Raw genomic sequence first — 72,089 nt, forward strand, 5'->3', positions numbered from 1 at the left:
ACCCCTGAAAAAAAAGTTTCCGATGTTTCATAAACTTGTCATTTCTGGAGGCGATTTGCATTCAGGATTTCATCTAAAAACGGGTCCATACAATTGCCGAAGTGCGTAAAATTTGAACGTCGATTGTGAAATCATGTTTTTTGTTCACGGTTATGACTTAACACCTGCATGGTGACAATCTTAAACAACAGTCTTATAGACAAGTCATGCCTGTGCAGGCCACGCACATGCTCATTATGAAATAAAAAAACCACTAGGCCTGAGCAGAACGCACAGCACAGTCACAGCGAAAGATGAAATGACCGCCCTTCAGAGCCTTTTCTAAACACCCTTTGGGTAACTGCTACAAACCCACTTTCTCCACAAAACGCCCTCCGTTAAACTTCTATATAAATTCTTCTTCGTATATCATTACACATTTGTTAAACAAGGTGCATCACAAATTATTTTGTTCATTTATTTATTGAACTAAAGAAATGAAGTGTAGAGACATAACATCCTTTATACGTACCTTCAGTGCGTTCAGAAGATCCTGGTACTTATTATTGTACGCTAAAAACTAAAATTGTGCACGCTGGTGTGCTATTTGCTTAGCTTTCTACCATGGTCTCCGCTGCAGCGGAAATCATTGCTAAACACGCCGTCTAATGGTAGCCGGGTCCCCGTGGCGCTTTCCATATATTTGCTGGGAAGTGTGACAATACGTACGGGTGGAGAGGTACACGTGGGCACGCAATTTCAGAAGCCATGGCATCTGTATTGTTGGTAATTGCAGTAATAAATGGTGCCAACAGCTTTTGTTTTCGTGAATGCCAGTCTGTGCACATCTGCTTCACATTCACGCGCCTACAGTCATTGGAAAGAAACCACCCCAATTCGGAACACTTTCCACTATTCACGGTTTTTCTTAGGTGTGTTAAATGGCTTTTATTGTGAAAACGTTTGGCCCTTTGCTCTACAGACTACGAATACATAAAACATTTCACACCAATAAGCTCCCGCCAAGCACAACGGTCTCACTCAGTGCCGAATGTATGCAAGACGTTGAATTTGTGGTGGTATACGCATTTACAAAACCAGATCCTGGAGCTAATCTTCGTCATCGGCGTCCGCGCACAAGTCTCGGCTGTGTGCAGGAACTACTACTCCACAGACATCCACAAATTGGTCGATGCAGTCTTGCGGTATGTTGTTCTTCACTCTTGCTCGTGTCCACAGGGTGCACTCTGGAACAAACAGTCAAGCGAAAATTCCATATATCCACTAGCTAAGATCTCATAAATTATATTATACAGGTGTTTGGTTGAAGCTGTACCTGCACACCTCGATGATTAAAGCTGCCTCAATGAGCCATATTCAGATATGCCGAGCTGATGAGTAGTTTGCTGGACCGTAAAGGGTTTCCTTTTCTGTCCTGGAGACCTTTTGCGCTGTTTTGCCAACAATATGCTCAACCAACTAGCCCATAAGTTCCCTCATCAGTAACTCTCAGAGCTCAGCAATACTTCATTAAAACGTTCATGCTTTTTGAGGAACGTAGGTTGCGTAGACACCACTGAATGCGGCCACAAGCTGCCAGAGTACTGGTCAAAAATACTAAAAATAATGCCACGCGCTGAAGTGGTTTTCTAAATCACCACCCTTTGTTATTGCTGGGCTTGTACCTTCCAGTGCGTTCCGCACGAAAGAACAAGAAAAACAAGAACGCTGAGTTTTTTACGAGTTTATGTAATTCTATTTACACCATATATGTTCTAAACCTTTTTGGGGTCAGATATTTCTCAAGTAATACTTTCTTACAGCGTGAGCGTTACGGTATTACCAGAAAAGGAATTGCAGAGTCCTTTTAAATTGCTTCACTGTACCAATTCCCCCAACGTTCTATCTTTCTACAGTACTTCTATGCGTACCACTATCAGTCCTAAATTTGGAAGGGAGGCCAAAAACGTGCACTTGACATTCTTCTTTTTAAAGCAATGGGCACATTGGTAGTGTCATGCATTCCTGGAAATATTGTTTGATCTTTCTGAGAGTGATTACTAGTGCTAGTTGTTATGCATTTGGGATAGAAACCTAATTATTAAATCAACAGTCATGCACTGAAACTAAATAGTGCACGTTCTTTTTTTTCTTCCCTGTGTCTTCGGTAGCGCTTAAAAATTCTCAAGAATAATTTTAATCTGTGCTTAAAAATAGAACTTGCTTCTTTTGCGTTTTATCGAAAAGTACCTTTACAGAGTGTTCGTGCTACTTATGCGCTGCATGCGAGAAGGTTGCAGTCGAGATCTATAAAATAAACTTACGATGTCCATCCCCTTGCAACTCCAGATCTGCCACAACACAGTCCTTATAGTCTGTGTAGTATATGATTCCTTCCTTAGGGTTAGGATCTAGAGTGATATGATCATCAAACATACATTGTGGCATGAACATTTTACGCGCACCATGTCATTTTAAGAAACGAAGTGCTCGCAAAGTTTTCTGGTCGCTACGTTTGCGTCACACCGATAACTGGTGGTTGCATAAAATGTTTTTCTTTGTTTTCATATAACTAGGCGATTTGCACATGTCTTCTTGTCCCACGTATTTTTCAGTAACACTTATAAGGACAAATTCGGTGTTTGTAAAAGGCACTTCTAGTTAATTTGTTTCAGCGCCCACTACGGAAGACACCACGCTAAGGGCTAAGGATATTTATGAGGCCAGAACTGTGTAATTTTAGCCACCAGTTATTATAATTCACTAGAACGCACGAAAAAATACAGGGAAAACAAATCACGGGAACATTTTACAATATCTACCACAATTGGTGTGAGTATATTTGAAGTCAATCATTTTGATAAAGAAAGAGCAAAATAAATCCTGGTGTGAAACAGCACCTATACAATTTTTCCGAAGAGCGCTTACCTAAGTCTGACGTCAGAGTTATTGTACCAGGAGTGTCTCCTGGCCGGACGTAGAACAAAAGCACATGCCTGTAAGGTGTAAAACGTAAACATGTGGTTATATTCTTGCAAAATATTCACATGAAACATTGTGCGTCATTTAGCTTGCGAGAAATAGTGAACGAAGTGAACTTCCATTACAGCTATCATGGTTCTTGCTGTTTAATGCAAATTATTTGTATTACATGGAGGTCTGTGTATTGGATATCCGCCATACGAAAATGTGCAACAATTGATTGGCAGAATGCTAATACGCTCACAACTGGCGGCTTGTTCTGGCGAAAACAAAAGCAGTTTGATGCGTGTGATCTTCTGAAAGATTTTGCTATAGAACATCTCTTCAGTAACATTTCTTCAGAATTCAGTAAAGCTGAATTCGGAGTGTTGTAGATATTTTGCATTCACCAAAATGCAGAGAGAAGTGTTTGTGAAGCTGGGTGTATTTTAGCGCAATAGCGTTAAAGAGCTCGTTTCGAAAAAAATTTGACATCAGCGTTGGTGTCCCCGTGAGCATCGTCGGATGTGGCCAAAATATTGAGAAATATGAGAAAGAAATAAATATTAAAAAATTCCGGATATGAGTGAGCATCAAACCAAGGCCATTTGCAGGCACTCAGATGTTTGACCACACAGCCACGCATCTGCTTAGAAATGCAGTGAACTAAGCTTACATTGCTCGGAAATACAGTGAAAGTAATTTTCACACTTGACAAACACAAGTGTCCATTTTGCAAGCTTCACAATACGAAATGTGTTATTGCAGTAATATTGCATAGTACCAGCATACATTGCCACGGGGCGTCAGAAATGTGATAACTAAAACATCATCTTGGTTTAGAGCCACCACCCATTACCAAAATTGCCAATGGAACTGTGCTTACATCTTTATGACGACGTCGTGGGCACATAGCAAGTTCAAAAACGTTTCATGGGTATGAATGCTCGTATTTAGAGCATGCTACCCGTTAAAAATAGCGCAGCCGTATGCAAAAGCGTCGCTGACACAAGCCACTTTCATCTTTATCAATTACACTGTAGTAGTCAGAAATTCAAGCTTCTTGGTTAAAATTATGCAAGAAAAATCGGTCGCATATCCCCGTACTTCGATGCAAATAGCGTAGAAAGACGATAGCCTTATGTCTTGATATACTACATGAAATATATCACCATCTGGCACTAATGTAAAGAAAATTAATTGGTGGGAGTACCGAGTTGCTCATGAATTGTTTTTTTAGCGAAGCGTAGGAAACATAGGCTTCTCGTTCATAGCTTCACATTGTGAGCGCCAAGTAACAAACACTGCGGTATTTACGAATGCGCATCTATGCACTTTCTGTATATAAAGGCGCTCTGTCTACCACTTATTGATGTTGCGCTTCAAATCAGCTTAGTGTTTGTTTTTTGATCGACAATGTTCACAAGTATGACTACAGCTACCAGACCCAGGTGGGTGGGCGTTGAGCAAGGGAACTTTCTGCGGTTAGCTGAGTTTGGCAGACATCAACAGATAGAACAGAAAAAAAAAATGTTTGCATTCAAGCGTCCCAAGAAAGGCTATCGTCTTCATAAGTATGAACTCAGTGGTTCAAGTTCGCCCTAGGGACCGAATATCGCTATCATGTTGAACTCGTAAAAGCGAAGCTTAGGGCTTCCCAAATTTTCGCTCCATAACGAGTCCGCCACTTAAGCACCATATCTTGCAGACGCTCTCCGAAAAGGAGTAACATGCGTCTGACGCATGTCAATCGAATATGTGACAAGAATGCGACATCATCGTGCTGGTAGGATCTGAAGCCTATCGGAAGGTGACCACCGGCAAGATTGACCGCATCAACGAGACGCCAGCAGTGATTGAAATAATGTTTGGATGGATGTTACAAGGACCATTATCGTCGGACATCCCGTACTCATCTAGCGCACTGTTCATATTGAGCAGCAATTCTTCTTCACCAGGCATAGACATATCTTCGATGTGGAGTCTTGATGCGATCGGAATTGATGCAAGCTATTCACAACCATTTGATATCGACGCACACCTCTCCACATTTGAGCGCTATATAACGAAGCAAAGTAGACGTGATCAGGTGCCGCTCATGGTGGAGCAGCCAGGACTACCAGCCGGAAACAGTAATCGCCGAATGGCAGAACAGCGACTACAACGTCAAATGAAGCGTTTCCGAGAGCAGCTAACGTTACTAGGGAAATAAGACCTGGCTATTACCGCATATTTCGGTGACGCATTTGCTGAGAGGGTGAAAGAAGATAAACCAGTCGGAGACAATGTATACTATATGCCTTATCACGCAATAGTTCGTCGGGACTCCATGACAACGAAGCTTCGAGTGATGTTTGATGCGTCAACACATGAAGCTGGTTGGCCCTGCCTCAACTATGTCCTATCGAAGGGCATCAAGCTCGGTGTGAACATTGTCCAGCTACTACGGAACTTTCACTGCCACCCTGTCGTTCTTGCAGCCGAAATAACGAAGGCATACCTCCAGCTGTTGATTCGGCCCGCAGATTGCGAAGTTTTTTAGGCGGCAATGACGGCCAACTAAAGAAGAGCCCATGCCACCGATTACAACTTGGAGGATGACGAGAGTATCGTTTGGAGCTGCATCAAGCCCGTTTCTTTTGGCGGCTACAATTTGTCATCAACTGTTCTCTTGTCAGCAGAACTATCCAGAAACCGTAGCTTTATTGGAGCACGCGTTATACGTAGATGATTTTATCATCAGGCTGCCCAGCACGCAGGCGGCAATGAAGCGCTATGAAAAAACGAAGCAAATATTCTACGAGGCAAGCATGCAAATTCGCAAGTGGGCCTCAAATCGCAACGACTTGAAGGAAAGACTCTTACGTGACAGCTTTGACATCGGAAATGAAGCTGGAGACAATCCAATGACGAAGGTTTTAGGTGTTCCCTGGGAACGTTCAGGTGATCATCTTATCCTGAGCACTGAGCACGCAGCTATGTTCACCACTGGAAAGCCGGCTACCAAACATAGAGCACTGAAAACCTTGGCCAGAGTACACAACCCGCTGGGTTAATTCACTCCATTCACTATAAAGGCTAAAATGGTATTCCAGAATGTATGGGAGAAAAATCTTGCATGGAATGCCATACGCCTGAAGATGAACAGGCTGAATGAAATAGTTGGTGTTTTGAGCTGTCCGACTAAGCCGTCGCTATTTCACGATACATATTCTTACGAGACAACAATAAGCCCTTTTATTCAAGCTGCACATCTTCGCAGATGCCAGTCCTAGAACGTATAGTGCTTGCATTTACGTACGAGTGAACTCGCCACCCGAAACATGCTTCACACGACTCTTTATCAGCAAGGGCCAACTTGCTCCTTTCAAAAAGGTATCGCTTTCATGCCTGGAGCTCCTGGCATGCACCATCGCGGTGCGGCTTATGCAGTACGCGCAAAAGGTCCGTTTTTTTTCAACACGCCACTGTTGCCTTTTGAACGGACTCGCTTTGGACGGGTACGCTGAACAGGACATTTGTCACCCAATCTTACTATCAAGTGACCATAAGCTCTGACCAGCTTGCTCGTTTCGGCAGCACATATCTGTACGACCCACAGTGCTGCTTAAGCAACCCTCACTGAGCTTCGAGAGCGTTTCTGGTTATTGAGAGAGCGTCAAACCGCGAAGAGGATCAATTTTTATTGTAGACTGTGCAAACGCGGGAATCCTACAGAGGAAGCAGCACCCGTGGCCTAACTTCCATACAAAAGAATTGCGGAAACCATACCCTTCACGGTCGTTGGACTTGATTACGGCAGGCCACTGTACGCGAAGTCAGAAAGCGGTCCAAGAAGGACTTGTATATTTTTCTTCTCGCGTGCCGTCACACGTGCCATTCACCTTAAGCTAACATCAAACATGACCACCGCCACAACTTTGCTCGCCTTTCGTCATTTCATCGCACGCCGTGGTGTACCCTCAATTGTGTACTCTGACAACGCCAAGACGTTTCGGAGTTGTGCTAGATGCATAGTTTGCATCTGCGCTAACTGCTCTTTGTGAGTATACGCCGCGGAGATCGGGATACATTGGACGTTTATCGCATAACGCGCTTCATGGTGGGGATGGTAGGAGCGCCTCATTCGTACGACGAAAACCGCTTTCAAAAAGTCACTCGGACGCAGTAGTCTTGACGTGGAAGGCCTCACAATGGTGCTGTGTCAGGTTGAAGCAGTGATCAACAGCAAACCGCTCACCTATTTTGGGAGTGAGCCTAACGACTTACAGCCATTAACTTCATCGCATTTCTGGCTGGGTAAACGCCGCACATCATTTCCACAACAAGTCTGCCCATCAGAGCCTCATGAATTCATTGATCTGCAACGAAAGGCTCGTCATCGCCAGCGTCTAACAGCGGAACTTTGAAAGAGATGGAAAGGAGCGTACCTGGTATTGCTGCAGTCGGCACACAATTGCGACATTTTCAACAACAAAGCTCTGAGATGGTGATGTAGTGCTCTTTCAAAAAGACAGGGCACTAGCGACGTCATAGAAACTGGGCAGAGTGCTTGAGCTATTGCCAGGGAAAGTTAACTTAGTGTGCGCTTGCTCCATCCGTCTCGCCAATGGTTCAGTTGTGAATCGCCATCTGCAAAAGATTTGCTTGCTGGAAGCCTTCGATTCACCTTGGCCCGCGCCGGATAATGTTGAACAATCAACCGGAACGGAGGAACTAGAAAGTGAGACACCGGGAGGGAAGAAAAGAAAGCCCAGGACACAGAGCTCGTGAGGGACGGCAAGATAGATAGTTCGCCATGACCGCAGAAAAAGGTCGCGTTTTATCTTACGGTTTGGGAGCCAGTCGTTTTGTAATAGTGGGTATACTTTATTGTAATTCTATTCACGCTTATTTTTCTGTTGTAGAATTCTGACATAGTAGGACAGCGTAAACGTGCAGCCGTAGGGGCTCTTTGGTAAATGCAAAAATGGTCTCGAGTGATGGTTCTACGGTAAAAGGCCAACTGTTGTCATAGTCCGTCGCTAAGTGCGCCTGTATGTTGCTTAGAATTTTGCTTGAATAAACACATAAAGATGCTTCCTTGTGTGAAGTTCTCTTTGTGTGGCTGGTGTTGCTTGTCCTGCGACATGGTGAGGAACGGCAATGGCCAGCGGTTGATACAAACACATGAACAACCATGCTATGGCGCAAAACAGTTGAGATGCTCATCAAGAAATAGTGTTGATCTGCACGATACACTGTAAACCAAAGTTAATCAATGTTTAGCGAAAAGGCTTGGAAGGCTTGTCCAGAAAATTCCACTTCTTTGCGTTCAGGGATCAGAACCTACTTGAATGCTTTTGTATCACGCCAATCCGGTAACATGCACAAATGTGTACAAGTAAGAATAAATAAAGGTCTAAGTGGCCAACACGTCTTGCTGTTCACTGCTGACGTCTAAGGTAATTCGAGAAGCAATCCCAACAAGGGGGCTCATTTCCTAGCGCGAGAGGCCACGTACAATTCAGAGAATAACAGACTAGCTCATTCACAGGTTTGCCTTTTAAAGACTCTTTCACAACATCTAACGAAATTGCACTTCGCTGTAAGCTGGATTGACGGAAATTTTCCACACAAAACCCAATTTCAACAGCCTAATTTGTTACTGTCACATATTTGCAGACATGCACTTATCTTAGTCCTATAGCTTTCGGTTGACCTAGTCCCGTTTTTCTAGTCGAGCTCTGAATGCTGGCACTAAACTTCCTCCTTTGGCCGTACACTCTGGTTGTGTCAATTTCACGTGAACTCTAATCTAGCGATGTACGACTTGGATGAGCTACTCCACTGTCAGGACATCGCATATCAACTCAAGACTATTAAAAAGGCCCGTGCCATAGCCGAGAGTCATCATTTGCCTGTTGCGACATGGGTTAATCCACCGAATTTACTAAGGTCTTCTGGCTTCTCTTAAAATGACACTAAAGGCAACTATTGAGTCAATGTAATTGTTGGAATAGCGGTCTAGGAACCTCGTAGCGTTACTTTTGTGCCAAGAAAGGACTTATTTTGAAATAACATCGCGTTTTGGTGGCCCGCATTCGGTTAGCGCACTTCAAATTACCCACCTCTGGAAGCGGACCGACTCAATTCACTGTTACTGTGCACATCTTTGCACGGCTTTTCTGCACGGTCGCCGACACACTAGTAGACAGAACGAAAGCAGTGGGAGCCACAGCAGCAACAGCGTTCATTAATCAATTGCCTGCTATTGGCTCGAGATGGCAGGCGTATTCTGGTTCAACTGCGCCCCGCTAGATGGCCCGGCCTGTCCAGTATCGCCACGCAAAAGTTGAATTTTCGAACCACTCGCACCATTCCCCGTAGTAACGTCCGGCAGTTCTTTTTTCAATGAATGAAACAGAAACAAACAAGCAGCATTTGATTGCGTGTCTTGATGCGCCGAGAATTTTTTATTCAGTGCAGCTAGATCAATTACTAGTGATCATTTCTAGGCGATTTGTCTGACGTCATCCGTATCATTTGGTGAATGTCCTTCTGTGGCGCATGTGTTCTTGTGCTTAATCTTAATCTTACAGTAACTGTGACACTGCTGTTGATAATATTGTCGTTTCAGGTGTGGTCATACATTGAGCTTTCACTCTGACGGAAATTGTTATTGGGCCTTAGTGTACCTCAAAGTCCTCTCCCTCAGGATTCGAACAAAGTGCTTCATATATAAGTATGCTACTTTTTAAGCATACAGTAAGCGAACAAACTGTCCTCGCACTTGGTTTATCCACGTTTAGTGCATAAAGCCGAGACGTGCTCAATTCTGGTTGTCGAACATGGACGCGTCGCATTGATGGTGCAGATATGGATATCGGATGATGTCTCCTAGAACTATGTGAATTATCGTCCCTATAGCAGCAATGCCTAATCCAAGTCGCTGTATTCCCAACACAATAAAGTGCCATACCAAGCCTATTATATGAAGACGATTGCACTGGGCCATCCTGGCGGAAATGCCAAGTTATAGCGATAGGAATATAAAACACACTGAACGTTAAACGTAACAGTTAGGTTTCCTGGCCACAGAAGATAGTATGTGGTTTCCAATGCTGCTTAGACGTTAATTATGCGGAATATTTGAAATGTTCATGTGTGAGGTAAAGTTCTCCTGATAAGGTGAATGTGTTGCTTCTGATAAAAATCATTGCAAGAGTGTCGTGCGCGTCTACTTTAAAAAAAGGAGTTATGAGCAGGTACTACCGCATACAATGTCACTGTGTATCAAAATTCACAAAAAAAACATTTGCACATAATAGTGGTAATATGAATTTCGCATTTAAACAAAGCCTTGCAATCAATTGTCAGAACATAGGTGAAGCACGTGATGACGATGATTACGATGGTTTAGTCAGTAGTTCAATGAAGGTGGGGAAGTACATAGTAAGCCCTCCCACTGAATTCATCTTCTGTCCAAAATGATTAGCAAGATAACAAGTTAACAAGGACACAAACGGCGAATATGCCGCCTCATGTGAAATTCATGGACCATTTTTGTGAAACTGCGATGTTCTTTAATAGCAGAGTTAACAGAGCCCCGCTATGGTTGAGGGCAGTTGTTCTTTGAAGTGTGGTGTACGGACAAAAAATTTTCATTAAAGTTTTCGTGGAGCCGAAAGCACGTGCCAACAGGATGGTTCCACCGCATGGCCAGAACAAATCAAGTCGACGTGTCCCAACTAAGAAAACTATCCTGTTCTCCTAATAGGCCCCAACGTTTGTTCAGGAAATGTCACGAAAATGAACATTCCAGAAATAGACGACCATGGTACAGAGAACGTGGACAACAGCACTCTGTAAAGCTCGTGTTGAGGTTGTTGAGATGATCCTCTCTTATGATTGATGTCAGTGGCCAGTGGAACCCACCTAAAAACACGAAAACAGAATGTCTTGCCATATTCAATAATCGGAACACCAGGGTGTGGTGGAAGGATGGTGTCTAGGACAAGCCCGTTGACTTGAGAGGTGGCGTGAGAAGGAAGAGCTGCCGTATCATACTACCGGGTGAGCTGGTTCCTTTACAACACCTTTATATATATATATATATATATATATATATATATATATATATATATATATATATATATATATAATACCCGGACCTGTCGTGCCTTCCCTGCAATTTGTTCTTCAGCCATGGGTCCTGGGTCAGCACTGAAGAAAAGGAGGATGATTTGGAAATACCCTGTGCCCACTCCTACCAAAGCAGTTGTGGGAGATTTACAAACAAAGTATATTGTCACGGCTAAAGGCCGGGAAAGAAGACAGAGGACGATGAAGTGATGAGCATGGACAGCACCCACGGTTCCTCCGAGGAAGAAGAAGTCGAAGTGGCTGCTCTTTTGTTCTGTTAATACAGTCTTCGTTTTTTCTGGTCACACCGTCGTCCTGTATTCTGTTATTTTCCCCTAGCGACGTTGGTGGAGGTGTTGGACTTCTCCAACTGATGCTTGGGACAACTCCACGCCCTAGCACATCGAGTCCACCACCGCAATCCATTCCTGCAATGGATACTCCTGTCCACCGCTACAGTCGCTGACAGCGAGGCCTTAGTCCCAAGGCGATCCCGCTCGAACTTCTCCAGCAACACACCGTACCGAGAGAAATGGCTACCGGAGGGCCTTCACAGCTTACTGTTGATCAGCCTCTAATTCCTGAGACCTTCCACGGTGAGGCTTATGAAGACGTCGCGGACTGGTTAGCCCACTATGAGCGAGTCGCCAAAGCCAACCGCTGGCCCACTGAACAAAAGCTATTGCGCGTCTACTTTGCTTTGGCAGACAGCGCTCGTACGTGGTACGAGAACCACGACTCAACGCTGTCTTCCTGGGAGGAATTTCGGCAGCAAATTCTCGGGACATTCGCAAACATCGACCGCCATGATTCTGCTCTGCAGGTCATCGAGGCACGCATAAAGAAACCAAACGAGAGCGTCGCCATGTTTGCGAAAGACATGACCCGCCTATTTGAGCGGGCCGGCCCCGAGATGCCTGAAGGTAAAAAACTCCGACATCTGATGAGGGGCGTCAAGGAAGAGCTGTTTGCCGGTCTCCTACGCAACCCACCAACAAGCGTAGTGGAATTCGTCAAAGAGGCTACAACAATCGAGCGAGCAATACAGCAACGGCGCCGATACCATGACCAACCAAACAAAACATCTCCCAGCCTCTCTGCTTTGAGAGCCGGCAGTGAGTGTTCTCTGCGCGAACCCATTTGTGAGGTCGTTCGGGAGGAGATCCGAAACCTCCTTGTGACTCCGCAAGAAAATAATATGGCTTGCGCTGCAGAAGTTGTGCGGCAAGAACTCCGCCAGGCATTTTCGTTGCCCGAATCGCTCTCAGACCAGCGGTCTGTAAGCTACGCATCAGCTGTCTGTCGACCCACTCCAGTGTCGTACAACTCGTCAACACTGACTTATCGTGACGTGAGCCAAGGGCCTTACAACGAGCCGTGGGCCCCAGCTCCCAATCCGCCACAGCCGTATCCACAGTCCAACGTGCCTATGCAAACGGCGCCGATGTACACTCCGGCGACATCTGCATCTTGGTCGCAAGGTATGCTTACCAGTCGACCATTCATCCGTAAGACGGACTTTTGGCACACCGTCGACCGTCGACCACTTTGCTTTTATTGCGGAGAAGCCGGCCATATTTTCCGCAATTGCCCGTACCGTGACCGTAGACATCATAACTTTCTACGAACCTCCCTTCGTGTCTATTTCGATAACCGCCGGGACAGCAGTGCAGGCCCGCAAGCACAGCAACCCGAAGTGTCGTATTGTCGACCCCGCTCTCCTTCACCGAACTCGCCGCCGCAGTGCAGTTACTCCGAGGTGGTCCGGGGCAGATCTCCTAGCCCTCGTCGGGCAAACTAACAGCTGCGACCTTTGAGGGGAAGGTTGCCGCCCGTCGAGATGCTATCACACCCCCAACATCTTCTCTACGACGCGATACGACGAATGATACCGCGGATCGTACGACGCACGATACCAAGGACGTTACGACGTCACCGACATCAACGGAAATCGTAAGCGCCAATCTAGACATTTGTATAGACGGACGCCGAATGACAGCACTGGTAGATACTGGTGCGGACTTCTCTATTATCAGCCGTAAACTCGCCGACTGCTTAAGGAAAGTAAGAACAATATGAACGGGCCCAAACATAAGAACCGCAGGAGGTCAATTGGTGACGCCGACGGGCAAATGTACAGCTCGAAATAATATCGGCAGTTCAGATTTCGCCGCTACTTTCGTAATTTTACCGGAGTGCTGCAAAGACCTGATCTTGGGCATGGACTTCTTGCGTGAATACGGTGCTATTATCAGCATTCCTGAGAGATCGGTTACTTTTTGGACGGCCCCAGATCAAGTTTCGGATGTGCCCTGTACAGACCAGCGACGTCAGCCTTTGCGCGTCTTCGAAGACGACGTGACCATCCCACCGCGGTCGAGTGCACTCGTGGCTGTGACATGTGACACGTCGAGCGATTCTGAAAACATCGCCGAGCAAATTCCAACACTGCTATTCAGCCATGGTTTATCTATCTCAAGAGGCGTCGTAAGCATAAAATGCGGACACACGCACGTCCTTGTTAGGAACTTCAGCTCTGAACGCCGACATCTAACGAGGGCCATGGCAGTCGCGTACGTGGAAGAGCTCGCCGAGATGACAGACTGCCTATCTCTTGAAAAAGATAATTCAACTGATCTGACCCCCGCACCTCTATCTGTTGATATTGGCCCAAGTTTGCTGCCGGCACAGAAGCAAAGTATCATCCAGCTTATTAACAAGTTTGAAGATTGTTTCTCCTCGATTTCCAAATCCGTCAAACGCCGCTGACAAAACATCGAATTATAACGGACGACATGACCAGACCCATCAGGCAAAACCCGTACCGGGTAGCTCCACGAGAACGTGAAGCCATCGAAAAGCAGGTGCGACAGATGCTTGAAGACGACGTTATTCAGCCGTCGAAAAGCCCTTGGGCTTCGCCGGTTGTATTAGTGAAGAAAAAAGACGGCACCTTACGTTTCTGTGTGGATTACCGCAAGCTGAATCAGGTCACAAAAAAAGACGTCTACCCACTTCCACGTATCGACGATTTACTCAATCGACTACGCCCACGCGTTATTTCTCGTCGATGGATCTAAGGAGTGGGTATTGGCAGATAGAAGTCAATGAAAGAGACCGGGAGAAAACAGCTTTCGTGACACCTGATGGCCTTTTTTTAATTTAAGGTACTTCCATTTGGCTTGTGCTCAGCACCAGCAACGTTTCAGCGGCTAATGGACACCGTACTATCAGGCCTCAAGTGGCAGACGTGCTTAGTGTATTTAGATGACGTCATCGTAGTTTATGCCACATTCGACGAACACGTCAGGCGACTGCACTCAGTATTTCAACCTATCCGTTCCGCCGGACTAACACTTAAGCCGGAAAAATGCCATTTCGGCTTCGAAGAGCTTCTGTTTCTGGGGCATCTTGTCAGTAGTGAAGGTGTGCGGCCTGACCCTGAAAACATAGCTGCCGTTGCCAATTTTCCAGCGCCAACTGACAAAAAGGCGGTCAGACGGTTTTTAAGACTGTGTGCTTACTACCGATGCTTCATTGAGAACTTCTCGCGCATTGCCTCGCCGTTGACCCGCCTTACCAGAGAAGACGTCGCATTCGTATGGAATGAAGAGCAGCAAAAATCATTCGACGAGCTGCGGCAACGCCTTCAGAAGCCACCAGTCCTCGCACACTTTGATGCTGACGCACCGACCACAGTGCACACCAACGCTAGCAATGTCGGCTTAGGAGCTGTACTCGTGCAGTGGCAGGATGGCGCCAAACGAGTAATTGCTTACGCGAGCAGAACTCTTTCACGTGCGGAAGAAAATTATTCCACTACGAAAAAAAAGTGCCTTGCGGTGGTGTGGGTGGTTATAAAATTCCGCCCATACCTGTATGGTCGTCCTTTTAATGTTGTCAGCGACCATCACTCCCTCTGCTGGCTGACGAATTTAAGAGACCCTTCAGGATGGTTGGCGCGCTGGAGCCTGAAGCTTCAAGAATTTGACATGACGGTGGTCTACAGATCGGGGAAGCGACATTCAGACGCTGATTGCCTTTCTCGTGCGCCATACGAACCTGCGACGGCAGAAGATGACGATACAGCTTTTGTCGGAGTTGTGAACACGGCAACTGTCGCACAGCTGCAACGAGACGACCCCGAACTAGAACCCATAAAACGTTTTTTAGAGGGTCGCACTTCAGCTGTACCTAGACTGTTTGCGAGAGGGCTTTCATCATTTTGCTTGCGCAACGACGTCCTGTATAAGATGAACTTCACGCCACACGGAAACGACTACTTACTCGTCGTCCCAACACCTCTAAGGAGCGAAGTATTACAGGCATGCCACGATGAACCAACATCCGGCCACCTGGGTTACACGCGTACGTTGTGCAGAGTGAGGCAGAAATACTACTGGCCACGACTGACGGCGACCGTTCAACACTATGTTCGGACGTGCCTTGATTGCCAGCGCAGAAAAGTTCCACCCGTCAAACCAGCAGGCCTCCTCCATCCTATTGACGTGCCTGTTACTCCATTCGCTCAAGTCGGAATGGATCTTTTGGGCCCATTTCCAACCTCATCAGCAGGTCGCAGATGGATTATAGTAGCCACCGACTACCTCACTCGTTACGCCGAAACCAAGGCTTTGGAGAGGGGCACGGCAAGTGAAGCAGCCCGATTTTTCGTAGAGAATGTGGTGCTGAGGCATGGTGCTCCATCAGTGGTAATAACTGACAGGGGAACTGCATTCGCAGCCAAACTAATACAGACAGTTTTAAAACTTAGTGGCACATCCCACCGGCGAACAACGGCGTATCATCCGCAAGCGAATGGCCTTACGGAGCGTCTCAACAAGACACTAGCGGATATGCTCTGCATATACGTCGATGCGGAGCATAAAAACTGGGACGAGATCTTGCCGTATGTCACGTTCGCCTATAACACGGCTCATCAAGAAACAACAAGAACAACGCCATTCCGCCTTCTTCATGGTCATGAAGTCACCACTATGCTGGATGCTATGCTGCCGCACGAGTGCAAAGACGCTGAAACGGATGCTGATTATATCACTCAGCTGGCCGAATAAGCCCGACAACGTGCACGCCTACGTATTAGTCGCCAGCGGGACTACGATTCAAGACGGTACAACCTTCGTCACCGACCAGTCTCCTACGAGCCAGGAGAGAAAGTTTGAATATGGACACCTATTCGGCGCTGTGGCCTCTCAGAAAAACTGTTAAGACGGTACTTCGGTCCCTATAAAGTTCTGCGACGTCTCAGTGACACTAATTATGAGGTTGTTCCGGATACTGCGCACTCTTCACGGCGTCGAAGGTATGCTCCAGAAGTTGCGCACGTGGTACGCATGAAGTCTTATTTCTCCGAATGAACTCATGCGTTTCCAACGAGTACAAACCGCTTTGATTATAAAGCATAGGGACGATGCTTTCTTGAATGGGAGGCTAATGTCACGGCTAAAGGCCGGGAAAGAAGAAAGAGGACGATGAAGTGATGAGCGTGGACAGCACCCACGGTTCCTCTGAGGAAGAAGAAGTTGAAGTGGCTGCTCTTTTGTTCTGTTAATACAGACCTCGTTTTTTCTGGTCGCACCGTCGTCCTGTATTCTGTTATTTTCACCTAGCGACAATATACATTAATACATCGACCCCCTCTGCAATGGCGCACCAGCCTTCATTTCGCAGTGTGGTGTTACAATCGGTGATGTGCGTGACTTACTGGACTTAGTGCCCCGCTCAGCGTCCCGTCTTATTCATGTCTGGACGGTCGATATGGCTTCGAGTTCGGGACACGAGGCGTTTGCAAAATACCGCAATCTACTGGAAAGCATTGCGAAAGACCGCCTAGAAATTCGGCGAATTTACGCCGCGCTGATACCGCCTAGAAGTGGAAACCGTCGATAAAGGAACCATAACCTGACATTCGTCCGACGCTGCAACAGAGAAGTATCAGTGTTCAACAACATGCTTCGGAATTTTCGCCGCTATTCCCAGCTAGTTTGCTACCTCGAACATGAAATCGAATGGTTACCACCCACACGCGTCCTCGTAGCAAACGGCCTTCATATGAGCTTCGAGAGTGTGTCGATGCTTGCAAGCCACATCCGCCACCTGTGTTCAGGAGACCGGTGGATGCGACATCAGATGCCTGGTGCGATTCATCAACGAATGACTCTGCGCATCCAGTGGATCGAGCTGGGTGACCTTCAGCACCGAGTCATCCTACAGCACAGCCGAACTCAAGAAAGAACACCGTGCCGACAGCAACCCTCACGCTGACGAGCAAGCCTTCCGTAGCAGAGAACGTCACCTCGAAAGCATCGCGCGCCCACCTGAACAAGTCGCAATCTACACAGCCTACGTCTTGCCTACCGCCGCCTGCGGTCGTTGCATCACTTTCGCCGTCTCAACCGCGCTACGGACTCCGGAACAGGGGCACAACCACGAGAGGAACGAACTGACTAACACAACGCCAGCTGGGTGAGAGTACTTTGTCTGTTGGCTCAATGAACTTTTTAAGGACCAGGAAGGTTATAGAAAAACGGACTCGTTGTGAATCGCACATTTCTATGCTTAGAATGTATGTCGCGGCAACAAGCGCTCCTAAAGGTTTGCAACTAAAACTGCAGTGGGTCACATCCGAGATGTCAAAGAGAAACCTGTCAAGGTGGAATAACACCTTAAATCGGGCGTCTGTTGAACTAACCAGCATACTTATTAGCCATTATGAATCATCAGAAAAAGGTCTGCGGAATCAGGAAAAACAGCTTGTGCAATCCTCTCAGTTTACGACTGAAGAATTCAAAACCCTCGAATTATACCGGTCACAGAAGTAAGACGAGCTGGATGCTAAAAAGTCAAAGAAGGTCGCCCGTGACAACTTGACAAAAAAGGAATGCTCCCGACGAGGAAGCATTCATACTACAGCTGAAATGCGCCAGCCCGAGCTGGAAAGTAAATCTTCTGGACAGGATAACATTATAAATTTGTCATGTTACGATCTATCAATTGAGGAACGTAGTGTGTTATCTCGAGGACTTAATTTTTGCCCTGCAACAGTAGGCTATAGTGAATTTCAGCTGGTGAAGGATCTTCACAATTTCGAACGTAACATGCGCCTCCGTGAGTACTTTTATGATCGGTCCTCGGCTCACAATACCAATAGCTCATCATTGCCATCTTACAAGCATTGAACACCTCCCTCCCGAAGAGACAAATGTCTGGACCTTTATATCAGAAATGTACAACGCATGCCATGCAGGCATATAAAGAACGTACACCATTGCACCGCAATCTTACTGACAGAGAACAACAAGCAATTTAATCCCTCGCTAGTCGTAGTGACGTAATTATAAAACCTGCAGATAAAGGAGGCGCCATTGTTGTAATGGACAGAAGCAGCTATATCAGTGAAGGCCATAGGCAGCTCAGTTATGCATCATATTGCCACATTGAATATGCAGCGCGAAGAGGACAACGAAGAACACGTGCAGCGAGTGAAGAAGACGAGGTTCTCTCCCGATCAGTTTGCCAGTATTCTAATACAATTAAAGTGAGTTTCCTGGATTCGACTGCTGCTGTTTCTGCATTGTGACACTGGTGGAGGCGCTGGGTACATGTTCGGGACGCCTGACAACAGCCCCGCATCTGGTCAAGAAAGACTTCCGCGCATCGACACCCCCGTTCACCGCAGCAGCCGGCGCCTGTTAGGCCTCAGCCCGGAGTTTGGTCCATTGCCGGAAAGCGTGACTGTGCCAGAAAGCATGACGACGCCTGGAAGCACTGGCCCCAACATGTCCAGCCCCAGCACGACACAGGTGACTGTTTTGAACCCTCGACTTCCGGTTGATTTCCACGGAAACGCATATGAGGATGCACATGACTGGCTCGAGGAATTCGAGCACACAGCGAATGTTAACGGTTGGAACACCACACAGAAATTGGGCTACGTTTATTTTCCGCTTCAAGACGGAGCCCGAACGTGGTTCACGAATCGCGTGTGGTCGTCTTGGGACGAGTTCCGGCAGAAGTTTCTCGACACGTTCGCGAGCACTGAAAGACGAGAAATCGCACAGCGTCTCCTCGAATCACGGATTCAGAAACCAAATGAATCCGTTACGATGTTTGTTGAGGACATGGCGCGGCTATTTCGTCGAGCAGATCCTAATATGCCCGAAACCAAAAAGGTTAGCCACCTCATGCGGGGCATTAAGGAGCAGCTGTTCGCTGGTCTCGTACGAAACCCGCCTACAAGTGTGGATGAATTCTCCAAGGAGGCGACATCTATCGAACGCGCACTGCATCTACGTTATCGCCAGTATGACCGCCCAACCCACAGTGCACCGATCAGCGTGGCAGCCTCTACCACAGCAACAACACCCGACGAAGGTTCTTTGCGCCAACTAATACGAGAAATCGTACAAGAAGAGGTCAAGAAACTCGTCGTCAAACCGAATGACTGCGCGATCGCCTCAGTGACGGAAGTTGTACGCCAGGAGATCAGGCAAGCGCTCTCGCTTCCTGAGCCGAACACGAGCAGTCCCAGGGCAAGCTATGCAGACGTAGTCCGCCGACAGCCAGCGAACGTGCCGACACCACATCAGTACCACCAGCAACATCCGCCGACAGCGCCTTGGTACTACAGAGAAACTTCGATGCCGAGGCGGCCACCACTTCGCAAAACTGACATCTGGCGTACCCCTGATCATAGGCCCCTGTGCTTTCACTGTGGGGAAGCAGGCCACATCGTTCGGTATTGCCCGTATCGCGCCGCGGGGTACCAAGGATTTCCTTCTACGGTTCCTCGGCGCCATTTCAACGGAACATCTGACGTCGACACGAGTGTCATGACCCCGCGGGATGTTCCTCCTGGGTTTCGGTCACGCTCACCCTCTCCTGGGCGTTTTTCTCCATCCTCTAGACGGAGCACCACTGACATGCCAAGAGGGAGATCTCCTAGTCCACGCCGCGGAAACTAAAAGCAGCGACCTTAGGGGGGAAGGTTGCGAATCGTCGAAGTGCTGAAAATCCCCCATTACTGCCGAGTAAAGAGAGACACATTTTCAATGAATCGACGAAAGATGGGGTTGTTACTGCCGAAGTTGCAATTACGATTGACGGACATGACGTCATGGCATTGGTCGACACTGGCGCGGACTTCTCGATAATGAGTGAGAGTCTGGCAGACACGCTCAGGAAGGTTAGAATGGAATGGACAGGACCGCAGATTAGAGGAGCTGGAGGGCAGCTACTCACACCTACCGGAAAGTGCACCGCAAGAATGAAGATAGGGGATGCATCCTTCGTCGCAACTTTTGTTATCCTTTCTGAGTGTTGCAAGCAGGCAATCTTGGGGATGGATTTCTTGCGTGAATATGGTGCCATCATCAATATTCCGGACGGTGTACTGACCTTTTCAGCGGATCAAAGCGCGGCGCTACACCGAAAATCCCTACGAGTCATTGACGATGTGACCATACCTCCGTTATCGTGCCGCCTTGTTCCAGTCACGTGCAGCGAGCAGAATACTGGAGAAGGAATCGCTGAACAAGTATTGACGCTCCTACTCTCTCGCGGTGTTGCAATTGCCAGAAGTATCGTCAACGTTGTGTGCGGTGAAGCAGAGGTTCTGTTGACGAATTTTACCAACGAGCGACGACACATTACACAAGGCACTACAGTCGCCTACTTCGACGAGATCACCGAAATCCGCGAGTGCTGTGTAGTACAACAGGACGAGCCGCAAGCCACGTCAGCCTCACCACCTATTGACGTAAGCTCGGATTTGTCACCAGCGCAGAGACAGCGTCTAGTAGATCTTCTTCACCAGTTCAAAGACTGTTTTTCATCGACCTCGAGGGTCAGTCAAACGCCACTGACGAAGCATCGGATAATAACGGAGGAGACGGCAAGGCCAATACGACAGAACACATACCGCGTAGCACCGAAAGAGCGTGAAGCAATCCAGGAACAAGTGAAGAAAATGCTCGATGATGACGTCATCCAGCCGTCAAGAAGTCCTTGGGCATCGCCGGTAGTGCTGGTTAAAAAGAAAGACGGAAGCTTGCGATTTTGTGTCGACTACCGCAAGCTGAACCGTGTGACAAAGAAAGACGTGTACCCATTACCGCGCATCGATGATTCACTTGACAGGCTGAGGTATGCACGCTACTTTTCGTCAATGGACCTCAAAAGTGGGTATTGGCAAATAGAGGTCGACGAGCGAGATAGAGAAAAAACGGCTTTTGTAACGCCTGACGGGCTTTATGAATTTAAAGTCTTGCCATTCGGATTGTGCTCAGCCCCCGCAACATTTCAGAGACTGATGGATACCGTTCTGTCAGGCCTTAAGTGGCAGACATGTCTGGTCTACCTGGACGACGTCATTGTTTTTTCAAAAACATTTGAGGAACACCTGAGCAGGCTGCTATCGGTATTTAGGGCAATAAGGTCTGCCGGCCTGACACTGAAACCCGAGAAGTGTCATTTTGGTTTCAAGGAGCTTAAATTTTTAGGCCATGTGGTGAGCCATGAAGGTGTTCGACCTGATCCCGATAAGATTGCGGCCGTCAGAAAATTTCCGGTACCAAAAGACAAGAAAGCAGTCAGGCGTTTCCTTGGCCTATGCGCATACTACCGAAGGTTTATTGCCAATTTCTCCAACATAGCCTCGCCGTTAACACGACTCACAAGAGAAGACGTTTCGTTCACATGGGGCGACGATCAACAGGTGGCATTTGACGATCTCCGACAACGCCTGCAGACTCCGCCTGTGCTTGCTCACTTTGATGAGGATGCTCCTACCATGGTCCATACAGATGCCAGCAACGTGGGTTTAGGCGCTGTACTCGTCCAGTGGCAAGACTCAGCCGAGCGTGTGATCGCATATGCTAGTAGGACGCTTTCCCGCGCCGAGTCCAACTACTCCACAACGGAAAAAGAGTGTCTTGCTGTCGTATGGGCGGTTATGAAGTTTCGTCCGTACCTCTATGGCCGTTCCTTCCACGTAGTCAGCGACCATCATTCCCTCTGCTGGCTGACCAACTTGAAAGACCCGTCTGGTCGGCTCGCACGGTGGAGCTTACGCCTCCAAGAGTTTGATATGACGGTCGTGTATAAGTCCGGACGGCAGCACGCCGACGCCGATTGCTTATCAAGGTCACCGATAAAGCGCGAAGAGGACACAGAAGATGACAGTATGGCGTTTGTAGGAGTCGTTGACACCACTACGATTTTGTGCAAGCAGAAAGAAGACAGTGAGTTGCTTCCTCTTATTGAATTTTTGAATGGCTGGACAACAACCGTCCCTAGAAGATTTGCAAGGAGCCTGCCGTCATTCTGCTTACGTAGTGGTGTTCTCTATAAGAAGAACTTTTCTCCCAGAGGAAGTACCCACCTACTTGTCGTTCCGACGTCACTTCGTGAGGAGATACTTTGTGCTTGCCACGATGAGCCAACGTCTGGTCATCTCGGATACACACGCACATTGGCTAGAATCCAACAGAAATGCTACTGGCCAAGACTTCCAGCTATTGTGAAGCATTACGTGCGCACGTGCCTCGATTGCCAACGACGAAAATCGCCACCGTTAAAACCAGCTGGGCTATTACAACCAATTCAAGTGCCCACGGCACCTTTTGCCCAAATTGGAATGGATCTCCTTGGACCATATCCGACTTCCCATGCTGGCAACAAGTGGGTAATAGTCGCCACTGATTATCTTACGCGCTATGCCGAAACAAAGGCTTTGTCAAGTGGCACCGCCGTTGAAACCGCACGATTCTTCGTAGAAAATATCGTCCTGAGGCACGGTGCTCCAACAATCATAATAACGGATCGAGGTGCCGCTTTCACGGCCACGCTCCTGAAGACAGTGCTTGAGCTCAGTGGAACCGCCCATCGGAAAACCACTTCCTATCATCCACAAACCAACGGCTTAACAGAACGCCTCAACAAGACTATTGCCGACATGTTGAGTATGTACGTTGACGTGGATCACAAGAACTGGGACGACATTCTACCGTACATCACGTTCGCCTATAATACAGCGCAGCAAGAAACTACACGAAGAACGCCGTTCAGTCTCCTCCATGGCCGTGAAGTGACGACGATGCTTGACGCCATGTTACTGCACGACTGCAATGACATCGATTTGGACGCTGCATCTTTTACCCAACGAGCAGAAGAAGCGAGGCAGCTTGCGCGCGTCCGAATCACCCAGCAGCAAATTATGACGCCCAACGTTATAATCTGCGACACCGACATGTCGTCTATCGGGCCGGCGACAAAGTTTGGGTATGGAGTCCTATCCGCCGCCGGGGACTGTCTGAAAAATTGCTGAAGAAGTATTTTGGCCCCTACACAGTTTTACAGCGCCTGAGTGACGTTAATTACGTGGTCGTTCCTGACAACCCCTCGACAACTCGCCAGCAAAAACCAGAAATCGTGCATGTTGTGCGAATGAAGCCCTACTTTTCGGACTGACTTAACACCATACATCTACTACACCGTCTTTTGTAGAAGAGCATCGGGACGCTGCTCTCTGGAGGGGGGCAAATGCCACATTGAATATGCAGCGCGAAGAGGACAACGAAGAACACGTGCAGCGAGTGAAGAAGACGAGGTTCTCTCCCGATCAGTTTGCCAGTATTCTAATACAATTAAAGTGAGTTTCCTGGATTCGACTGCTGCTGTTTCTGCATTGTGACAATATTACAAGCGGCAAGATCATGACCCAACAAACGAGTTCAAAGATATTGTCCATGATAGTTTGACTGCGCTTTTTAATGATAAAGAAATGAGCTATGGCACTCTGAAATCCCTAATACCGTTGAGCCCAGTAGCTGGCAGCTTTTACCTTCTTCCCAAAATTCATAAGAAAAATAATCTCGGTAGACCAGTAATTTCTGGAATTGGAACAGTGACTGAGAACCTTTCCCGTTATTTAGATAGCCTCATCAACACCATTCCGTCCAGCTTTTCTTCTTACATTAAAGATACCAATCACTTTATAACATATATTGTTGACCTACAGGTTCCTCAAAATTCGTTTCTCGTTACGTTAGATGTCATGTCACTATACACTAATATCCCTCACTCAGATGGCATCGAGGCAGTTATCTGCGCGTACAACGATTGCGACGCTGACAAACCAGTTTCCACATCTACGTTAGCTACGTTGCTTAAGCTCATTCTCAAACTTAACAATTTCGAATTTGATGGACACATTATATTCAAGTTAGTGGTACATATATGGGCACGAGAATCGGACCAAACTACGCAAACATATTTATGGGGCTCCTTGAAAACAAATTTCTTGCAAATTGTGAATATAAGCCATTTTACTATAAGCGGTTCATCGACGACATTTTCCTAATCTGGCACCATAGTGAATCGCAACTTCTTTCTTTCATAGCAGATCTGAACAACGCTCATCCGACAATTTCTTTTTCGCACTCGTATTCACCTGTGAACATAAGCTTCCCTGATGTCATGGTCACTCTACGTAACAGGAAGCTGATAACTAATCTTTACAGGAAACCCACGGATAGGCAGCAATATCTTCACTTTAGTTGTAGTCACGTGAAACACAATAAAACTAGTATTCCCTACAGCCAAGCAGTCTGTTTTAAAAGAATATGCTCTGATAGCAGCGAATTTTCCCGCCACTGCGAACAACTTCGGAGCGCACTCGAAAAACAGAGCTATCCGGCCAGCATAATCACAGACGCCATCAAACGTGCAGAAGAGCTCGACCGTTCAGACCTGCTGAGTACTAACAAAAGACCCAAAGATTGTTCGCAGACTAATCTAATTTTGACACATGCGGCCTCAGCTCCAAATGTGAACCATAATTTAAAGAAAAATTTCAACATTTTAATACAGAGCGAGCGGCTCAAAGGAATCTTTACAGAACAACCACGCGTGGTCTACCGACGATCGCGGAACCTTCGTGATTTACTAACCTCATCTAAAACCACGTGTTCACATCATGAAGGCTGTCATCCCTGCAACAAACCACGTTGCAAAGTGTGCACGCACATGACGACATCTAAAACAGCCTAAAGTACATCGTCCAGCTTTTCTTTAAAGATAAATGGGAACTACACATGTGATAGTACCAACGTCATCTATCTTCTCGAGTGTTCAACATGCAAAGCTCAGTACATAGGTCAAACAGAGAGAAGTTTCAGAATTCGTTTTAATAATCACCGTGCACATGCCGTAAGCCTCCCTAATCTACCGTTGTCGAAGCACGTCAGTATGCCTGGCCATGGTTTCGACAAAATTAGGGCCACTATTATTCAGTCCGGTTTCAAGACAAATCACGACAGGGAAGTGAGGGAATCCTTCTTGATCCACAAATTTAACACCATTCGTTCAGGTATCAATGAAAACGTAGGAAAGCTCACCTGCCTCGCACTATAACAACACGACTTCTTAGATTAGTAAAATATTTTAGTGTATATTTAAACGTATAATTGTCAACCGTGGTTTTTTACTTCAGAGCTCTTTTACATGTCCTGCTACATGTCTGTGCCCCACGTGTTGATGCGCAAGGAAATTTGAAACTTGTATATTCATGCACCCATCGCATGTCAGTCATGTCAACACAAGGTTCTGACAGATTACCATTTTTCTAACTTTGATTGTCCTAGCTGCTGTACCGAGAGTTCATCACGTGCGCCTATAAAAACTTACTCTGACGAAGGCCGTGCCACGGCCGAAACGTTAGTATATATATATATATATATATATATATATATATATATATATATATATATATATATATATATATAGTGGGTGAGACTCGCGCAATGGCTTGCAAAATTTATTTTTCTCTTACGTGTATCGGACCGGTACGCGGTATGGCTGTAATAATAACGGCAGATCTTCATGGAGTGAACTCTGACTTGAGTAAACTTCAAGACACCTACGAAAATTGTTACCTTAACTTGAAGTTCAATAAACTGAATATTCCCGTATTACAAGGCACATGATGTGGCGGAGAAGGTATCAAGTTGAACGTGTGAAAATGCGATTTATTTTGAAAGGAGTTTTGCACTGGTACCCTTAAAGCGCAAGAATAGAGAAAGATTTCTGGAGAGTCGCAGTTTATGTGCGCGGCCTCTGGCCCAGCGACAAGCTGTGCCAGAGGTAGCTCACCATTCTCGCAACTTTCTAATATATCCAGAAGCCTCGGATAGAGATGTAGGACTTAGAACTACTTCAGTCGTTGCAACTTCTTCACAATCTTCAGCTTTCGGTTCCGGATGAACACGGGAAACAATTTCTAAATACGATAGTCCTGTTGGGGTGCTGAAGAGCAAGGGTTAGTTTTTTTTTTCACTCGCGTGACCACTTTGCCTCAGCGACATGCATGCACAAGCGACGTTGTACCGCCACTGATGAGTGAGGCATGCACCCACTTTTTCAGTGTTGCAGAGTAAACAACTTCAATTATGTTTTCTCAAAAGTTAGCCCGGATACACACGTCGATGAACTCACTTTGTTGACTCTTTTGCTGCAGATGATGATTAATCATGTCTGAGCGTTTTATAATGGCTTTAAAACACCCACTAGTTGCGCAATTCAGATGTTTTGACACCTGGGGTGATTCCACGCTTCAGCCACGCGATATTACGAAGGTTGTCTGAATGACAGCGTACAAAAGAACAATGTGGGTGTAAATAATGTCAACGTACAGACCATAAGCTTGAAAACAATGATCTGATTGATGAATGAACCGAAAGATGCTTTGTTTCCTGGATTCCTGTTCGCCCGCCGCTCTAGCGGGTAGTGTTGTCCGTGGAAGGCGCTGGTCAACCGCTCTTTTCAGTAGTATCTGAAAGCCGTGCTCTCCACCAAGTGTCCTTCATTTGGCGCCCTTGTGCTACGAGGATCATCATCGATAGCCGCTCGACTTTTACGCGTCTGTGCACTGATTGAACTAGTTTTAACATGTATCTTACAACAAATAAGCAACGTTTGCAGTAACTTAACATGTGTTAGCGTGGCACATGTGGAAACGAAAAGGGAAAGGTGAGAGAGACGTCTAGAATGGTAGGCACTAAACTTCCAATTGTTTATTTCATGCCCTTGACATCCGTCGTATACATGCGTAAAAAAACACAATTCCTCTTACACGTGGTGTCATTCCAAAAAACGTAATTTATTTGTCCTTCAGCGCACTTGATGGTGAACTCGCGCGCAAAATTCCCATTTATGCTATAGCTTCAGCTTCTTTGATTTCACGGGTCAGTGTATTGCGAGACCGGCCGATAACGGTGCAGCTTTACAGATAAGGTAGCACCCACAAAATTTGCAGTGCGCTGCTAGGAACCCTCCCGCTGAAAGTTTATTTCTTGCGTTGTAGTCATGTTTGCGTAGTCTATCGTTCCGATACCTTTTGGCCTGCCATATAAAATACTTCTCTCACAATAGAAAAAAAAAACAAAAATAAAACTTGTACACAACGCAGCACACGCAGTCTACATACCTGATTTGGTATTTCCTTTCACAGACCAAGCGACTGACATTATTTGGGCAGCTCAGCTTGCAAAGCTTCCCTAGATTTTTCGGGGCTTAAAACACCAATCCCACGTTAGCACGCTGAACCAATTTCTTCAAGTTATGAGAGATAGTGTGCATATACCGGATTACACCTATTCTCCTGCCCGAACGCTCCAACACTTAATTCCTCTCTATGTGCGAAAATTTCAGGATGCGTTCAGCTACAAAGACCCGCAGCAGAACTGGGTACCCTGCTCATTTTCCTATGTGCCGCGCTAACACAAGCTAAGTTAATGCATAACGAACTCGCCCGAGCTATAACACCTTTGAACACACATCAAGTTCGTTTAACTGAAATATTCGCTAATCAGAAATTTATAGTATAGATGGCATACGGAAATACCCGCGGATATTCCGAAACGTCACTATTCTGAAATAATCGTTGAACCGACTTCCTAAAATTTAGGTTCGGTGTAGGTACTATTTCTAGAAGTAAATCTTTTGAAGTACAAAGAGTGGTGACGAGGCCTACCAGCCATCGCGCCATACGAAGCCATACCAGTTTCTCGGCTGGTTTTCGCAGTGGACGTATTTTAATCAATGTAGCTACAAAATGTCTTAGAATAAGGCATTGAAGAAAACAGCAACCGCATGAAGTGTAGGTGCTCCAACTTTTGAGTTTACTTATTACTGACTTGCTTATAGAACGACGAAGTAAAAATTTGTGATCGGTAATTTGTCTGGCTGTGACGCTTCCGCTTAGTCATTGCAAATTAGGTGGGTTAAAAAAAACTGCTGATCACAGCCTGTTGGTTTTACGTTGGTAGTGCAGACTTGCAATATATAAGCTACATGGCACTGATTTGGTATATTACAAGGTGAAAATGATTCACACTTTCCATTTCTTGGTGTCGAATTCAGTGCATGTTACTTGAGGGAGTGGACAATACTGATCAGATGTGCGTCCTGTGGAGTAGAACTCCTTGAATATGTTGCAGATTTACGGGACCATTTTGCCTGGCGTTTGTAATAATCCCTCTAGGGTGCTTTTTCTTGTATCTTAAGATTAGGAGGCGAGTGGAAGTGACGCGTGGTCCGACAGACCTACCAAGAATGCGTTTCTATGTTTAAGTGCCAAGAAGTTGTAGCAATCTGGGAACGAACGTAATGCTAGCTAACTTTGAATGAGTTGCTCAAGCTATCTGAACAGTGCATCGAAAATTGCCCTCGCGGAGCATTCAAAATGGTAGCCACGTGCCGAGATTACGCACGATGTTATATGCTTTGGGTGCTTTTTGTCTGGTTATTGTTTCGTAATTTTACTTCTTAAGAAACTATTGTACTTCTTGAGTAATTTCCTACTAGCTTTTCAATGAACGCCTTGAATCTTGACGGTAGCGGGCGTTAGCTTACTCGGACAGAATAACGCAAAAGTATTTCTTATTGCTAATTTATCATTATCTCTTCATGATTAGACAAAATTTTATGAGCCTCCCCACAGCACCTAAGAGTAATATGACACAAGTGCCACAAAACTGCTCTATGTGAAAGTGATTGCTCATGCAGATTTAGGTGAAACGTCGGAGATTATGCTTTTAGGTGATGCTTCCATGAGCAGAAGATTTTGGCGGTGGTGGCCACATTCGCGAAAGACCCGGTACTTGAGCGTGAAGAGAAATGCGTGTGTGAACAGTTGATTTTCGAAGGCAGAAGGTCACGCGCCTATTTGTGTGAGCCACTTTCAAATAAGTGATGCTCTTCATTGTGTACTTCCCGGCAGGCCGCTATTTGTGATATAGAAATGTCATGTTTGATCAAGGGCGCTTCCAATGTCACGTTAGCTTGCGTTGTTTAATTACGTTGTTTTTCGTATGCCTGTCGGTTTTGCGTGTAGCAACAGAAGTGTGGCTCTGGTATACACGTGCACGAGGGTTCAAAGCTCGGCATGAAGACACGTAGACGTTGGGAGGGAGCAACGTGCAATGTGATAGGGAGATGCCACGTTACTGTCACATAGTCATATCATTACCCGAAACCATACAAAACCTTGGGTTTTTACGCATCTTTGAGCAGGGACACCGACAGTATACTGATCCTGCTGAGTGTATCGGAGTGGTGAGACACCGGACGACAAGGGCACCGTCACTTATAATAACTGATGGGGCACGTAAGCCGTTTGTCACAAAAAACTCCCAAGCACATCCCCGAGGGTGAACATGGTTAAGTGCGAATACACGGGGTGATGCTATGAGGGGTATTTCTTAATTCGCACTATTATATTTATTAATTACACTATGGTGCCTTTATGGTGTAATGGTTCCTGGGAATCGCAATTTGATCACACGGGGGAGTTTACGTTAACTCACTGGCGAATGCCAACGGATTTTAACTTTACTCCCCCTCACGACCCGCTCTCGACAAGAGACTGAGAGAGAAGGCGGGCGCGCGAGAGAGAGGGTTGCGCGCGCAGCTGCAGCGAGCGAAGGGGAAGGGGTATCAGGCGCGTTACTGACACCGATATCAGCGTCGCGTCCGTGGCTTATTCGGTAGAGCGTCGCACTGCAGCCCGCCAAGTCCTCTTTCTTTTAAAGATAGAGAGAAGACTGCGGACGCTGCTGACGGCGGTGGATGGTTTGGGGTCGCTTGTAAAGTGTATTCACACTTAAAACGAGCACTCAAATTGGGCGCGCCGCCAACTTCTCGCGACGAAACGCCGGAGTGACGCCGCGAGGTCAACGATAAAAAAAAGAAAACAAGCATCCAAAGACTCCCCGGGCGCGCGACTATCTCCCTCGGAAGCGTAGGTTCACCAACGAAACCTCCTCGCGTCGGCGGCTGAGCAAGCACTGGAATTTTCCAGATGGAAAGGGGCGGGGTGATGCCGGGTTGCGTCATCCGTCGCAGACTGCCTTCGAACCGTCTCGCCCTCTCCCTGGCCTGCGCTGCGTGTCGCGCCGACGAAATGATGAGAACTTTCTTGAATCTCGCGCGGAAGGTATTCAACCGAGCAGCGGATATGGGAAAGCAGGAGAAGACGGAGGTTAGCACCAGAGTGCGGAGGGATTCCGCCGAGTAGTCGGCGAAGGTTTTGTCCGAAGAGACAAAGCGGGATAAGAAGATGATTTCCACCTGAGGGGTGACGACTCGAGCTATAGGCAAGAGCGTGTGTCTGCCGCTATTGAGCGAAGACGCTTGGCAACAGCTGCGTTTGTGAAGCCAACGTGTCTCCGGCGAAGAAGTTTGAGGCTTGGAGAGTGGCCAAGTGAAGACGTGAGGTTTCCTGGAAGAGAAACTTCGGGGGCAGCGGAACGACAACAACGCTGGACTTTGAGTGAGTGATTCTCGGAAGAGTATCATCCAGACTTTTGTTCCAAGAACTTTGGGCTGAATAGGTTTTCTATCTCTTTAGTCTTTAAGAGTCTTGGTTGTTCAATGCATGTGACTGCATTGTAGTGCGTATTGTTGTCTGTGTCCGTTGTTTCGAGGGTGGCTGATTGTACTGCGTAGTACATTGTTTGATTAGTGACATATTGTTCTCAACTATTGTGGAGTGTGCATACTTGTGTATTGTTTTGATCGGCCATTATTGAGAATATAAGTTTGTTTTGTTTATTAACTCTCGGCTCTGACTTTTTCTTTGGGCCACAGCCGGCGTCCGCTGGCACGCCAAAACAGACCACTTCTAAATTGTCAACGCTTTCGTGGTGCGGTTCGGCGAGCCGATACGTCGGCCCTTGGAATTAGCCCGGCGATCGCCTCCCTAATTAACGGGACCTGTGACACCGTTGCATTGTAGGGAATGGCCAGATGTATAGGAAGACCAGTGGTGTGACGCAAGACCAGTGGTGTGACCAGTGGTGTGCCATAAACTCAACAAAATACAATGGTGAGACGTGATGGTTGCGTCATCCAGACTTTGATGGTTTGCGTCTTCCAGCCAGCATATGAAGCTGGCAGCTTTGTTGTTCACTGAATTCAAAGCTTCAGTGGTAAACGTCCTTCTAAGTGTGTGCGGCGTTTTCTGTTGGAAGGGCGGGGGGTGTGAAGGTTCGTCGCAGCACCCCCTCTTCCCTATCATGTCAATGTACGAAGCTGACATTGTGCCCCCTTCTCATCCTCTCTCTATAACGTGAATCTATTGAGCTGCCTTTGTGCACCCCTCCCTCTCCCGCTTCTTTTCGTCACTTTTGTGCCTTCCATCACATGTCGGTACTCTCTAAGGCGTAAGCTCATTCATATATAAATTGCGTAATAAGAATTTCTTGGCGAACGATCACGGACGTATTGAATGTTATCATTGCCCCGAAGAAAAGACCGTAGACACAAAATGATGAAATTAGCGTATAATATTGCAATGTTTGCGATACATAAATAAATACCAGACACAAACCACTGGTTTATACAGTGGATCTTCGACAGAAAAACAGTGAAACAGGGACAAAAAGGCAGAAAATTACTTCGCTCTACTAATCTTCTGCTCATGGAAATTTGATTTGTACGTCTGGCTATGTAAATAATGAAACGTACACAGTCGCCAAAAGATAACGAGCAGTAATTGCTGCCTAGTGTCACTTTTGAGGTGGGCATTTTTACATTCCAGGGAGAAGCAGAGTGTGTACAGGGTAGCACTGCCGAAAAAAAATACTTTTTTACCAAAAGGTGTGCTGCAAACGCTACGTTGTTGACCTCATTCGAAATCAATCTTTGTGGAGATACTTAAACGCAAATATTTCGCTCTATATGTCTGTCAGTCTGTCACATGATCAAGTCATCCAGCCAAAGTTTAAGCACTTGCTCAACGCACAGCCGTCTTGAACTGCCTTCGTTGATATTTCTGAGCATTGCCGATCAAACAGCAAACATTACGCATATCCGAGGCCCAACATCAATACGTAAATACAGGGATTGTGCTCGATTACTAAAACTACATATATACGTATGTCACAAAACGAGCGCTCAAAAGGGGTGCGCCACCAAATTCTTGCGATAACACGCGGGAGAGACGCCGCGAGGTCAACGGAAAAAAAAGAGAAAACAAGCATTCAAGGACTCCCCGGGTGCGCGACCCTCTCCTCTCGGAAGCGTAGGTTCGCCGACGAACCTCCTCACCCCACAACGGCGGCCGAGCAAGCACTCCAATGTTCTAGATGGAAAGGGGCGGGGTGATGCCGGGTTGAGTCATCCGTCGCGGACGGCATTCGAACCGTCTCGCCCTCTCCCCAGCCTTCGCTGCGTATCGCGCCGACGAAATGACGAGAACTTTCTGGAATCTCGCGCGGAAGGTATTTAATGGAGCAGCCGAGGTGAGAGATGAGAAGACGGAAGTTAGCGCCAGAGTGCGTAGGGTATCCCGCCGTGTAGTCGGCGAAGGTTTTGTCCGTAGAGACAAAGCAGGAGAAGAAGATGATTTCCACCTGAGGGGTGACGACTCGAGCTACAGGCAAGAGTGTGGGTTTACCGCTATCGAGCGAAGACGCATGGCAACAGCTGCGTGTGTGAAGCCGACGTGGTTCCGGCGAAGAAGTTTGAAGCTTGGAGAGTGGCCAGTTGAAGACGCGAGGTTCCCTGGAAGAAAAACTTCGGCGAGATTCCCTGGAAGAGAAACTTCGGGGGCCAAGTGAAGACGCGAGGTTTCCTGGAAGAGAAACTTCGGCGAGGTTTTCTGGAAGAGAAACTTCGGGGGCAGCGGAACGACAACAATGCTCGACTTTGAGTGAGTGATTCTCGGAAGAGTATCATCCAGACTTTTGTTCCTAGAACTTGGACTGAATAGGTTTTCTATCACTTTAGTCTTTAAGTGGCTTGGTTGTTCAATGCATGCGACTGCATTGTAGTGCGTATTGTTGTCTGTGCCCGTTGTCTCGAGTGAGGCTGATTGTACTGTGTAGTGCGTTGTTTGATTGGTGACATATTGTATTCAACGACTGTTGAGTGTGAATATTTGTGTACCGTTTTATCTGCCATTATTGAGAATATAGTTTTCTTTTGTTTATCAACTCTCAGCTCTTGTTCTTTGGGCCACAGCCGGCGTCCGCTAGCGCGCCAAAAAGGACCACTTCTAAATTGTCCACGCTTTCGTGGTGCGGTTCGGGGGGCCGATACTTCGGCCCTTGGAATTAGCCCGGCGATCACCTCCCTAATTAACGGAACCCGTGACAACGTAACTATGAAAAGAACCTAGTGTGCTTTTACGCTGCGGTGGAAATTACCGCACTATGCACGAAAGAAAGCCAGCAGAAGACTATAGTTTTTGAACGACATTTGCAGCGAAGCGCGGAGATCAAAGACCAATTTTTGTTCACTGCTTTTCTGTTCAAATGAATACGAGGACTTTTCTTGCAAGCGTGATCCCTATGGAGTGTAAATAAACTGCAGAAAGGAAGTTATATAGTTGTCTGCTGTAAAACTGCATGCAGTTCATTGAAGTCACTCGTCAGAACAGGCTGTCTTACTTACCCAGATGACGGCAATAAGAATTCATAAGTGCCAGTTAGAGTCTGTGGATCAATGCCCAATCGCTTTGTAGACAGGCACTCGAATATGGTGTCGTTGTCTGAGTCTGAGATTGCCACTGCGTGTTTGAATTTTTCCATTGTCTGCAATAAAAAAATGAGAGGTACCTAAATAAAGTCAGAATTTCTGTCTTTGGGGTGGACGCAATACAACGAAAGCGGATAAAGTCAATAGACAGAGGCATATTATGACTCATGTGCTAGCTTTAACGTGTCATTGGTAGCTAGTGAAGGCTATGCAGGTTTTTAAACTATTAGGCACTAATAAATTAATGTTTCAATACAATCCACACATTGTGCAAATATATGTCTTGTTAGGCAGCGAGTAACAAGTAGCCTACGCAGGATTTATGACTTTTCTTACGTGGTGGATTGGTTTGCTTTTTCTTTTTGCTAAGCCCTGCTTACCTTTAAAAATAGTACTTTTGTTATTCGGAGGAGCTTAACGGATGTTATTCACAGCACGATGGAGAAACCACCAGTACGTTTAATCGCTAGGCCTTCCTCTGTGAGCTGCTGTTCTGACCTTTTCTTTCTTTCCTTCCTTCTTCATTATTTTCTTCTTTCTTTCTTTCTTTCCTTCTTTTATGCGCGCTGAAGGACAATGGCGTCTACGGCCGAATGTCGTGTGAGTTTGGCGCAGCGATGAAAACTCCAGGAAGGAGCGGGAATATTTCGCGCATTCATGGCTCAAGCTGAGAAGTCTAGATAGATAGATAGATAGATAGATAGATGAATAGATAGATAGATAAAGAGATAGATAGATAGATATTGTGAGGTTTATGACCCAAAACCACAATATGATTATGAGAGACGCCGTAGTGGAGGGCTCCGGAAATTGTGACCACCTGGGGTTTTAACGTGCGCCCAAATCTGAGCACACCGGCCTAGAGCATTTCCGACTCTATCGGAAATGCAGCCACCGCAGCCGGGATTCAATCCCACCACCTGCGGGTCAGCAGCCGAGTACCTTATGCACTAGACCTCCGCAGCGAGGCCAGGTTTAGAAGTCTGTCTCTCGCGTTTGTGAAGTTGATGGCACCAACTACTCCCATACAGACACTGATGCACAGCCGTAATGATCTTATCTTCACAGAAGCTACCTACAGCTGCACGACTAAGGAACACAACACAAGCCAAGCACATCCAAATAACGGTCACCGACACAAAAATCACACACCTTCGCAGCAGCGGACTGTCAGTTAAAACACAATTGAGTGAAAAACCTTACGGTTCTACTTTTTACTGACGAATTTCTCACTATCCTTTTCTGTTTTTGTGTTTGCCCATTTTCTTTCACTCTGTCACGCTTTTTTCTTTGTATTCCTTTTCGCACTCTACTCAGCCAACCAAGTTATTGCAACCATAGCCAGGCCTCCCACGCCGGACAAATTGGTGCAATGTATTCGGAAAGCGAAGCGAAAGAATTAAAGGGCGAAAAGATCGCGCACGGGCATGCTATTTTTCACGAACGCTATAGGGGGGCTCACCAACCACAAAAGAGCCTCTGTATAAAAAGTCTAATTGGTGAAAATAAGAAAAAGCGCGCTTCCCACTATGAATAAACCCGTACATTACGGGTGATGCTCTAGTGTTCTACTACGGAATAACGCCCCTGCTTGAAGCTGCGTAGGATAAAAATGCCCTAAGCTGGTGTCGTGGGAACGGGCCTTACTGGCTCTCACTGAGTGTAGATTATTCCTCAAGACCATGTTTTACTCTTTACTACACTTAATTTTTCTGGAAGGAAATGAACTGTAGTGCAGGGGTGAATTCTTATTCCGAATTTAGACTTAACTCATCAAAACACTCTTCCGCGTCTTCAACACGTAACAGCATGGGCACACAATTTTAAAGGTATCATCCAGCAGTGATCATGCGATTCGAAATAACTGATTTTGACGAAAACCTGTACGAAGGGTAGGTGCACTGCGACAAGACACTGAGAAGGTGTGATTTCTCATCTTGGTTTAAATACTTGAGTAAAAACGCCCTGAAACTGTTTAGTCAAGTTTGAGTAGCATTTAGTAATTTGAGTATTTTTTCATGAAGATTCGCCATTACGAATGATGTGTGTCATTTGCCTCTCTCTGCAGCAAGTGAACACGGTGAATCTTGCACGGTGTATGTTACGACACTCTCCCATAAGTGAGCGGAAAATTCTGGATACTAAGATTCATACAGCATGTCCACAGGATTGCCAATATGCGTGGATTTCGGATTAAAGATTCTTCCAAAGTGGGGGATGCGTCTACTGCACTTTCGTGACCAGCAAGAATATGCCGTTCTGAACAATATATAGTCACAAGTGTATAAGTACACGATATATTATTGTTTTCGGAAGCAGTACTTTCACAATCCGAGCATTGCCCCATTCATACGAGGACAGTACGTGGAGCCTGTATATAGCATTGCAAGCGACATGCAATTGTTGGCTTTCCGACTGTTTGGTGTAGCAGGGGTCCTGCCTCAATCACATACACTAGCAACGCCAAAACTTAAAATAAAGCAGCAAGTGACCTTGTGTCTTTGTAGGAAGTGCTTCTTAAAGTACAGTTACAGAGGCATGGCGCTGCTGCTTCCCGCGTCAAACCGAAAGTTATGGCAGCCAGAGCACCTTGCACTAGTGTTGTTCCCTCTCTTTGACCTTGTGTCAGTGTGCGCTAAAAATAAGTTACGAAGCACCTTTGTGTGGTTGTTTGGGCGAAGAAAGGGTGTGAACAATCAAGGTGTCACTCAGAAAAAAGAAATGCATGGGCATGCAGGACATGCAGATTTGAGGAACGAAAGACAGCCCTTCACAAAGCTGAAAGTATCGTTAGTTGTCCCTTTGACGTATCACAAAATACCAAAGGAGCGTCCTGAAGTGCAAACTCCAGCACATTTTCTTGTTTGAAAAGGACTTACCAACCTTCCATTATTTGATAAGGAAGCAGACACACAAAGCACTTATAGGGCTATCGGACGAAGAATTACCTGTTGTCGCACATTCCTGCTTAAATTTTTATAGTCATCGTCATATTTGGAGTGTCGATAATGGAGTTTTACTCTTTCATCTATGAGTGAAATGGCATCCTTTCTGTGGATTATGGGCAGAACTTCGGGCAAACATTGTAGAAAAAGTTATTAAGCCAGAGTCTATGTTTTAATTTATTTATTTAAAAATACTGCAGGTCCTTTTCGGGCCCAAGCAAGAGCGGGTACATAACTGTCAGTAAGAATAAAAAAAATCAATGGTGAAGCTACCAAACGGGTCCGCCTACTGCCTACCAATAATAACCCATTTTTTCTTCTTGTAAGGGTATAACTTTTCCGAGGCTGGTAGGTTGTTTTTGTGTTTATTGGCATAGCGCATACAGGTATATTTAAAGACAATAAGGTGTGCAGAACCAGCACGGCGGACCACAAAACAGTGACCCAAACGAGGAACTACAGGTTCTATCAACAGTGCACTCTTAGCGTCAGCTGTCCTCTTACAGCATTGTTGTGAGTGCGCTTGGTTGCACCGCCATGTTCCCATATGGGCCATGAGGCTACGTAGACAAGACGCCAAGGTGTGGTTTGATAAGAAGCGCATTCGCTACTTCCCTACTTATGTTGCTTCCATGACGTAGTAATAGTACCAAATTTCATTCTTCCGTTTAGGCGTTTGTGTACCTTGTAGGTAATACCGTTAGTGTCGATATAATTGCACGATTTCATTGGCGTGCCTTTGGTCTTTGATATTGTGTATGACAGTAGCAGCACGCATGCAGAAAGTTCGTTAATACCTTCTGACGAACTCAAAACTTTTGGATTTGAATGATAGATGAAAATTTTGGCACTGAAACGGTATATCACTAGAAGAAATGATTACCAGGAAGCCGTCAGGTGAATCTCGAGGTAACTTCATAGGACCTCCTGGAGAACCCAGCTTGCAAATGGCGCTGCCTGCAAGACATATCAGGACGAAACCAAATGCTGCGTGCATTTCCAGTTTTTTGGGCAATGAATAGCTGAGGTTCGTTGCAGCTGGGCGCTTTATTCAGAGCGGGAACATGAGTGCGAATAAAAAATTTGGCACCGTTGCACATACGCGTATAGAACACACACACACACACACACACACACACACACACACACACACACACACACACACACACACACACACACACACACACACACACACACACACACACACACACACACACACACACACACACACACACACACACACATAAATATATATATATATACATATATATACCAAAAACAAGCAGTGAGCGTAACGGCCTGTGCCTCAACTGTCCAACGTGACTTTAATAGCCGGTACCTTTGTTTCCTAAATACACATATAGTTGTAGCGGGAAAAAAAGACGCAGTGTGCTACATGACGAATCAACGGGCCCCTAGACAACCTGACAGGATGTGAGCGAGGTTATTACTTTCAAAATAACCTTCCATGCCAATTTCTCGCTGAAACATTTTGAGACAAACATAAAATCATAACAGTGGTGCAAATGGAAGTGTTTTGTGACATGGTTACATCAATATTAGGTGATCCTCTCCTGGATATGTCACACAGGATCGACAACGGAGAGGATCAGTGCACTGTCACGTAAGCTTCTCGTACGCGTTAATAATTGCGAAGCACTAATCCGTAACAAGTGGTGCACTCTCACAGCTGCATCTTATCTCGATGACTGAATTGCCCCGTCGAGCTTTGTCCCATTTCGAGCAGAACAGAACATTATCCAATACTCTTTTTTTTGTAATACAATCAGAAGCTTATGTATTCAGGCAGTAGTTCAATGCCCGTCTCGACTGTGATAGACGTGGATGACGACCGGTGTTTAGGCGTTTTGTAATTGCATGCGTGTTACCAACTGCTGGCCCACAACAATTATTCGAACACGGCAAAACATTATTACCGTTGGTTCACATTGGTCAATGGTAACTGAGCGAAAAGCAAGACCGCCTCGTACCAGCTAATGATGTATATTCGGGGGTAAATTTGTCCAAGTAATGGGAAATGTTTCAAGTGCTGCTGTATTGCTGCCTAACAGGTACTGAAACTGTCAGCTTTTGAACAGCTGTACCAATGCTTTATTTTGCGTATGAATGGTGTTATCTGAATCACAAGTGTTGCTATATTTCAGTCATTCATAAAGGTTTTCCATAAATATCATATTATTATTTAATAATTAACAAATATTGTGTTCAACTGTTCAAAATGCTTCTGAGGACACTCGTACCAGGCTATTTATTATATATGAGATGGATACACGAAATACAAACAAAAAATGAAGGCTAGTCATAAAAGTAGAATAAACTTTATTAACTAAACTAAATTCAAGGGGATGAATTAAACATCATATGACTACGTATTTATGGCAGAACAACCCCGTAAAAATCAAATATAAAGTTTATACATGAAATACGACTACGCTGTCGACACATACTCGCAGCAGGTATATGTGGTACTGTTTCAATGTAACACCAAACTGACACTACTTTTCACTAATAGCTGCAGATAAATAAATGTCAGGCCTGCGAAGAACACGCAACATAGTCCCAGCGAAAGATAGAACAGCGGCTTTTCAAAGCCTTTTTCTAAACATTCGTAGGGTAACTGCTGCAAGCACACTTGCTGGGTACCCACTGAGCTATAAATATTCATAAATGTTGTGTAGGCCAGCATTCACAGTGCTATTCTTCGTCATTCGTTGTAAAAAACGTTGTAGCTGCTTCACACATGTTGAATATTTTAAAAGTGGAATCTTTCATGCAGTGGCTGATGACGATGAAGAAAAATGCCAGAAGTTGGTACGCACTACACTTATTAGGTGATCAAAAAAAAAATTTTATAATGGGTTGGAGAATTGAAGGACCTTGTCGTACCAATATTCACCTTGTGTGACGCTGTTCCTTCGATGTTCTAAAACGCTTAATTACTAATATTAACTCGAATGATTTCCACATCAAGCCTGCATAGGGTCAGTTTAGAAACAAGTTCAAAGCATTGGCATGGCTCAGTGGTTGAATATTGGGCTTCCACACAGTGGACCCGGGTTTAAATTTCATTGTATCATTAGTGTTTTTTATTCAGAGTTCCAAGCAATGGCGTAGGTCAGTGGTAGAATACTGGACAGATCTGCGGACTTTTTTTCGTTCTTCGTTCGATGCTCGTTACGGACACCAGCGGCGGTGGCGGTAACGGACAACTACGGCGCCGCACGCTACCCGTGTTCTGATTTCATAACCGCTTTCGCCGAAAAAGGGCAGTAATGTCACCTCATGGTCATAAGGTTGAAGAAAGTCGTCAGGCTCAAGATGCAACTTTTTATTCAGGTACAGCCACGCGAGGGAAACCGGATGACAAATTACACCCGTACACGCGTTAAGGCGTTGTAAGGCATCACTTGTCGATAAAACGGTTTGCAGAAAGACGCCTTGGCATTTATATATTTGACATCGTGGTTCTTGCGTTGCCGCTGGCGTTTGCAAGAGCTCCCGACTAATATTCTCTATTCGCGTCCCGCAGGTAATATTAACAAAACGATCTTATACAATCGCAATCCCTCCAGAACATTGCGACGCGACATGCACAGAGAGAAAAAGATAAGAGAAGTGTAGAGGAAATGCAGAAAGTTTAGGCTCGGTTGGCTACGCTACGGAGAAGAAAGGAAGGAGGAAGGACAGGGAGGTTAGTCAGTTCACTATGCTACAGTTACTGTGAGGGAAAGGGGCAATAATAGGGACGAAACAGAGAGAGAAAAAATTGGCGCCACATCTGCGTGTTAAACTGCAAATGTCTACGAAAGACCATCGTCTTGCGACTGAAGAGAGTGAACAAAACGTTTATTTGATGTTCTGCGGAAGAACATTGGTGAATGGTATTCTGGAGGCGCTGCGTTGGAGTGCCTCCAGCGTGCAGCGGAGGCGAACGAGCGCATCAAGTCACATATCACACGTGAGACATGAGCGCTATCTGTCAGTTATCTTGGAAAACGTAGCGTGCGGCTCTGAGACAGGCATTCACGCCCCTCTCGGAAGTGATAAGGTGTAGAATGTAAGGTGACGGGTAGGTGACACCACAGTGTCGCCTTAGCAAACCGTTGGGAAGACTTTTCTTTCCGTGCAAGCGTTGCATGGTCAGCGCAGCTTGATAAACGCTATGGTCCTCAGAACTACTTATGTATGCCTTTTCTAGTAAAAGAAGCACATACAGAATACCTACGTGTTGTTGTGGTGCCTCTGATATGCACAATAGTTGCTTTTTAATTGACAATCGCACAAGTATGAATTCTGAATCTTGAGCAACATTGGTGGGCTCTGCGGATGGGGTTGACCGTTTGGGGTATCGGCTGCTGCCGTTTGAAGTACCCGATGTCGTTAAAGGTGGGCAAATAGACAAATGGACAGACAGACCAAAATTTTTGCGTTGAAGGTCTCCAAGAAAGACTATCGTCTTTAAAAAAGAGCAAGAAACAGATAGATAAATAATACGGTTGCGACTACACACCACGGCCTCGCGATGTTTGTTCACACGTGCTAGTGACGTCCGGTAGTGTTTAAAGGGGCCCTCTATCGCTTGAAAACATCGGTGCTGACGGCAGACCTCGTTGTGGGGCTCGCCAGAAACAATGCGAGCGGAAATGACAACAGAAGGCGCAGACCTGTGATTGCATAAGTTTAACGGTAAGTGTTATCGCTGCTTTGCAACCAAATAGCGATTACTATGGGGTTTATTTTTTTAGCGTGGTTGTTTTCTAAATGCGGCAGAAAATGAAGCTCTCTGACTTTTCCCGCTTGAAAAATGTAAAGCCGGTCAAATAACGCGTCGAATGGGTCGTTCCCTTTCAAGTAACATATTACGTCACAGGGCGAGGCAAACACAGTCAGGTGAGCTGGCGAAAATTGAGTTGATGCAATGCCTCTTAGATAACTGCAGGCCTGCTCACTGTGTCTGTCAAGGCCTCTGACGTCATTTCATTTATACCGGTGCGTTTTGCTGCAGAGATGTGCCTACGCATGCTCTCGTCACTCGAAACGCAAGAATTGCCAAGCCCGGCGAATGTTTTCGTGGCGTGCTGGTGCGCTTGTTGGCGACTCGACAAGACCGTCTTTTTCTGTGTCCGTGAACTGCAGTGTGGATATGTGGTGCGTTTTGTGCACTGGATATTCGCAATCTTTACGGCTGCATGCCTGAACAGTTCGGCGATGCTGCATGGTAAATAGGCTCGGTAAAGAGACCGAAGTTGCGTGTGGTCTTATTTTTATGGACAACCGAAGAACTAAATGAGGGCGTGTTGTTCACGCAGCTGACGTCGACACCCGTGTTTGGCATGACCCGAAGGTACGTGTGTCCGTATCACATATTTAGAAGTCGCTTCAATGACCCTATCTCCACTATTTTCCGTTCTTGCTCAAAAATAAAGGCGTCATGTGAGCTTCTGACTTGTTGGCGTAAACCCTAGCATTGAAACAATAAACGGGCGCGGCAGTACGTTTTCAGAACAGGCGTGTTTGCTTCAGGGTCGGTTAACATTTCGCTATTGCTGAATAGCACGACAGAATTGCAATATTACCTTTGTTCACTTAATTGAGAAAAATGAAAAGATTTTTGTTGCATTATATAGTGCATCGGTTTTATGCATAGTATCTTGTTACCGGTGTACTTATTACGGTATTGCCATTTTGCGCCAATCTCGTCAGCACCTTAGCCTAATATGTTTCCTTGAAATTTAGAAGCGTGTTGACACTTGCGGTAAAGCGCCTTTTTAACTGGGTTTCAGGTCTGTGTGCTCCATAGTTCACGGTGGATAATTAAAGTACAAGTACCAAAGATATACAGATCCAAGAACCGGCAGTGCAGTACAAGCGCCTACGAGGACTACATGGTTTAATGCAGAACCAGTACTAAGATTTTTTTCGAGGCCCTAAGTTATATGTCCAACTTCGCACCACTGCGCGATGGGCCAGAGCAACAGACAAAACGCAGCTTGCTGTATCCGTCGCATGAAATATTTGTAAAACGAAAGATTTTGTCTTGCAATTCTCATCACGCTGATGTTGTGCTGAATAACATACTTGTGGCAGCTCACACTCTCCACAATACCTACGAGTCTATAGAGACAGATGTTTAAATTGTACAAATAAAACAGCAGAAACTTTGCAAATGAGTAGAAACTGTTTTTCTGTATGCTATTGATAGTGTGTGTTGGTGCGTGTGTAAATAAATAAAGAATTAATAAACGTCACCTTATTTATTTTCTCGCTTTGTTGGTCCAACAAATTTTGCTCTTCTAGAGCGACGACATGTTCGATAGCGCAGAATCTTTTACTTCTTCGAAGAAGAAGCCAAACGCTTTCAAGTGCAACACATTGCTTGAACCAGCGCCTTTTTTTAGCAAAAAGGCATAATAGTTCTGTCAAGACTGTGAAACTCTCTGTGAACGCTTTATCTTTTAGCAGGAGATGATGGTGGCAACGCATTCACAGCCTCCCTTCAGTGCGCTTGCTCGGGCAAAATGAGTGACGTCACGGCAGCAGTGAACAAGCCTGACAATATTCGTTTAGGTGGCATTTGTTGATGGCGAGCATCCATTTCATTGTATTCTGATATCTCTAAGCTGAATAACTTTGCACTGCGCGCCCATGTCACTGCCCTTCTTGTGGCACTTATCTATTATGTCTTCAGTGTATACTGTCGCGACCCGCTTTTGCAGCACGGGAGTTCCGAGATGATGTCGAGGCAGCAAGAAGTTGAACTTGGTAGAGGGAGTTTATTTACAATATGTACATGGCGAGCTCTCTGGCCGAAAGCTCTACATCGAAAAGCTCTACATTAAGAAGCTCTCCATTGAAGGAGCTTTCAAGGAGTCCGTGAAGGCTGATTATAAATAGTCTAATTTCCCCAGATCTCTAGATCGGGGAATAGGTCCATACTGCACTGTCAAATAAAAGGTCCCACAGCACACACAAGGTTCATCATGCCGGCACCTGCCCCAACATACACACATACCCAAACGAAATACGTGTATGCTCCCGGCCATGCTGTCTCATTCGGCAAATCTTACTTTAATAAAGCGGGGCGTAATGAGTCTGTGATCTCGCTGCTCAGGCCATCCACCTCCTATGCTTGTTGAATGGCGATTGCGGGTCAGGTGCCCCCGAGAGCCGATGCCTGGACATCTGGTGCTGATTTGAGCGTCGGTGGCCCATCAGTCAGAGACGCACAGCGTGGTGGTGCGACGTCCGTCTTCAGCGGGAGCTCGGCAATGGGGCTTTTTCTGGGGCACGAAGACGCGATGTGTCGCATATCAGGAGTGGCCCCAACGACAGCAGTGCTTCGTCGAGTAATTTCAACTACGCACTGCGCAGCGCATTAAAAACAGCAGGAAGTCTTTGCGCTGTTCATCTCATGGGTGCACTCAGCATACCTTACGTCGCCCAATTAGGCCAGAAATTTCGATTTCCTTCGGACGTTCACGACACCTTCGTGACTCCCCCCATACCACACAACATGCACCCTGAATATAACCCGGAAAGACAAGTAGACCGCAACAAGCAACTAGGTAAGCGCTACGGGAAAGCCACGCACGTGGCGTATGTAGACGCAGCGGAATATCCTACGCATCGGGCCGTGGTGCTCGCTGTCGCCACCGAGCTACAGTACATAATTACCGCAACTGGCACCATTCGCGCAAACAAACCCGAAGAAGTCGAAGAAGGAGCCATCGCTCTTGCCTGCGTTTCAACTCAAGCATCCTGCATCATCAGTGACTCCGAGACTTTACCATCCGCAACTTTACCAAAGGTTTGATCTCCCAACCGGCGCTCCGAATTCTCACAAATACACCTCTGTTACGTCGCCACCGTGTTGGGATCATCTGGAATCCGGGCCACTCGGGGCTCGCGGGGAACGAACACGTTTATGACGCCACCCGAGCTCTCGTCCGCCGGGCGCGTCATCCAATAGAGCATTACCCCTCGCGACCTGACGCGGCTGTGCAAAATACGATGGTCTCCTCATTCCGCGATCATGCGAGAAACAGAAGAGTTATCTTTGAAGAAATCCTAATGTATTACCGCAAAGCAAGACTTGAATACCCACCACAAGAAAAGTGCCTTAGTAAGCAGTAGTCCACTACCTGGCGTGTATTACAGACACGCACTTTCGCCTGTCCGTCACTGCATAGCCGTATTTACCCCACTGTTCACACGCCACAATGCAATGCGTGCGGTGCACCTAACGCGAAGCTCAACCATGGTATATGGGCCTGCGCCGCAGCTACTCACTCAGTTAAACACAGCATGAACCCCATTCACAATCACCACGGCCGAGCAGTGGGAGGCTTTGCTGCTCAGCACGTTCCCGGAGGACCTGCTCTGGGCAGTCCGTCTGGCCGAAGACGCTGCCAGGATTCAAAGCCTGGCCACCGCCTGAGAAAGGGGGTTACAGAAGGGCCCGTCTCCCAGCCCCCCCCGCCACTTTTGACCTCAGCAGGGACACTTCAATAAAGTTTCCTCTCTCTCTCTTTCTCTCTCCTCAAACTGAGGCGGTAGCCTGCCGTTCCGGCGGCCGCGACAAAAAGGTGGCTCACCAAACCCAACAGTACTCAGCCAGCTAGAAAACTTGTAAAACAAAGAGGTCCTAAGAAATGTTAGAGGGCCCCTTTAGGAAGCATAAAAGAGCTTAGACGTGCTCATAGCTTATGGGGGAGAAAAACATAGATCAAGAAACGGTCGTGGCAATACCTTGTCCTTTACTAAAGGTCAAACTGTTTTCATGCAAAAAAGTTTGGAAACATGGTAAGTTAGATTCAATGGTTCGGTACAGTCCACCCGGATTGAGACGGGACACTCCGAGCGCGAGACCGCCGGCACATGTGGGTGTGCTGTGAACCAAGGTGTTGCATCGGGGAATAGGCAGAGGGGGATAACACTTACACTGCAGAATTTTGCCCCACCGCGGTGTTCTGTTGGCTAAGGTGGTTGAACTACCAGTTCAACTTCTTGCTCCCAACAATCACGCGACCTGCGGGCTGCTGACCCGCAGGCCGCGTGATTGAATCCCGGCTGCGGGGGCCACATTTCCGATGGATGCGGAAATGTTGTAGGCCCGTGTGCTCAGATTTAAAGGAAGGAAGGAAGGAAGGAAGGAAGGAAGGAAGAGAGGAAGGAAGGAAGGAAGGAAGGAAGGAAGGAAGCAACAAATAGGAGAAGGCAGGGAGGTTAACCAAAAAGACATCCGGTTGGCTACCCTACATAGGGGGATTGGGGAAGGGGACAAGAAAGATGAGAAAGAGGGTGGATAGGGAAAAGAAAAAAAGAAGAAACTGGCAGTAATTCCACTGCAGCATGTAGAAGTCCACCGCAAGTCAGAGGCGTTCACACAAACCCGTCTTTCTCAAGAAACACAGCAGTGCTTTCACTGCCTATTGGGTTGTCGAGGGATGTGGACGTTGCTGTAATAGCACCTGCACAGAAAGAGGCCGATCATACAGTCGCCGCATTGCGTCGGCAAGTACTTGTCTGTCTGAGGCAAATCGAGGACAGTGGCAGAGCAGGTGTACAATATTCTCATCGGTGCCACAAACATCGCATGCCGCACTGTCAGTTATTCTAATTAACGTGGTGTATGCTTCGGTGAAAGCAACTCCCAGCCAAAGGCGATAGAGAAGCGAAGCTTCAAGTCGATGTAGGCCGGGTGGAGGGTAGAGTTGTAGTTAAGGGTCAAGCTCGTGCAGTCTTGTACGTCGTATGCTTGGTGCGCATGCCCAGGTAACCATTGAAAGATGATGTCATGGCCTTTTTGTATTAAGAAGTGGTGGAGTTTCACTGTTTGGTAGGTCAGCTGGTCGTGGCATGCACGTCGGAGAACTGACAGCAGGCACTGTAACGCTAGTTTTGAGTCAGAAAACACGGCCCATTTACTTGGTATATCTTCAGAATTTATGAGTTCCAGTGCACTGCGCAGAGCTTCATGTTCTGCCGTCGTGGACGTTGTCGCATGTGAAGTCTTTAAACACCGACTTACCCCTTTTGATGCTATTTCAGCGCACGATAAAAAACCCCAGAGGTCAAAATTTGTGGAGCCCTCCCCTACGGCGTCTCTCATAATCATATGGTGGTTTTGGGACGTCAAACCCAACATATCTATTTCCGCAGGATTACTTTTTCCAGTTGCTAAAGAGTCAGCCATGTATTTCAACATATGCACACGGTCAGCGTGGTGCTCCGACGCTCGCGCTATTTCGCTTGTCGGCTGAGCTGGCTTGCCACCTTTATTGCGGGGCCAGCACACGACCCTCTCGTCCTGTGCGCCTATGCGATGCAATACGTATTCTGTGCAAGTAGGACGCAATATTCAGCTAGAAGACTGCGCTTTGCCTGCGTTCGCGGACACGATAAAAGTGTGCATAATAGCACAGAAAGTTTACTTTGTCAAGGTTCTAACACCCTCTGTAAAGCTGTTTGCTCCGCGTGGCGCAATGGTCTCACGCAAAAGCAGTCTTTCGGCGTCACAACTATTCAGTGGTAGGTGACGTTGTGTTCGCGAACGCAGATCACCGCTATCATCATCATGGTTATTAGAGCGGCAGCACTGGTGCTGACCCCTGGCGGCAGACAAGCCTTGGTGGTGGCAGAGAGAGTTGAGCGAGTGTCTTTTTTGGCGTGGGGTGGTGGAGCGGATTGTTGCCTCCAGCGGTTGGTCTGCCGTGGACGGCACTGCGGGCTATCTGCGGTGGGCCTACGTATTGAGTCCGGCGTCAGTGACACCACCTTGTTTGTCATGTTGTTGAGTGTTGTTTACTACTGTGTAAGGAAGTCCTAGCATGTTAATTACAATTGATGTATAATAATTCGGCTGACGATATCGTCGATTCGAAGTAGGTAAATATAAATGTGTGTTGGGTTTGGTTTGAACTGATTGCGTCTGCTGTGTTAATTCACTACAAGAGCGTGTCGCTCGCCAATTCAAGACCCCACGATTGTCATCACCCAAAGCCCCCTTTTCCCTTTTGTGCAACATAGAAAAACTCTGGTATTATGGGTCATAGGGCAAACTGTGGCCTACAGTTGATTAAAAATAGCAGAAGCTGGATCGTACTTCCATGGCTGATAGCTGTACAAAAGTCGGGCACGCAGAATAGCCACAGTGTTGGCTGCTCGGGGCGAAACAACGAAATACAAAGACATTCTTTCAATCTTGCACGAAAACATGCCCGTGACTGCTGTTTTTTTTTGTCGTAAAAAAAGATTTTTTTAAGTTGCTCACATATAGTGAGAATCAGTGATATGCGAAGCACCAATGAAGTAGGTTGATATGTCACTTTGACTGATATGTGGGGTTTAACGTCCCAAAACCACTATATGATTATGAGAGACGCTTGATATGTCACTTTAAAATCAGCAGAACTTTTTGAAGCGAGCATAAATTATGCGGTACATGATGCAGTACGTATTCTGTGCAAGTAGGATGCAATATTCAGGTAGAAGACTGTGCTTGGCGTGCGTTCGTCATAACATGATTATCATGTCTCGACGTGTTATTTATCTTCGTCGTTTATTCACATCTCGTGATACCAAATTTGGTATATGTGGAGCTAGCAAAATGGTCGCGAGCGTGCTATGAGCGTGGCATGTAGTCATGTTTTACATGACAAGCATACCACGATTTTCATGCTTGGACTTGTCATATACCTTCGTCGTCTATTCACGTCACGCGACACTAAATTTGGTATATGTGAACCTAGCGAAGTGACCACGAGCGCATCGTGAGCCTGGCATGAAGTCATGTTGTTACATGACGCACATCTCGGAATTATCATGTTTGCACCAGTCACATGCCTTTGTCTTCCATTCACGTCCCATAAAACCAAACTGCGTATACGTAAACCAAGTGAAACAACTGCGAGCGCATCATCAGTGTAACATGTAGTCATGTTACATAACACACATGTCATTATTTCCATGTTAGGGTCTGTCGCTTGTGTTCGCCGTGTGGTCTCATCATATAGCAGTTTTGCAACATGTCATGTGAACAAAACCACCGCAAAAGCAGCTAGACCATGCGATGTAAATCATGACATACATGAACGTCATGTATTCATGTCTTAACGTTCATGACATACATGTCTATTTTTATGTTCTGACTAGTCACTTAGATAGATAGATTAGATAGATAAATAGATATACAGACAGACCGAAAGACAGACAGACAGACAAACAGACAGACAGATAGATAGATAGATAGACAGACAAACAGACAGACAGACAGATAGATAGATAGATAGATAGATAGATAGATAGATAGATAGATAGATAGATAGATAGATAGATAGATAGATATGCTTAATGTCGCCGAAGTTCGCTAAGAAATGCTCATCAATTAAAACCTGGCGGCTCATGCCTAGGTATCAGCTAGGAGCTCTGGGGCATGGCGGCATCCTCGGCTCTTCGAACTGCCCACAGCTGTAAAAAGCACGACAAACTTTCTATGCGTTTGGGCAGCTATTTAACGACCTTCAGTTGCAATATCTTAGCTGAATCCCATTTCTTACTTGCGCAGCATGCGTGCCACATCATCGAAGGGCGCACAACGAGAGCGCCATCTGCTCGCGCTGCAATATAAATGGCACGCGCCACCGAGGCTGTTCGGACGGCATGCGAAAGCGCGCGAACCTTGCAGGGCCACGTTCGCAGTGTGCGTTTTGTGAACTAAATGCCAGCTTTTTAACGACAGGTAGAAGTAATACTGCTCTGTAGGTGTTCTCCCCCTCACTCTATATCACAATGCGGCACCTTGGTTGCACGAACACCCATGAGTGGCGCCACATATGGGTATCAACCTGGGTTTTGGGGCTCGAGCGTACGAGATGACGCGCGTACGGGGAAATGGCCGCCTGGGCAGTCGAGCCTGCAGTCAGTAAAGATTATGTTGCTTACGCTGCCGCTAAGCCTCGGTGGAATCTGCCCGCTGCCAGCGGCTGCTTCGGGCCTCGAGCGTACCCGCGATCGTCATTATCCTCTTCTTTCTGGGATCGGCGCGCTCGCGGCAGCCGATACCATAAATGGCAGCTACGTGGTCTGAGTGTCCTATTTCAAACCGTGAGTACTGTACACAGCGGGACACACTCGGATGATCAGAGCGTGCTCAGGCCACTCGGTGCCACCAACCATTGCCGGCTGTAATGATCTTGGCGCGGACCACGGGGGCACAAGCTCAATGCACTCTGTGAGTAGAACCTTGACCACTAGTAGAGCGTTTAGGTTATCCGACACCGCGTGCTGTTGTGCCTCGAATCGCCGCGAAGCGAACCGTTCAAGAGGCGAAAGAGGACAACGCCACAGCGTGTGCACAAAACTCGTTGCAGTCCCCGGCCGGCAGTGGCACCTAGCAGCCACCATGCACTCAGGTGTTTTCTTTAACTGCGGAGCTCGGCGTGCGAAGCTAGTTTAATAAATGCGAAGCATTTCTAAGCAAACTTCGGCGACTTTGAGCGTATCTATCTATCTATCTATCTATCTATCTATCTATCTATCTATCTATCTATCTATCTATCTATCTATCTATCTATCTATCTATCTATCTATCTATCTATCTATCTATCTATCTATCTATCTATCTATCTATCTATCTATCTATCTATCTGTTTGTCTGTCTGTCTGTCTGTCTGTCTGTCTGTCTGTCTGTCTGTCTGTCTGTCTGTCTGTCTGTCTGTCTGTCTATCTATCTATCTATCTATCTATCTATCTATCTATCTATCTATCTATCTATCTATCTATCTATCTATCTATCTATCTATCTATCTATCTATCTATCTATCTATCTATCTATCTATCTATCTAACTGTCTGTCTGTCTGTCTGTCTGTCTGTCTGTCTGTCTGTCTGTCTATCTATCTATCTATCTATCTATCTATCTATCTATCTATCTATCTATCTATCTATCTATCTATCTATCTATCTATCTATCTATCTATCTATCTATCTAGCCACCTATGACATTTAGCTCTCCAGGCCGTTTCAATATTGGTATAGACACCAAGCTTGGTTTGGCATAACATGACTGTATAAAGAACATATTTGAGTAGTCATAACATGAAAATCTTGATATGTATGTCATAAATGTCATAATTTACATTTTCATGGTCCTGCAGCTCTTGTGGTGGTTTCGTTCACATGGCATGTTGCAAAGCTGCTTTGGTATGACATGATTGCATGGTGAACACGACAGACCCTAACATGAAAATCGTGACATGCGTGTCATGCAACAACATGACTACATGCCACGCTCATGATATGCTGGCGGCTGTTTCGCTAGGTTCACTTATACCAAAGCTGTTATTACGGGACGTTAATGGATGACGAAGGTATGATACTGGTGCAAAAATGATAAACATGAGATGCGTGTCATGTAACAACATGACTACATGCTACGCCCAAGAAGCGCTCGTGGCCGTTTCTTTAGCTTCACATGTACCTAACTCGGTATTAGGTGACGTGAACGGACGACATAGGTAAACGACACAACCAGGCGTGATAATCATGACATGCGTGTCATGTAACAACATGTTATATGCCACACTGATGATGCGCTCCCGGCCATTTTGCTAGCTTCACATATGCAAATTTTGATAATACGTGACGCCAATGGATGACGAAGTATGTGAATGGTGCAAACATTGTAATCATTAGATGTTTGTCATGTGTGAACATGTATACATGCCATAGTGAAGGCGGCAACACATTTCGACGGGATGCAGTGCGCTAGCTCGTCGGCGTTCATTTCGTCGCGTCACGCCGGCTTTGCCACGCCAGGCGCTGGTCCTGCCATATACTCGCAGGCACGCGCCGTACTGTGTTGCTTTGACACATGCGCGTTTCAGCGCGTCCAGCTTCCCTCCATCACGAAAAAAAAGGAGACACAGTGTTGTCCGCGTAACGCATCGGCGCGAAATTCAGCATGACGCATTTCGTGCTGGTTGCCGTCGGGCGGCGCCGATGATCGCTGGTCACGCCTAGCGTCAGGCTATAGAGTGTTCGTGTTTAATAAGGTAGCGTGACTGTGCTCATCGTGTGCGCGCCTCAATGGTTCAATGGAGTATATAAGCCCCTTCATGATGCACTCACGGCCGTTTTGCAAGCTCCACATATACCAAATTTGGTGTTACGTGACGCCAATGAATGACAATATATATGACTGGTGCCAAATTTATATACCAAATTTATATACCAAATTTATAGTATACAAATTTGATACCAAATTTATATACTAAATTTGGTATCACGTGATATGAATAGATGACGAAGGCAAACAGCTCATCGAAACATGGTAATTATGACACGGAAGTCATGTACGGCATCATTTACCTCCACCTCGTTACTTTCAGCTGATTATAAAGTGACATATCAACATTTCTGATTCGTGGTCGCATATCATCGATTTCCAGTGTACGTGGGATCTGCCAATTTTTCTATTGAAACATTGTGCATGGTGTGAATAATTTTGCGTGAGGAGGTCAGCTGTAAGTTGTACGTGCTACAGAAGTGTTGTGGTCACAGCATAGGAAGTCTGTGGGGAAGGTGTGATGAAAATAAGGGGTCTTGTAGCGTAGAATGACGGTAGAATTAACGAAATAAGGGCAGGAGAGTGAAGTGGCGTCCACTTGCTTGAAGCGGGCACGTAATGTATGAGTATATGACGATACGCCCATGAAGCGACAGTGAACAGCATGGTTTCAGAAGGATACAATGTGTTCAGGGCGTATATACTGAATGCGGATGTCACTTGGCACAAAACTCTTACATTCCTGGGTAAATCAGTGTGAAACAAGAAAGTTTCACAGCAAAGCTTTCTCATGCTGGATCCACATGAAACGCCTTTCGTGAGTGAAAGCGTCACCTGCTGCGGGCACCCGCGCAGTGACCTGCGAGAAAGGCCCATCTGAAAGAGAGAAAGAATGAATTAAAGGGAAGAAAGAAGAAAAGGAAGTGAGAAAGAAACAAGGCAAGCAAAAATGAAAAAAATTGGCACATCCCACGTACAGTTGGAATTAGGCGAAGCACGAATTGGGAAGGTTGGTATGTCACTTTAAAATCACCACAACGTTACGAGGTAGAGGTAAATTATGCTGTACACGACTTCCCTGTCATGACTATCGTATTTGAATGTTTAGTTTACCTTCATCATGTATAACATCACGTGGTGCCAAATTTAGTATATGGGAACCTAGCGAAACGGCCGCGAGCACTCTATGACCGCGGTATGTTGTCATATTCTTACACGACACGCGTGTCATGATTATCGAATTTGCACCAATCATATACCTTCGTCATCCATTGACGTCACGGAACACCGAATTCGGTATATGTGGAGCTAGCGAAACTGCCGCGAGTGCATCATGAAGGGCCCAATATACACCCACGTAACGTTGACGCGCTGGCACGCTGGACACAGGACGATATACGTTAGGAAAACGTGAGAACTCCACAGTCTGGTGACATGCGCGATTGGCGCGACCAGCGTCTGTCGGCGCGCCCCGATGCCAACCGGCGCGAAATGTGACATGTTGAATTTCGCACCCTCTACAATACCCAGACAGCACTGCGTCTGCCTCTTTTCGGGATAGCAACGTAGCGCGGCGCTCACCTGCGAGTATATGGCAGGAGTGGCGACTGGCGGGGCAACGCGGCGTGAGGCGACGAAACGAACACCGGCGCGCACGCGAGCCGTGTCAGGCCGAAGTGCATTGACGCCTTGACTGTGGCATGTGGTCATGTTGTCACATGACACGGATCTCACGATTATCATGTTCGCACCAGTCACATACCTTCGTCATCCATTGATGTCGTGTAATACTAAATTTGCCATATGGGAAGCTAGCGAAATAGCTGCGATCGCATCATGAGTGTGGCATTAAGTCATGTTGTTACATGATACGCATGTCGTGATTATCATGTTTGAATGTGTCATTTACCTATGTCGTCCATTCACGTAACGTAATACCAAATTTCGCGTACGTGACGCTAACGAAATGGCCTCGAGCGCATCATGAGCGTGGCATGTAGTCATGTTGTTACATGATACAGATGCCATTTTAATCATGTTTGCACCAGTCTTATACCTCCGTCATCCATTGACGTCCCGTTATACAAAATTTTGTATATTTGATGGTAGCGAAACGGCCGTCAGCGAATCATGAGCGTGGCATGTAGTCATGTAGTTACACGACACGCATATCATGGTTGTCATGGTTGCACCAATCCCATAGCTTCTTCATCTGTTCACGTACCGTAATAACAAGTTTCGTATATGTGACACTAACAAAATGGCCGCCAGCGCATCATGATTGTGGCATGTAGTCATGTCGTTACATGACACGCATATCATGATATTCATGTTAGGGTCTGTCGCTTATGTCTGCCATGCAATCAAGTCATACCATGCCAGTTTTTCAACATGTCACGTGAACGAAACCACCGCAAGTGCAACAAGACAATGAAATCTAAATCATGGCATTCATGACATACATATAATAATTTTCATGTTATTACTAGTCAAATATGCTCGTAATCTCGTAATACAGTCATGTTTACCATACCAAGTTTGGTAAACAACGAGGAGAGCTAAAAATCGTAAGCGGCTAGATGTATATATATACATATATATATATATATATATATATATATATATATATATATATATATATATATATATATATATATATATATATATATATATATATATACATACATACATATATGTATATATATATAGATAGATAGATAGATAGATAGATAGATAGATAGATAGACAGTTATACACTCAAATTCGCTGAAGTTCGCTAAAAATGCTTTGCATTTAAAAAAAAATGGCAGGTGCGGGCCGAGTTTTCCTGGTTCTCAGATAACAAGACTTCCAGCTAAATAAATTGTCTATGTTTTTGCGCAAGTAATATGCTCCTAAAGTTACAGAAAGGTGAAATGAAATGCCATTCGTGCGATTGGGCACGAAGGGCATTTCTTTTTTCGAAGATATTGCATCAAGCTGTAAATAAACTTGATTGAATAATATGTGGGATTTAACGTCCCAAAACTATCATATGATTATGAGAGACGCCGCTGTGGGGAACTCCAGAAATTCCGACCACCTGGGTTTATTTAAGGTGCACCCAAATTGGAGCTTATTAGCCTACAGCCTTTCCGCCTCTATCGGAAATGCCGCCGCCGCAGCCGGAATTTGATTCCGTGACCTGCGGGTGATCAGCCGAGTACTTTAGCCACTAGACCACCGCCGCGGGGCTATGCGAAAGTAGAAAAGTATTGGCAAATTTTTTTACCACGAACCTACCTGAAGATGTGGCAACAGATGATACCAGACAATCCCAAACACCATTTAGTGGTATCCTGGGGTTTAATTTGTTGATCTCAATTAGATGTGCTTCGCGACACATTACACTGCAATAGGACTTATAGGGACACTCTCGACGAGTTTTTCAAGTGGCCGTTGTCATCAGTATCGCCGTCACGTAGTATGTATGTATCTATAGCCAAAGTCGATGGCATAGTCTTGTACATCGTGTGTTAGACCCACATGTAAATGATTGTGAATGCCGGCGACGAAAACGACTGAAGCACAGATGAAATCATCTGGCTACCCTCATCGAACGGGGTGCGGGTGGGATAACCAAGTCTTGTGTTGGCTTTCCACGCTCAAGAATCTATCGGGTACCTTGATCGATGGTATATACGTCTTCAACAATACGACTTCTTTATTATTTACAAGCGTGGTAAAAAGCACAAGGACGCAGATGCGCTTTCTCGCTGTCCACATCCTAAAGCACCTTCCCCTGGTCTCTCTTATAACTTAAGCAGTGAACGCTTGGATGGTTCTTCCACATCTGTTTCGTACTTAGCCGCGATGGACAAGACCGCTGATGACGACCATGTCTCTATCATAATGCACCAACTCGATGACCCTTACTGTAGACGCATCATAGGTCACCTTCAGCAGAATTCACGGCCACCTAACTCCCGCCTTCGCCGACCGGCGAGACAATTCAAGATCGATAACCATATTCATTACCGCCATGTCTACCACCCGGTTGTGCCCGCAGGGGTGCCTGCGCAAGTAGGCGTTTGGTGTGTAGCGACACCATGGACCCGAGCTAACCGGGGAGTTTTCACTCCCTCCCACGCCTAGCCGTGCGTGGCTTTGCCGTGTCCAGGGAAAAGGAATCCTGGGGGTTGAGCCGACGCTGGGTGATTGGACCTTTAAGGCCCACTGGCATAGGGAACACACCCCTTTGGCCCCGGCTTCACGTAGACGGCACCCCTGGGCTGACCCACCCTAGGGAAATCGGCAGTCGCCTTTTCCTATCTCTCTCTCCCTACATCTTCATCTTTATCTCTTACTGTTTATCTGTCCTGCCTTCTACTCTCTTCTGTTTACTTCCAAACTTCCTGGCGGCTAGGGTTAACCCTGTGCAAATAGCCTACCTTGGTCTAGGTGCTTTGGGTTATAGTAACGTTGTACGGCTGGCGTCTGCAGGTTTTAGCATCCGCAAACTTGTAGCGTCCCCTTGTTGGGCTCCGTTGTGGGTGGCCACCAACGCTTCTGAAGAAAATTAAACTGGCATGCACACAGCGTTTCCCTTGTTAAGTGATCGTACCGCCTTAAAGCACGTACACACTGAAGACTCGGGCTTTTTCAATCGATCAAATGAAAACATTCGCTATTTTCTTGTTATACATAGTGAGATAAGTGGCAAGCAAGCCAGAACTGTATCTCCCTTTGTAGTAGCCAGGTGTCTCACGGAAACTCTTGGGGCCGGGCACAAAGTTACCAAAATTGCCAGCGGAGACCTCCTTCTTGAAGTTCGAGAAAAAGAACAGTTTGAAAAGCTACAGAATCTTCCAACTTTTCGTGACACTCCGCTCAGTGTAACACCACACAGATCTTTGAACACAATCCGTGGAGTGGTATCTCATGCTGATTTGCTCGGCTTGATCGAAGAGGAACTTCTGGAGGGGTGGAAGAGTCAGAATGTGACCAATGTACAAAGGATCATCTTCAGAAGAGACAACAAGGTAACACCAACAAAACACCTAATACTCACGTTCGCTTCCAGTAATGTGCCACAAAGTATTCAAACAGGGTACACGAAGACGTCGATCAGACCATACATACCTAACCCACATTGTTATTTTAAATGCCAGAGTTTAGGCCACAGCTCACAAAGCTGTCGTGGTCACCAAACGTGTGCACAATGTGGAGTGTCAGGCCACAATTCCGACAACTGCGATGAAACATCACACTGTGTGAAAAGTTGCGGAAATCATGCCGCATACTCACGGTCTTGTTCATTTTAAAGAAAAGAAAAAGAAATCATCACATTGAAAATTAAAGAAAATATCACATTCAAAAAAGCAAGACGAAGAGTGTCGCCATTTTACGGCACAACATATGCTGATGCGGCGCGTCAGGGGGCAACGCCGCACCAGCCCTTGCCACTCCTTCGACAAGCGCAAAGCGAGCCATAGGCTGTGGTGCCTGACCCCAAGGCAGCAGTAGTTCAGTCTACTCCGCCTCCAAGCAACTTGAGGCTGGAGACTCCAGCGTCCTCTCGTCTCAAGGCCTCACCTAATCAGGCGAGGCCTAAAATCCGAACCACCAGCTCGGTTGTGCGGGCGTCCAGTGCCTCTGAGGAGGATATGGATACAACGGTACCCTTGGTACCGAAAGAGCGGCGCGGCTCCTTGGAGCGCGCCAAGAAAAATAAAAACCAATAACAGGGCCGGACGACCGTCCTGCCACCTGAATTAACAAGCTCGCTCTAACACAGGATACTCTTTGTACACACAGCAGCATCTCTTCTTTTAATATGCAGACAGAAATATTACAGTGGAACATCCGAGGCCTTCTTAGAAACCTCAATGACTTACAAGAACTCCTCCATGAACACAATCCTAGTGTGCTGTGTGTACAAGAGACACACCTAAAACGAACAAACCAAAACTTTTTACGTAATTACGTAATCTTCCGAAAGGATAGAGATGATGCCATGCCACCATCTGGTAGTGTAGCAGTTATAGGTAGTCAAGGTATAGCATGTACACAATTACCCCTTCAAACCTCTCTCGAGGCGGTGGCTGACCGAGCAGTTATTCTAAACAAACTTGTCACTGTCTGCTCTTTGTACATACCTTCCTACCACCGTCTTGAAAAACTTCAATTCCAGTCTTTAACAGATGAGCTACCTGAACCTTCTCTGGTCCTTGGGGACCTGAACGCACATAATGTTCTGTTGGGTGACTCTCGCTGTGATGCACGAGGTCGTCTCATTGAACAATTCCTAATTTCATCAGGTGCTTGTCTGTTGACTAGGAAAGAGGCACATACTATAACCTTGCCAACAAAACTTACTCTTCCATAGACCTCAGTATCACATCTCCTTCATTTGTACCATTACTTCAGGGGAAAGTAATAAATAATCCATACGAAAGTGACCATTTTTATTTGGTATTGAGTACACCAATAATATATGAATGTCCTGCACATGTTCCCAAATGGCTGGTAAACAAAGCCGACTAGGAACAATTTCAAACGATTACTCACTTAAGTTGGACTGACATATGCGGATTAGGTATAGATGAAGCTGTGCAGTACCTCACGGCTTTTCGTACTGACACAGCAGCAAAGTGCATTCCACAAACATCTGGACTGCCCGGAAAACGACACGTCCCGTGGTGGAACACTGAGTGTCAGAATGCGCGAAAGGAACAGAACAGGGCATGGAGGTTCCTGCGGAACTCGACGACAGCGGAAAACCATGAGAGCTTTAAGAAAATAAAATCTCGAGGCAGGAGAACGCGTTGGCAGGCCAGAAGAGAAAGCTGGCACAAGATTTTATTAGCGATAAATTCATATACACAAGCGGCTAAAGTCTGGAACATGGTTCGTAGGGTAGCAGGAAGACAAGTACACTCACTCCCACTGGTAAACATACAGGGTGACAGCATGGAAGATCAGGTGAACTTCCTCCCTCGTTGCACACTACGAGCAAGTCTCTAGCTCGTCACACTAGCCCGCAGGGGCACCTGCGCAAGTAGGCGTTTGGTGTGTAGCGAAACCATGGACCCGAGCTAATGGGGGAGTTTCTACTCTCTCCCACGCCTAGCCGTGCGTGGCTTTGCCGTGTCCGGAGAAAAGAGGATCCTGGGGGTTGAGCCGACGCTGGGTGATTGGACCGTTAAGGCCCCCCCGGCAGAGGCAACACACCTCTTTGGCCCCGGCTTCACGTAGACAGCACCCCTGGGCTGACCCACCCACGGGAAATCGGCAGTCGCCTTTTCCTATCTCTCTCTCCCTACATCTTCGTCTTTATCTCTTAAAAGTTATCTGTCCTGTCTTCTATTCTCTTCCGTTTAATTCCAAACTTCCTGACGGCTAAAGTTAACCCTGTGCAAATAGCCTACCTTGGTCTAGGTGCATTGGGTTATAGTAGCGTTGTACGGCTGGCGTCTGCAGGTTTTAGCATCCGCAAACTTGTAGCGTCCCCTCATTGGGCTCCGTGATGGGTGGCCGCCAACGCTTCTGGAGAAAATTAAACTGACATGCAAAGAGCATTCCCCTTATTAAGTGATCGTACCGCTTTAAAGCGCGTACACACCGAAGACTTAGGCTTTTTCAACCGATCAAGTGAAAACTTCCCCCATTTTCATGTTATACATAGTGAGATAAGCAGCAAGCAAGCCAGAACTGTATCCCCCTTTGTAGTAGCCAGATGTCTCACAGAAACTCTTAGAGCCGAGTAAAAAGGTACCAAAATGGCCAGCGGAGACCTCCTCCTTGAAGTTCGAAAAAAGGAACAGTTTGAAAAGCTACAGAACTTTTCAACTTTTGGTGACACTGCCATCCCTGTAACGCCACACACATCTATGAACACAACCCGTGGAGTGGTATCTGATGCTGATTTGCTCGGCTTGACTGAAGAGGAACTTCTGGAGGGGTGAAGAGTAAGAATGTGACCAATGTTCAAAGGATCATCATTAGAAGAGACAACAAGGTAACACCAACGAAACATCTAATACTCACATTCGCTTCCAGTAATCTGCCCGAAAGTATTCAAACAGGGTACACGAAGTCGTCTATCAGACCATAGATACCTAACCCACGTCGTTGTTTTAAATGCCAGAAGTATGGACACGGCTCACAAAGCTGTCGTGGTCACCAAACTTATGCACAATGTGGAGTGTCAGGCCACAATTCTGACAATTGTGAAGAACCATCACACTGTGTGAACTGTGGCGGAAATCATGCCGCATACTCACGGTCTTGCTCATTTTGGAAAAAAGAAAAAGATATAATCACTCTTAAAGTTAAAAAAATATCACAGTCAGAGAAGCAAGACGAAGAGTGTCGCCATTTTACGGCACAACATATGCTGATGCGGCGCGTCAGGAGGCAACGCCGCACCAGCCCTCGCCACCCCTTCGGCCAGCGCAGAGCGAGCCGTCGGCTGTGGCGCCTGCCCCCAAGGCGGCAGTAGTTCAGTGTACTCCGCCTCCAAGCGAATTGAGACCGGAGACTCCAGGTTCCTCTGGTCTAAAGGCCTCATCTCACCTGGCGAGGCCTAAAATCCAAACCACCAGCTCGCATGTGCGGGCATCCAGTGCCTCTGAGGAGGCAATGGATGCAACGGTACCCTTCGTACCGAAAGAGCGGCGCGCCTCCTTGGAGCGCGCTAAAAAAACAAAAAACCACTAACGGGGCAGGATGACCCTCCTGCCACCTGAATTAATGAGCTCACTCCAACACAGGATACTCTTTGTACACACAGCAGCATCCCTCTTGTTTAAATATGCAGACAGAAATATTACAGTGGAACATCCGAGGCCTTCTTCGAAACCTCGATGACTTACAAGAACTCCTTCATGAACACAATCCAAGAGTGCTGTGTGTACAAGAGACACACCTAAAACAAACAAACACAAACTTTTTACGTAACTATGTAATCTTCCGAAAGGATAGAGATGATGCCATGCCACCACCCGGTGGTGTAGTGATTATAGTTAATCAAGGTATAGCATGCACCCAATTACCCCTAAAACTTCCCTCGAGGCGGTGGCTGTCCGAGCAGTTATTCTAAACAAACTTGTCACTGTCTGCTCTTTGTACATACCTCCGCACCACCGTCTTGAAAAACTTCAATTCCAGTCTTAAATAGACGAACTATCTGAACCTTATCTTGTCCTTGGGGACCTGAACGCGCATAATGGCCTGTGGGGTGACTCTCGCGGTGATGCACGAGGTCGTCTCATTGAACAATTCCTCATTTCATCAGGTGCTTGTCTGTTGAATAGGAAAGAGGCACATACTATAACCTTGCCAACAAAACTTACTCTTCCATAGACCTCAGTATCGCATCTCCTTCACTTGTACCATTACTTCAGTGGAAAGTCATAAATAACCCATACGGAAGTGACCATTTTCCTTTGGTTTTGAGTACACCAATAATACATGAATGTCCTCCACATGTTCCCAAATGGCTGATAAACAAAGCTGACTGGGAACAATTTCAAAAAAATTACTCACCTAAGTTGGACCGAAATATGCGGATTAGGCATAGATGAAGCTGTGCAGTACTTCATGGCCTTTCTTACTGACGCAGCAGCCAAGTGCATTCCACAAACATCTGGACTTCCCGGCAAAAGACACGTCCCGTGGTGGAACACTGAGTGTCAGAATGCGCGAAAGGAACTGAACAGGGCATGGAGGTTGCTGCGAAACTCGCCGACAGCAGAAAACCTTGAGATCTTTAAGAAAATAAAATCTCGAGGCAGGAGAACGCGTCGGCAGGCCAGAAGAGAAAGTTGGCACAAGTTTTCATCAGGAATAAATTCATATACACAAGAGGCCAAAGTCTGGAACATGGTTCGTAAGGTAGCAGGAAAAAAAAGTACACTCACTCCCACTGGTAAACACTCAGGGTGATACCTTGGAAGATCAGGCAAACTTCCTCGGTGCACCCTTTGAACGGGTATCCAGCTCGTCCCACTATACTGACACTTTCCAAAAACACAGAACAAGAATAGAAAAGCAGAAACTCGAACACAAATCCACTAGATACGAAAGATATAACGAAGCTTTCAGTCTAGCTGAGCTCCGAACATCTCTAAACTCCTGCAGTACTTCTGCCCCAGGTTCTGACCGTGTGGTGTATGAAATGATAAAAAACCTACCAGCAGAAACACTAAAAACCTTACTTTGTACAATGCTACCTGGTTTTCTGGCACTTTCCCTACCTCCTGAAAAGAAGCTAATAATATTCCAATTTTGAAAGAGGGCGAGGACCCTTCTTTAGCTTCAAGTTATAGGCCTATTGCACTTACAAGCTGCTTGTGCAAAGTCTTCGAAAAAATAATAAACTGCCGACTTGTACATATCCTTGAAACAAACAATTTGCTCGACCCATTTCAGTGCGGGTTTCGAGAAAGTAGATCCACCACAGACCACCTGGTTCGTATCGAGGCACAGATCAGAGACGCCTTCGTCTATGAACAATATTTTCTCTCTGTGTTCCTCAATATCGAAAAGGCTTATGATACAACATGGCGTTTTGGAATTCTAAGAGACCTGTCCCACCTTGGTGTGCGCGTAAAAATGTTTCACATAATCGAAAGTTACCTCTCAAACCGGACATTCCGTGTCCATCTGGGCGGTGTGCTCTCCCAAACATTTGTCCAGGAAACAGGCGTGCCATAAGGTGGTGGGCTTAGTTGCACACTTTTCATTATCAAAATGAATTCCTTGCACTTGTCCATCCCCCGCAATATGTTCTATTGTACATATGTCGACGACGTTCAGCTTGGCTTCAAGTCATGCAACTTGGCAATGTGTGAGCGGCAGGTTAAGCTGGGTTTAAACAAGGTCTCCAAATGGGCAGAAGAAAACGAATTTCGACTTAACCCACAAAAAAGCACGTGTGTCTTGTTCTCTCAAAAGAGAGGCATGCACTCCGAACCTGACATTCGACTGAATGGGCAACGTCTGTCTGTCAAAGCCGAGCATGAATTCTTAGGCTTAATCTTAGACAACAAGTTGACCTCCGTACTGCACATCAAGTATTTAAAAACAAAATGTTTAAAAGCCATGAATGTTATAAAAGTGTTGTCACGTACTACTTGGGGTAGCGATAGGCAATACCTCATGAATCTGTATCGAAGCCTCATTCGCATCCGCCTAGATTATGGGGCTGTTGTTTATCAGTCTGCAACTCAAAGTGCTTTGAAGCTGCTGGATCCCGTGCACCATTTGGGCATCCGCCGTTCTACGGGTGCTTTTCACACCAGCCCTGTAGAAAGCCTTTACGTTGAGTCAAATGAATGTTCACTTCATCTACAAAGAACTTACATATCCTTTGTATATTTTCTTAAGGTGAAAGCAGACAAGAAGCACCCCTGATACTCCTCTAATAATGATTTGTCGAGCTATATTCTGCTTCAAAACAGGCCTTCGATGAGGCAGCCCTTCTCAGTTCGCCTGAAGGGTCTAGCTGAGGAAACTGGAGTGTCACCTGAACACAGTTTAATGGCTCCTGTAGTATACCCGACCCCGTGGCAGTAGCAGATTATAGACGGTGATGTGTCTTTCCTAGAAGTTACAAAACATGCACGCATTGCCCATATCCGAAACTACTTCGTGGAACTTCAACACAAATACACACGTCCTGAGTTCTTTACAGATGCCTTCAAGCCTAACTTCTCTGTGTCCTACGCTGCTGTCGGCCCATCCTTTTCGGATGCTGGCCCTCTACATCTAGGCACAAGTATCTTCACAGCGGAAGCTTACGCGATACTTGTGGTGGCTAAACACATCAAGCAATCACAAATACATAAAGCAGTAATTTATACGGACTCCCTCAGTGTGGTTACGGCTCTGAACAATCTTAAAAAACAAAAAAAACTCTGACTTTGTCTCAGTTTACTCTCTTTTATGCACACTCTACACACTCAAACAACATGTTGCTGGGTGCCAGGGCACCGTGAGATCCAAGGCAACGTGATGGTGGATCAGCTTGCTGTATCCGTCCACGAAATCAGTGCCACTACACTAATATCGATCTCGCCCCTTGATCGTGAGCCGTCTCTCAAACGAAAGCTCAGGGACTACTGGCAGAGCAAGTGGGATAGACACACACAAAACAATCTACACGTTATGAAGCCACACCTTGGCCATTGCCCAAGAGTATCAAAATCATGTCTAACAGAGGTAACACTAACAAGGCTCAGGATAGGACACTCATACACTACACACTCATATCTTTTGTCCCGTGGCGATCCACCATTGTGTGACAGATGTGGTGAGGCATTAACAGTTCTCCCCTTTTAAACCAGTGTAAACAATTAGACACTTTAAGAAGACAACACTTTTTATTACCCTACCAACAATATAGATAAGACACCCCGAAATGTTTGTAGGTAGTTAACCACTTTTCACCCATATATCATTAATGGCTTTTTTAAGAGATGTTGGTTTTTACCATGTAATATACTCAGCCATATCGTAGCGTGACCTCTCAAGAAAGGTCATTGCTGCAGTGGCTACATTGAGAAGCACTTGCCTCTCGGCCCTTGGACAGAAGCGCGCTGATGAGGCATTTGTGCTAGTGCCAAATATTTTTACACATGCTTTTATTATCTAAACCTTTTGTCATCCATTTTTACTATTCATATCACACCATTGCCATGATTTTATTAGTTATGTTTTTACCCGCGTCAGCGCAAGGATTGTTAAGGCCCCTATACAGCCATGCACCATATCATTGTCCACATATCTAGTCACTGAAATGGCGCTTTTTGGCCACCAATTGGCCCTTGCGCCATTAAGCCCTACACATAATCATACCACCCGGATGATCAATGCTGGGTGCCTGTTCTGCCTCACTCTTCTCGAGCCGATATTCTGAAAGCCTACCATGATGACGTGACTTATGGTCACTTCGGTTTTCATAAAACGTACTACCGCATTAAAAATAACTTCTACAAGCCTGATATGTCCTCCAGGGTAACAAAGTACATCACTTCCTGCAACTTTTATCAGCGCGAGAAGCTTCCGACATCAACTCAAAGCAAAGCGATGCACCCACTTCCTTATGCCCGTCGGCACCATTTGAAGTAGTTGGCAATGATCTGTATGGCCCTCTTCCCGTGACTCTATTAAGACGATGGAGGTGGAGGAGGAAACAACTCTACGCCAAAAATGGGTCAAGTGAAGGAAGGGGATAGGGTCAAGGAAGAAGAAGACGATGAGCCCTCAGGCCCCTCCAGGTGGCCGAAAGTCTATGCGCTTCGGTGACCCATATGGCCCAGCGTACGATTCACAGTTGGTCGTCCGTTCGTGAGCTGAGTAGAGCAGCCTCCCGTCGCTCCTGTCGCTCAGCCTCCGCCAAGGGGAGATTCGGTTTGTTTGGACAAGTTCTATACGTATGCTGAACGTCGGCTCAGGGACTCGAGTAGAAGCGACAATGAGGTAAGGTGTCATGAGGGTGAGTTTTAAATTGTATGTAGGGGAAATTCAAGGTGCCCATTTGGAGTCAGCGCCAATTTGCTCAGTCTGGGACAATTGGTAGATAAGTGGTGAGTAGATCATGCAGGAATTGCGGTATTGTAAAGTAATTTCCTGGAAGATTACAGGCACTCTCGCACACTGCGAAAGGAAGGCACACCATCCACTGCCCGGTTGACGGGTGCTCGGGCTTACTCATGGACGACTGTATTCCCGGGAAGGCCACAATGCGCGGGAACCCACAAAGTGGTGATTAATTGTTGAGGGGGAGGGAGGAATCGTAGGATGCGGTGTGCATATGCATGAATTCGACGCATTGCGAAATGACGAATGGCCGTTTTTTGAGTCTGACAAGATATACTCTGCCTGGGCGTGAACAATTGCTAACGCAATAACTGCTTCTTCCACCTCGATTGGTTTGGCTAATCGACCGAAGGTCATGCTACAAAGCGATTTCTGGGCATTGTGTATTACTGCCATCGCAAGGACAGGACGATGGAAGTATTTTGCGGCATCGACATAGGTGACCGGAGTCGAAGACGCGTAGCGTTTATGAAGTGATCTAGCTCTGGCTATCCACCGGTAGTGATAATGGATTGGGTGGGTATTTTTATGCATTGATAGCATCAAGAGACTGTCGCTTATGTGTTCTGGGGGTGATCTTGTGGAGATGGTTCGTCCTGTGAGGTTACTACTATGGAGCTGAAGGAGCTGCCTTCCTGTCTCGGATTGGAAAAGTCGGGCATAGTGACTGAAGAGGTGCGCTTCGATTAGTTCATCAGTTGTGTTATGCGCCCCCAACTAGAGATTGCTCGTAGTGGTATTCTTAGGCAGGTGGAGATCAGTTTTATATGCTGTACGAATGAGGTGACCTACCTTATCCCTCTCTAGAGATGAAAGGCAAGAATAAGAAAGGGTATAAGTAATTTTACACAGGCAGAATGCTTGGACAAGGCCGCGTGTGTCCGCTTCGCGCATGCCTCTGTGGCGATCAGAAATCCTCTTTATGAGGACAGAAATATTCTGTACCGAGCGCCGTATAGTACCTATGGCGATAGAATTGAAGCCACTATTGGAAATGTAGAGGCCTAGAACTGTGATATTGTTTACCTGAAGGATGAGTTGATCATCCAAATGTACGGATATTTCTGGAGAGAAAGCGTCCCTGGAACGAATGAGAAGGAGTTCAGATTTAGGAGCTGAGCAGTTGATGCCGATGCTCCACGCGTATTCTTGTACCATTATTGCAGCTCTCTGGAGGGTGTCTTCGATTGTGCCACAGTTGCCCGTGGTGGTCCACAGTGTGATGTCATTGGCGTACAGTGAGTGTTGTAGGGCCGGTATGGTAGCTAATTTTCGCGCGAGGAAGACGAGAGCTATATTAAAAAGAAAAGAGAGAGGACGACCTTTGCGGAATGCCCCTACTTTCGAGTGCGAGGGTCGCAGATTTAACTGATTCTAGGTGTATCTCGACGGTTCTGTTAATTAAAAAGCCGGCGACATATTCTTAAGTGTGGCAACCCACGTTGAGTGCACTGAGGTTCTTTAGAATAGCAGTATGCCGGACATTGTCGAATGCTTTAGTCAAGTCAAGTGCGAATATTGCTTTTGTAAGTTGAGGGAAGTCACGATTTAGTACCTCCTCTTTGAGCTGGAGCACCACATCTTGGGTGGATAGCCCTGCCCTGAATCAAAACAGTAGGAGGAAAGAGGTGATTGAGGATGACGTGTTTCATATTTGCCTGCACATAAAGAGAGGGATATATGGCGCAAGGTAGCTGAGTCGAGTGGTTTGCCAGGCTTTGTGATGAATGTTACCTCGGCATGTTTCCACTGAGGAGGCAGTGTGCCTTGTTCTCCGTGCTGGTTAATACTCAGTGAAAACCTTAACTTAGCCTGCGTGCAGGTTGCGCAGTGATTCATTGGTGACATGATCAGATCCTGGAACTAAGGTGGCGGGAAGCTGATGTAATGAAGCGCAAACCTCTGCCTCCATTATGGGATGGTTGAAATCTTGGTTGGGAAGGCCCCCATATTCCAACATGGACTCGGTCACATGCTGCGGAAAGTAGGATTTAATTAGGGCTTGCACTATTTCCTGTCCACGCTTTTTCGTTATGTGAATTAGTCGTGTTATAAGTTTCCTAGTTTGAGCCTTTAATTTTGATGGTTCCAGTAAGGTACGTAGAAAAAAACAAGTAAAGGCTTCCATCGAGGCAATTACATAACTGCATCCGCTGTTGAGAGACAAGATTATTGGCGTGCTCTGTGATGAGGTCGAGAGTCATCGACTTGCAACGCCGCCATGGGCGCTTGTGCTTTTGCCTAAGCCCGCGTCTTTCCATACTCTGGTAAGCCTCCCTTAAGTGCATCAAACGGCTATCCACCGGCTTGTATGCATGCTCAGTTGGTGCTTCTTTAGTCGCTAATTCCTGATCTTTTTGTAGCTACGCGACCCATGTATCATAGTCTGAAATGGAGGTGGTCCTGTTTGAGCGCATGAAGTTTTGTAAATTGATCCCATTGTACAATAGCTTTGAGCTGGTACCACGGTCTAAGATCACCGGCCTGCAGCTTGACGTCAAATATATAGTGATCACTGCCAAGGGTGACTGATTGATTGATATGTGGGGTTTAACGTCCCAAAACCACTTTATGATTATGAGAGACGCCGTAGTGGAGGGCTCCGGAAATTTAGACCACCTGGGGTTCGTTAACGTGCACCCAAATCTGTGCACACGGGCCTACAACATTTCCGCCTCCATCGGAAATGCAGCCGCCGCAGCCGGGATTTGAACCCGTGCCCTGCGGGTCAGCAGCCGAGTATCTTAGCCACTAGACCACCGCGGCGGGGCCTGCCAAGGGTGAGGCTAGTGTACTCCCATTGTAGCTGAGTGATGTTTTAACCAGCGTTAAACCTGGGCACGTGTCCCTGCTAACACTGTTTCCTATGTGGGTAGCTTGCGTGGTATCCGTCGTAATGGACAGCCGGTGTTGTTTTATGAAGTTGCAGTTTTGTCATCCTTTATTGGAAGAGGCCCTATATTCCCATTCAACATGTGAGGCATTAAATCCCCTACTATGACGATTGGCATGGTGCTTGCAATAGAGAGGGCTCGTTCAAGTGCGCACAGCAGGTCAGCTGCTTTTTCCCGGGATGCTGTAGATATTTATTATAAAGTGGAAGATTGAGAACTGCGTGACAGGAGCTGAAAGAAGACGCAGTCAGAATATATATTGGAGAGGTCATGGGTAACATGTGCAATGTTACGATGAACATAAGTGGTGGCCCATAGAGTGGAAGAACTTTTCAGCTGTATAGCAGGATAGCCTGATAAATTGCATTGTTTGTTTGGTTCCTGTATGGCGATGACATCTGGCACTGGCACCGCCTGCTGCAGGTGGAGGAATACGTTATCCTTTTTGCTCTGTAGGCCTCAACAATTACATTGCCAAATCCTGAACGATTGTCGAAATGAGGGCTTATCAGAGGGGCGAGAAGGTATCATTAGGTGGGAGAAGGTAATGGCGGGGGCTTGGGGGCGAAAAACTTAGTTGTTATGTCTGTAATACCTGTTCCAGACGAACAGATCGTTTCCCGATTTGTGTGAACCTGAGATCCACTCTTTGTTCTACTTTGTTATTACGCTCCGCAAGTACTAGAGCTCATGCGTCAGACACATCGTGCGTGATCTCTAGAGGACGTTTTTTCTTGGGTTGATGGTCGTCAGCTAAGGATTTATTCGGTTCGGGATGATCGCCTGCGTCAGCGGGAAGAGAGTCACGAATTTCTATTTGTTCTTGGCACTTGGTGGGTTGGGCAAATTCGGTGTGTGTGAGTGCAGTTAAACGTTCGAGGATTAATCGTATTTGTTGTCTCAGGTCCTGATTTTTTAGGTGAGACGGTCTATAGTGGACTGATAGTAGAGGTCTCTGGAATCTTAGCGCCTACTGGAGCCACGGAAGATGCTACTTACGCAACTCACCTTTTGAGGCTCTTGGTTCACCGTTGGCGTCACTTGGGGTGAGTTCTGTTTCAGACTCTTATTTCGGGTTTGTTCATCAGTGGCGGAATTCAATGGAGGAAATGAAGTCTGGTCGAAGTGAATGTCCGGCGTCTCCTGGGGCTGATGCGGTGAGGGATTTTTTCCTCCTTGGGTCTTGCCACGTTTTTATTGACGGCGGCAAAGTTTGTCGCTGGTCTTGCGAGCACCGCCTTAGGCAATGCAAATGGGGGAGCACTGCTCGTCAGCCGGGTGTTGCTGCCCGCAATCGAGGCAAGGAGAGCGCAAGGGTTCTGGGCTGACGTCCCTCGGTTGCCCCATCCGTCGGCAATTCGTACAAGCCTTCACTTTGGGCCTGAAGGAGTAAACTCCTAAGACTGAGCCGAAACACTTCACTGAATCTGGAAGAGTGTCGGACATGAAGTGGATCAGCACTGACTTTAATGCGCGGCCCATGTCCCGAGCCTGCGCAACGGGGACCAGTGGATTATATCGCCGTAGTTCCTGCAGGATCTCCTAGGGCGATTCTCCATTATATGCTCAATAGATAATAACATGGATGGCTCGATCCAGGGGTGCGATGTGGGCGTTGAGGGCAATTGTCTTGCCGCGGGGAGTGATCCGCCTTATCTGTGCGTACTTCGCCGCTCTCTCATGGCACGCCGTTGACATTGAAAAAACATTCTTCACCAGATTGGTGCGTTTCAGGTCACCATGGGTGCTAGACTCCACAAGGCAGCTACTGTCCAGCAACGCGGCCCACAATTCTCGCTCTGTGAACGCTGCCATGTTGATGCCAGTGTTTGGGCCATAAACAACCTTGAAATTCTGTCGGTAACTGTGGTAATGAGCCGCGTCTGAGGCGTGCCGCGAACGCTTTGGTTTGGTTTGGTTTTCTCCACTGGCGTCTTGACGGAGTCATGGTGGACGATTTGTGGCTGGGCAGCAACGCTGGCGTTTTCCGCTTGTTAGCGCTTCGGTCTTGGATTTCTACGCATGGTGCTTCTGTAGTGAATTGAGTACTTCTTTCCACTCATCCGGAATAAACACAGCGGGCTGAAGCTCCGTGCCTGTGACTGTATACTCCATGATGGCAGGAGAATGTGGCGGAACGCGCACTCCTGTGGTCAACGCTGCCGCCATTAGGGCTAGTGGGGCCTGCCCTTCACTCAGCGAGGTCAATTAAGAAGTATTGGAGATCTGTCGAAGCTCAAACACTCAAAGGTAGTCACGCCGATTAAACTGTCCACTTCAGCACCGAAGTTCACGTACAAAACTGGTATGAAACAGTCACAGGGCTTGTTGAAGTTGGAGCCAATTCAAGACTCGTCTGCCTTGTTCAACCACTAGCGAGTTGAAAAAAGCAGACAGGTCTTGAGTCCCCTAGGTTGATGGCGTTCCAGACACTGCTATCAGACTCAGCTCCGTCGTTCAGGCACAAGGCAAAATATACTCTTTATTGAGCTGTGCTCAGGAGCGCTCTGCTTTCACTTGAGTGCCCCCGCGTCCCTTTTGCTCACGCTCTTCTTCTTCTTCTTCTTCTTCTTCTTCTTCTTCTTCTTCTTCTTCTTCTTCTTCTTCTTCTTCTTCTTCTTCTTCTTCTTCTTCTTCTTCTTCTTCTTCTTCTTCTTCTTTTCGTTGTCACAGCCCGGAACGTGCAAAGTAAACAACATTCCCTGCCACAAAAATTGAAGCACAGTTCAAGTGAGTACAGTATTTGTACAGGCCTGATCGCAAGGTGACCGCCTTGCGACTTGAGCTTGCAGGAACGAATGAGACCGTTGGCACTGCGGTACACTTCTCTGACCCTCACAAGCTTGCATAGCTGGCATGGCGTGTTGTCCGCATGTACGAGAACGCCTTCCCCTTGCGTCAACGCTGTAGTTGGTCCCGTGACGCCAAAGTGTGCAGATCGTAGTTGCAACACGTATTCTTTTTGCCAACGCTTACAAAAACTTTCAACCAGTAACTTCCTGTAGTTGTGTCTGCGTATGTCGTCTGCTCGCTTGGAATTGTTGTTGATATCGTCAGTGGTCACATACGGTATGGAAGTCTACCTTGGTCCAAGGAGGAGTTCGGCTGGTGTTGTTTGCAAGGTTCTCCTGCATCTGTCTCAATTAAAGACGGAGGCCTAGAGTTTAGGACTGCTTCAACCTCAGCCAAGACTGTCGATATTTCTGCGTAGTTGAGACGAGCTTTGACAATTATTTTCCGCAGCGGAAGCTTCACTGATCGTACGAGGCGCTCCCACCATCCACCCCACCAAGGAGCATTTGATGCAAAAAACTTCTACAAAATACTGTTGGGGCTGAGGTGACCAGCGACGTCCTCTTTAGCGATCATCCGGTGTAGCCGCCTTATGTCTGCTGATATCTTGTGAAAGGTTCATGCGTTGGCAGAATAGATCACCATAGGGAATCCCCTCCAAGCT

At 46.4% G+C, this 72,089-nt stretch overlaps 1 protein-coding gene across 1 annotated transcript; it reads right to left on the reverse strand.

The window, feature by feature from the left end:
- Nucleotides 1–916: 916 nt before the first annotated feature.
- Nucleotides 917–38,086, reverse strand: LOC119178419 (uncharacterized). The gene is made up of 5 exons (XM_075870751.1): nucleotides 37,951–38,086; nucleotides 34,039–34,178; nucleotides 2,908–2,975; nucleotides 2,304–2,390; nucleotides 917–1,226 (listed from the first exon to the last, which is right to left on the reverse strand). The coding sequence occupies exons 1-5, from the start codon at nucleotides 38,062–38,064 to the stop codon at nucleotides 1,090–1,092; spliced, it is 546 nt and encodes a 181-aa protein (XP_075726866.1). The 5' UTR covers nucleotides 38,065–38,086; the 3' UTR covers nucleotides 917–1,089.
- Nucleotides 38,087–72,089: the final 34,003 nt, after the last annotated feature.

This window comes from Rhipicephalus microplus, chromosome 1 (genome assembly GCF_043290135.1).
Source record: "Rhipicephalus microplus isolate Deutch F79 chromosome 1, USDA_Rmic, whole genome shotgun sequence".
In the NCBI taxonomy this organism is placed as follows: domain Eukaryota; kingdom Metazoa; phylum Arthropoda; class Arachnida; order Ixodida; family Ixodidae; genus Rhipicephalus; species Rhipicephalus microplus.

Bases quoted from the DNA above. Each gene is read 5' to 3' on its own strand.
- LOC119178419 (XM_075870751.1), bottom strand. From the start codon at position 38,064: ATGCACGCAGCATTTGGTTTCGTCCTGATATGTCTTGCAGGCAGCGCC. The intron at 34,179-37,950 runs GTAATCATTTCT...TTTTTATTGCAG, and splicing joins ATTCACCTGACGGCTTCCTG to ACAATGGAAAAATTCAAACA. The intron at 2,976-34,038 runs GTAAGTAAGACA...TACACCTTACAG, and splicing joins TTCTTATTGCCGTCATCTGG to GCATGTGCTTTTGTTCTACG.